Consider the following 72,089-nt stretch of genomic DNA (forward strand, 5'->3'; position numbering starts at 1 on the left):
CCCAGCTAAGAACCAAGAGGTCTCGGACGGCCTATCCAGCAACAATTCTGCCCATAGCGTCTCGCGCTCTTGTATGATGCACTTGGCATGGACAAAGGAGAAACAAACGGTAGATGGGAACATAGGGCATTGGACCTGAAGCGAAACATGCCGACACGATTCTCCAACAACAGAACAAGAAAGAACCGATTTGGAAAAGACCCAAATGGTACCCCAGTGGTTCGAGACACTCCGATCCATTCCCAACTTTAGCCGCACAATATCAATATTATCTAAAGCCACTTTCAGCTCACAAATCGCCACCAATTGTAATTTAACCTTCGTAGGTTAGGGACGCGAGTAACACCCCTTATATTCCAAAACAACATTTTAATCATTGGAGAGCATGGCAAAGGAATTAGATGAAGAGGATTTACTTGAGCGTAAAGTACGGTCGGATGGGAAGCAAACGCGAACGCCTCGTTGTTTCGACTGAGCCACGCCCAGATGTCCTTCTCCCTTGGATGAGTGAAGTAGTGCAACTGTCGTATCGGCAACCGAGTCAAGGTGAAGTGTGTTGGATAGCGACGCACTACCCCTCAGGGGTTTAAATTCTGATGTACCATGAGGAGATATACTTCCAAACCTCTCCTGAATATCACGAAGGTCCACAATGAGGTCCATGCCAACCCCAATACCAGGCTGTTGCTGCTCGTGTAAGTCCCTCACGGTCACCCTAGCGGCGTCACCATTGTCTTCCACTGCCGGAGCAGCTATGGGCAGAGAGTGCATCTGCTGTCCTCCTGTTCCATCGTCCGCCACCAACCCTTCGCTGCACCCCTGCGCCTTCGTGCTGCTCGCTGCAGGCAACACCACTCTCCCACTCCGCATGCCCCCATGCACCAGTCTGGTCTCCCCCTCTAACCCACATCAGGTTGGTCCCCACCAGGATTATCCCCCTCTGTTGGCGCCCTTAGCTCAGTAGCTACTGAAGGCTGGCCCAAAACAGCCCCAATCAGCAACTGTTGACCTTCAGCCAATGTTTTGAAAACCGGACTGGACCGGCCGGTTCGACCGGTTGAACCGCGAACCGGCCATGGCACCGGTCCGGTTCAATGACATTGTTGACTTTGCTAGAAAACCGGTCAAAGACCGGTTGAACCGTGAAAACCGCCGAATCGGATTGAACCGGCGGTTTTCCGGTTTTCAACTATTCCCTTTTTTTTTTTTTTTTTTTTTTTTTTGCAAAATGCAGCTATCAAGATTCGAACCCAAGACCTTTGTAATAAAAGACCAATGTATTAACCGTTGCACCATCACATCTTATTAGTTTTTTTTGATAACTTATTTATATAAAGCAAACACTCATATTTCTTTTTTCCATTTTTCTTACAAAATCTCATGCTCTCATAGCTCTTTCTTTTTAATTTTAACTCTCTCTCTCTCTCTCTCTCTATTCTCTTTTCTTTTGTCACTCCCTTTTTAATCAAACCTCTTTATTTTTAATTTATTGATGTTTTCTTTCATCTTTTAATTTTGTTTTTGTCCATTAAATTGAAAAAAGTTAAAAAAGAATTTTTTTTAACCCAAATTATTTAATGCCACAACCACTCACTTTTATCTTATTTTTTGTTTCTTATCAAGTTTACATTTCTATTTTCAATTTTCTTGACTTCTTTCGAATTCCAAATTTTCTTTTTTAAATTGCAATCTCTAAATTCCAAAACGTAAATTAAAATTTAAGTTCATAATATCTAAATTCTCAGAGACATGAATTTTGTATAATTTCAAAATATTGTGATATTTTGGGATTGGATTTAGATATAATTGAAATTGAGATGAAATTTATTTGTTTTAACTTATAATTTAAAAAATTTATTTTTAAAAATCCAAGTTATTAAAAATATAGTAAACTTTTCATCATATAAAATATTAAATTAGTCCATTACATGTCTTATTTTGTACATATATATATTTATATAAATTATTTTTAAAAAAATTCATTGAACCGAGGTTGACCGGTCCGACCGGTTGAACCTCGACCCTTTCACTTCACCGGTTCAATTAACGGTCCGGTTTTTAAAACATTGCCTTCAGCACGCTGCTTCCCCTCTGGTTCGGCCGCATGATGCTGCCCTTCTTCTCGCTGTTGGGACTTCTCCACCCTAGATGGACAGAGCTTTGGCTTCAAGACATGACAATCCCCAATATCAAGTCCTTGCCGATAGCAGTGAGAACAGTACTTGGGGATATTTTCAGGAATAAAATTCTGCCAGAAGCCCTCATATTTGCCATTGCCAATCCAGACCCTTGATGGCCTGGGCTAGAGCAAATCTATTTCAACGCAAACCCGCGCAAGACTTGACCTAGAGGTAGCCAACGTTGCGGCATCAACGAATAAAGGAACACCAAGTACTGAAACAATCTGGAAGATTGCTTCTTTGTGGAAATAGTGCAGAGGCAACTTAGGTAATTGGAACCAAACCGAGACTACGGAGGGTTCTTTGTCCACATGAATGGCTGGAGACCATTTGAATATTCTCATTGGAAAGCCCAACACATACTAGATCCCACATAACCAGATGCGATAGTAATCTGCTTCATTACCCAAGCGAATGAACACATGTCTAGCATCAAGGAGACCAACCGAAGCAGGCTCTCGCAAATCCAGCGACTAGAAGAATTTCTTGACTTCCTCCAGTTTCGGTGCGACCCCTAGAGAATTTTCCCACAAGAGCAAATTTGTAGGGGGTCGCTAAGGCATCTAGATCTTCTTGCGAAAAAATAACAGCAGGTTCCCCCTTGTGGGTAGTAGACGCAGCGCGTATCTTCAATGCCGGCTACAAAGGGTTCGCTGCGAAGAGGTCAGAGAAGGATTTTCGTTGGAAATCCACAGAGGGGGAGTGCCCCCCCAGCAACCGGCTGGAGGGTAGCCATGACCGTGGAGAGGCCCTAGCCCGCAAGAGAGGCCCTGGAGCACGTTCTAGATTGTTGAACTTTTAGACAAGTTAATTCTATTAAAAAAATAGATTTCCAAATAGATTAGGTTTCCATCTTCTAACACCTCTTGTTATAGAAGATTCAATCATATTTCCACTATAAGTCCCTCAAGTTTAATTTATCTCACAAATTAAAGTATAAGTTATTAAAATTTTTCTTTCAAATCCATACTTGAATTTCTTTTAATCTAGTTAAAAAAATTCTTAGTATGTGTGAGCCATTAGGTTCTCATGTACACTAGCAATAAGTATAAGTTATAAATCTTAATAAATAACAACTAAATAAGTTAAAACACCTTTTAACTTATCATTGATTTTACTAATGATCAATTAACTTAATTTTTATAGATCAAAATTGGCATCTAACAATATATAATGACCACTCAAGTAATGAGAAAAGAATTAATATTCTTTATTGGATTTATCTCACATTAGTGTTGGAATATGTGCCTAGTCCAATTAAGATTTTTTTTTGATAAAAAGAACACTTAATGCTTTTGGATGCAGAAAGAGTCAATTTAAATTATTATCCTAAATATCCCCAACCTTTTTTTTTTTGACGAATGATAATTTTATTAATAGCCAAGCATGTGTACACTAGGTTCACAGTCACACATATCCCACCACCTTTCTACGCAAAGATAGAAAACCCGACTTTTCCATCTAAATATCCCCTCGGACCAGTTGAGGTAGGTCTAACATTATATGGAATAGTTGTCTCCCATTCAAGTCAGCACCAAAATTTGCCAGATGATCTGCCAGAGCGTTCGCTTCTCTGTAACAATGAGATATCATCCGGAAGAACTGCTTAAACTGAAATAGATCATCCAGCTCCCTCTGCAGGTCCCATGGGCAATCACTCACCCCTTGGACGATCCGAATGAGAGTAAGCGAATCGGCCTCTAGATGTAGCTCCAGGTACCCCCGGGCAATACAATGTTGAACTCCCACCCGGAGCGCTCGCAACTCCGCCTACAGACTGGTCAGTGTACCAAAGCACTCTGAGTAACCGAACGCAAAGTCCCCATGGCAATCCCCGCCCCTTCCACTCACACCCGGGTTTCCTCGAGAGCACCCATCTGAGTTCAACTTCCATCCACCTTGCGGCGGCACCCAACTCACAGGCCGGGCGAGCCATCTCTCCCATCAGCTTGCCACCTCACGTAGCAAACCATCCCACAAAGCATCCGACCACTGCCATCTCGGGAATCAAGCCTGAAAGAGATCACCCAGCAACTAGACGATCCGGTTCACCACTCCCCTGCTCCATATCCATCGGCCTTCAAACACCCCCTATTCCTCGCCTTTCATAATTCCCAGCAAATCACCGACGGTAGTATCCAAAACAAGTACTTGAAAAACACATTGGCCCCTCTCCTCAACCACCAAAACCAAACCATATGGCGTACCGTGTGCATCCCCTCCATTTTCCCAGGAAGAATCTCAAAATGGCGCCAAACTAGCCTCGCCCCCTCCCCTGAGCAAAACATATGTTCCAGCCTCTCCTCCTGAGGGTCCAACAACACCAATATCGAGACGGGCCACATAGTCCAAACCTCACCAGGTTGTCAATGGTCGCTAACCTGCCAGGCAATAGCCTCAACATAAAGAAAGACATCTTAACGGAGAGTCCCGGCTGCCATACAGAGGCAGAAAACCACGAACGATTATCCACCCGACGGACGAGGGAATAGACCGAGGACGTGGAAAAGGTGCCAGATGACATAGGAGCCCAAACCATTCGATCTGACCCCCGAAAAGAAGGGGGAGCAGCCTAGAGAACCCTCCCAACCAACCCAGTATCCAAGTACTGATGCAGCATAGCACTATTCCAAGCCCCCCGTCAACAAAATCCGCTACCGAATGATTATAGAAGACCTCCACCTTGCCACATAGCGCCCCAGATCCCAATCAGTTGTCATGCCAAAAATCCATCAATCCCTGATGTACGATCCAACTGATGTTGTCCTCCGCTACTTGCTGCACTGCTACCATCCTCTTCCAGGTAGGAGAGCACCACTGACTGTCCTCCGCCAAGCACGAGTGCAGACCCGCACAATATTTCCTGGATATGAAATCTCCCCATAGCGACTGCTGCTGTCAGAACTTCTACCAGAGCTTAACCGAGAACGCATCATGAACTCCCTTCAAGCTCCGCAAACCAACCCCTCCGTCCTCCCGCGGCCTACACAAATCCTTCCACCAAAACCAGTGGTACTTGGAGCCAAAGTCTGATGACACCCATAAGAATTCTGCAAACAGTCTCTCCAAGGCTACCAGCACCTCCTGTGGAGGGGACGAAGCCGCTAACAAGTGTATCGGCATTGAGGTTAATACGCTTTGAATCAACACCACTCTGCCTCCACTGGATAAAAGCTTATTCCTCCAAGATAGAATACGAGTTGCCACGACATTGTATATATCTGCAAAGTAGACCTTCTTTCTCCTGCCAACGTATAGCGGGCATCCAAGATAACATACCGGGAAAGCCCGCTTTTGGAAGCCAAGGATCTGACCAATCGCTACCGCTCGCTGTGACGGAAACTCCGGGTGAGTCAAGAAACAACTTTTCTGGGAATTAATACGCTGCCTTGAAGCCAGACTATACTCATCCAGCACCCACTTGAGCCGGACAAGCAAGGATCTCCCTCCACTGGAGAAGATGATAACGTCATCAGCGTACGCCAAGTGTGTGATAACCGGGCACTGAAGTCCAATTAAGATTAATATTACTTCTTTGTACCAAAATATAACTCTAATGAAGAACTGCTTAGAAACACCTTTTTAAAAATTTTCCAACTTAACGTTAAGAATTTTGAGTTATACTTCTACAAGTTGCGAATAATGGGATAATTCCTCTATTAAAAGGAGATATATTATTCACTATCAAACCACACTTCACATTATACCCAATTACTAACTATTTGAACCACTCAATCATGAGAAGCAATCAAATAGAGTCAAAGTATATTAATTCAACTCAAGATACTATGATAATTTTAAACCTAAGGATCACTTACACAAATATCACTTAGAGAATAATCCTTTGTGTACTTAAGAAATTCTCTATGCAGATCAATCTAGTGAATTTGATCATTCTATCAAGTACCTATTTACTAGTTTAAATGTCTCACATAATAGTAGATGAAGTCTACTACTTCTCATATAGAATAGGCATAATATAAGCTAGTCTCTCTATATTAACAATATCTTTTCTTGTTATTACTATCACTAGAGGCATTTAAGATTAAACATTAGTAATAATAGATTAAACCTCATTATCATGAACTTTATGATTTAATCAATTAGATTTATTACAATAACTATATAATTCAAATGTGAAACACACATAATCAAAATGATAAACTTGTCGTTCATTAATTACATAAATAGAAAAGTATATAAGAAATTCCTAAAAGTTGATTGGTTTTAAGGCATACATATTTTCAAAATCACCTCAATTCAATTTGTGTAACTCAAAGTATGGTTAAAATACAAAAACATGTCAAAACTAAACCCGAACTCTTTTGGAAACTAACTTCCTTAGCTTTTTTGAAGGATGGGCTGCAGCTATCTGCTAGTTTGGTTGTTCTCAGGATGCCCTTGTGAATGTAGAAGACTATTGAGCCAAGATATATCAGGGTCTCATACCTCTCGACTAGTTGCGGAGTAATAGGTCTTTAAACCCTCCAATGTACTTTAAAAAAAAAGAAATATTTGAAACTATAGATGTATTACAACTCAACTTCGTATTATTAACCCAATACTTGGTCCTTAAAACTCAATTCAATTAATATGGACATTAGTATTGTAATAGCAAGTTTTTATATACAGCTCAGAAGCCCCCTTTTTACCTTTTCCTATTATAATGGTTAAAATCTCAAAGAAATTGAAAAACACAAAAAAAAAAAAGAAACTCCAATGCTTACTTAATAAAGCATGATTGATTATGTGCATACAAAGTTGATGTTATTCTTTTAGATAGTCAAATAATATTTTGAGGGATGGATGGGTTGGGTGGTTAGTGGAGAGGGAGTGTAAATGAGAGATCCCAAGTTTGAGTCCTCCCACTTACACTATAAAATAAATAAATAATAGTTTAAGTGTTTACAAACTAAATATATAAATTAAAAAGTAATTAATACTTGGTTTAAAATTAAATATGACATTTTTCTAACATTTCACATGCTAAACACTTCCAACTTTTAGTGTAAAAAAGCGAAATAATAGCCTAAATTAATGTGCTTTATGCTTGTAAAAAAAAAAAGTTGTCCTCATTTACTAATCTAACAATTTTATTGAATTAAATTTTTATACATAGGAATTTAATATAATACGACTTATACTTTCATCTTGCGATGCCTCACATATTTGAGTCCCTATTTTAGGTTTTTATTTATTTTTTGATGCATTTTAAATTAGAAGAAAAATAGAAACATACACTTTTGAGAATTCAATTACAACTAAGAGGATTAATAAAATTGAATATTAGTTGTTTCAGAAAAAAGATTTTAGATGTATTTTGTAATTTTCATTCATTTTGTGAAGCGACAAATAAAGATTACAACCAAATTTTAAAACATTCATTGAAAGAAAGACGTATTATTGAATATAAAAAATCATAATTAGTTTATTATAGTTAGGAAATTAATGAGAGATCAGAGTATCATTTGAATCTTTAAGATGAAAATATTTTTTCTTATATGTAAAGAATAGATATTAATATGTCAAAACTTGGGAATCAAGAAATGTCATAAAAAAATAAAGAGCAAAATTATAAATTGATTAAGTGCACTATTGGAGGTGCACTTTGTAAAGAATAGTGCACTTTGTTTCCTAAAAAAATTGTAAATAGCAACTACTAAATTGGAAGCATTTGAGATGTATTTTCTATTTTTCATAATATTTTCATATTGAAGTTAGCTTACTGTAAAATAGGAATATCCATATTGTCCTTGTTAGACTTGTATCTTGCCAAGGAAGTATGAGAGTAGTATACTAATTACATTGGGTAAGATTAGCATTACCATATGATAGGTAGAAACTTTCCAAAATTAAGTGATACGTTTGCATATTTAAGTTGAAATTAAAATATTATAATGTAAAAATTTTGATGTTTCCTTTTAAAATTTGTATCTATTTCTAATTTTAAGTAGTATATTATAGTTCTTTTACATTTATATTAGGTAGATTAGTACATTTAAGTAGGATTGCTATATGATAAGGAAGAACTTTCCAAGTCTAAGTGATACAATTATGATAGTATCTATTCAAATGTTGAAAAAAATTTATTAGGAATAAAATAAATAGGAATATTCATATTGTCCTTGTTAGACTTGTATCTTACCAAGGAAGTATGAGAGAAGAATATTAATTATATCGAGTAAGATACCATATGATAGGTAGAAACTTTTCAAATTTAATTGATACATTTGCATATTTAAGTTGAAATTAAAATGTTATAATGTAAAATTTTTTATGTTTCCTTTTAAGATTTGTATGTATTTCTAATTTTAAGTAGTGTATTATTTTCCCTTATAGTTTTCTAAAGTAGATTAGTACATTTAAGTAGGATTGCTACATGATAAGCAAGAATTTTCCAAGTGTAAGTGATACAATTATGGTAGTATCTATTCAAATGTCGAAAAGAATTTATTATAAATAATATAATTTAAAACTCTAAAGAAATAGAGTAAGGAGTTGGAGGTTCAATGGAAGGCTCAAGTTGAAATGTTGTCATATATATATATGTTGTCCTATATATATATATATGTTGTCCTATATATATATATATATATATATATATATAGATTATTGCAAGTAGATGCCATATATAGACAACAATGTAAACAGTGTAAATGTGTGTGTATCTACTTGTGATAATGTATAATGTATAATGCATATTTACATTTGGGATAATGCAGATATACATTATACATTATCACAAGTGGATACTTATGCATACATACATACATATATGTGTGTGTATTTACATTATTGTCTTGTTTAGCCTAGGTCCTATATGTCTCACTACTACAAGACTACCTCAATTTTTTTGGGACAATAAATAGTCACCAAAAACCAAATTTAGGTGTCTAAGACATTGTATAGATTAAGTTTTTAGTTTCATAATATTTGATAACTAGATATATGGTGTTTAAAATGATGTGGATGGCAAAACATGAGAAAGTTTTGAAACATATTTCTTACATTAACAATGAAATCTAGGTACACGAACCATATTTGAATTTTCACAAGAAACTAGAAAAATGTTATAACTTTATCGATATAAAATATGAGTAGTGTATTTCAACAATACAATATGAGTTTTGCTTTTATTCAATATGTTCAATATTGGTAGAAAACTTATAGTAGGTCAGTAATTATTCTTTCTAAATTAGAGCTATCTTCATGAGGCTTCAAGATGCATGTGAATTGTCTTTTGATTCATTCATATATTTGGTAATTTGTGAATTGTGAGAGAATAGGATTAAGATGATCTTAATTCAAAACAAGAACAAATACATATTCATACTAAATTCTGTGAAAGTCTTGAATCTTCTTAATGTCAATATATTGATCGTTGTAATTAATGATGCTTAGTACAAAAAGTTTTGTTCACTGGTGAAGAAAAATGTGAAATTTAGCTATACACAACATTGAGATCATATTTTTTAAATGAAGAAGGCACAATACAATAGACAATGTTGGCAATGTGCAAGTAACATTAACAAGTGTGCAAGAGGTCTCAGGTTTGAATTCTCCTACTTACACTAAAAAAAATTAATGAAAATAAGTTGTATAATGGAATTGCATTTGATGAAAAAAAAAAATTTGTTTCACAACGTTTACATTTCGATGTTATGACTTTAATTTTTCTTAAATGGATGCCACCCTTGACTAGCTGATACTTGAAATTTGGAATGGTGAGATACAACTTAAAACATTATATCCTGAAAATCTTTAGATTGTATATCATGGTCAATTTTTTTTTTTTAACTTACCAAATGCCTATCATTTGAAGGATGTTAAGTTTTCAACTTAACTTAATTCATGGCGGCCCCTGCACAAAGTCTAAGACTTTTTAACTAGCAAAATATCTCAATACCATGGTAGCATCTACTATAGATAGACTTGATTGGTTAATTTAATGAAACTTTGTGTAAAAAGTTATGCTCACTAGTGAAGGATGGTACTTTATATACTGGTTCTCCACCCATAGCTAGTTTGTTGATATACCATGTTCGATTATTTACATCAGATGAATTCAAATTTTGAGACTCGACTACAAAACAACCAAATTATACCTTGATGTTAGATTTCACATCAGCAATAATCCCATTATCTATATACACATCAACAACCTCTTGATGGTGATCATTTACAACCTCTTGTTAGGATCCTCCACATCCCACAACACTATAACCCATCCTATCATCACAAAACTGCAAGAAGGGATAAAATAATATAGATAGTTCGTTGATGTAGGGTTCATAGATACTGTTTAGTCAACTAAAATACCTACCACCTTTTTAATCCAATTCAGGAAGAAGCACAAAAAAATGATCACAGAAAATGCTTTCTACCATATTTTCATGTTTTCTCCTGGAATAATACCGAAAAGAGATCCCAATATTGAAAGTAAGACTAATAGGACTGAGCCTGCTGGATTATCCCTTGCAGTGAAACTTATATATTGATTTAATATTTTATATCTGAAACTGAATCTCCATATGACTGTCTATTAATGCTAAAACCATAAATTTCAGTAATAGACATCGGATATCTCTTTTTTGATGGGGACCTTCTATCTTTAGTGTAGAAGAAACCAGCTAAAAAATGTTTGATGGAGAATGATGTGTCAAGTTTCCTTCATTCTAAAACACAAATTTATACCAATGGGTGACCACACTTTAGTAAATAACCGAAAATTCACATAGAAATGAGTAAAACAAAACTCAATAATAAGTAACTTTTAGTTGTGTCCTCCTTACTAATAAGGTAACAAAGCCCTCCCTTTTCACTAATTTTCCCAAGACAAAAAGCTCCCCTGGTCCATTAAAGTAGTAGAATTAGCTTTAGGAATTAAAGAAGCTAATTCAATATCATGGTCGATAAGAAACTCTTTTAATATCAAGTATGAATGAAAATGCAAATTAAACTAATAAAATTAGCATCACTAACAATCTGAAATTGAATTTGTTTAAGAATATAGACATCAGTATCTTGATTCATCAATCGTATCTCATTTCATATCATCCTCTATATTAGACTACTGTATCATACTGAGAAAGAAGTAAATTATTCTATAAAGAAAAAAAAGAAAGTCATGAATCACAATCAATAATGCAGATATAGTGACCGCTCTGGAAACTCTCAAGGCAAGAAAGCAAACTTCTACAATATCTCCAACCAACCCATTACAGGGAACTTGATGAAAAATCTAGATAAAGAGTCATTGGATTCAGAAAGAGGAGTATATGTAGTACCCCCATCAAAAGCATAAGTTGTTGTAAACAGCAGCAACAAGAGATTAGCCATGAAAGCTGTGAATTTCTTCATTATGTTGAAGGTAACAAGAGATTAGCTATGATAGCTGTGAAGTTCTTCATCATGTTGAAGGTTTACAATTAGTGGAGATTGATGACTGATGAGAATTTAGTTTTAAATTTGGTCCTAGTCCAAACAAAAACTCGATTGTGAAAGATTTCCTTCTTAAAATCGGCTCAAAAACCCGATTGGGACTGTGAAACTGGCTTTTTTTTTTTCTTTCTTTTATTCTTTCCTAAATCACTAAAAGATCAATCCATCATAATACTCAAGATTTATGATAAATCTTCAAAAAATATATAGAAAAATAGGCAGAAATGACGAGAAGATAAGAGAGAGATGAAAAAATCTATGATCAAAGGGGAAAAGACAAAGGGTGCAAAGTACATAAATAAGAAAAGGGGAAAAATGGAAAAAAAAAATATTTTCTTTAAATGGGCTCACGGATGCTACCACTGCCTTAAAACACCATTTGGTGTAGAAAAAATGGGAAGTGTTAGGAATGAAAAGAAGATAAACAGAGGAAGAAAAGAGAGAATAATGTATTGTTACAAAAAAGAAAGCAAAAAATTTTTTTAAAAAAAAACGAAGACGGAATAGTCTATTGTGACACCTTACGTTTTGAAAAATTTTAGATGCACCCATATATTTCTTTCATATCTTCATTTGCAGTTAATTATTTTGACTGACTATTGTTACAAAAATTATAAATAGAAAGATTGTAGGAATTAGAATGAGTAGTGCAGTAGCAATAAATGCAAGAATGTTTACTTCCATAGTCTAACCTTTTATTTTTTGCATTTTTACAAATGAGTTTTAATTTTGATCTGAGTTCATCTATTAAACTTTACAAATATTAAGCTTAATTGATATAACACTGTATGATTATAGCAATTGAAGATTCTTATTAAAAACTTCGTATTGCTTACTACTTTTCGAGTTTGTAGTGAAATTGATTTTGGGAAAACAAAAACAATCATTATAAGTATTTTCTATGATATTTTCATTATTTGAAATAATTATATAATGTGACATCATTAATGACGTCCAAAAGATTTCTGATTTTTTTTTTTGGTTGCCGGCCTAATCAATGAAAATCCTTGACTCCTAACGATGCTTTAAGACGAGTTGCTATCTAACATCAATGACAGATCAAATTGTTTCTATGGGAACCATCAGTCGAATATTGGGCATTGGGTGCTAATTATGCCTAGTTACTAGTCGTATCTGCAACATAATTTTGATCAGAGTAGATAACATAAAAAAAAAAGTACCAACAAAATATTTCCAAACCAACAGAAGTAATGCTAAGCAAGCTAAACTTTGAAAATCTATAGCAACATTAATACACGGTAAATAACCAAGTTCTCAAAATAGCTACTTATTTAAATCCAATATATAATTCCTCAAACTTCAAAATACTTAAAATATTACAGAATTAAAATATTCCACAGCAATGCTTCATTCTTTCGGAAAGTCTCCACTCCCTGAAGCCTTTGTTCCAGTATCAGCCTTTGATCCACTACCACCCTTTTGAGCAATATCGAGAAAGTTCTTTATAACAGAAGCACTAAAGTTAAGATCAGCTTTATATTTTGCACAGTGCGCTCCAACCCACTTTGTTCCTACGCTAGGAGGAACATCGTCCTGGCTGTCCCTCTCATGCTTTTCGATGGTAGGACGTATTTCATCATATACGGATTTGAGATTGGCTGCAGCTTGGTTCTTAATTTCCTGAAAATCATAAACGTACGATAACTATGACCAGGATTATTTGAGAATCGGGATAATGCATTAAAAAAGAAACCAAGAGAAAAATATCGACGCAAATGATTCTACTACATACACAAGCATATAGAAAGGATCATTGGTGAAAGATTAAGAACACACTAAAGGTTTAATCAGTTTCTGTGATGGTAAAGACAAATTGCTTATATGTCTGACAATGGAGACAGATTTCAAGGAAGCATCAACCAAACAAACTGAGAAAAGAAAGATGGCAAAAGGGGGAAAAAAAAAAAAGAGATTGCAGCTGCTTCAAGGATTCACACAAATATATGCACTAGAGAATCCTTAATGAGCAATACCAGAATTAAGCATAAACACATAAAACTACAAATATTTCCCCTTCTTTGGTGATAGTAAAAGATCAACTCATATGCTTGACAGTACCTTCAAAACTCAGCAAAGAATCAATCAGATGGAATAGCCCAAAATATTCTAAATAAGCATTATTTTCATTCCTTGTTATAGTAATAAGCTTCCACACCCCTTACAAAAACTTACACTCAACAGAAAAGCATATTTACTGTAGCAAAAAGATACAATAACATTAAACAGCATTAGCTATAAGACAAAATAACAGAATACCACCACGTGCATACAGTTTAAATGATTGTCTAGTAGGCAAATAAGACAAGCTTACAAACTGATGGGATGGCCAAGTGCCTGTCATTTAGAGAGAGAGAGAACAAAATACTAGAACATCCCCCATATTACTCACACGATTATCTTGGACTAAATCAAGACAAGGTTCAAATATATGACACTCAAATAGGACGGCAAAGTGTACCGAGAGAGAGAGAGAGCTAAGCTTGTAACAGATATAGATATGGGTAATATTGTAAGGCTCACTGAAACTCTTGTGAAAGATTATTTGTACCTCGTATTTGCGCACTTCTTCCTGTGCTTCCTTTGATGGAAACAGATCAGCAATATTTTTTGTATTGGATTGCTTCCCCCCAGAAGATCTTTTCTTTTGCTTGGGTAAACGCTGTGATTTCTTCTTTGAAGACGAACTGGATCCAACATTGAAATTCTGAGACGCACTATTACTTTGAAGTCCAGACAGGACTGCACTAGTCTGATAGAAGGCCTGTTGCATGTCTTGTTCCTTCGATTTTTCGCTCCCCAAGACTTCCACTTTCTCGGTATTCATTGTCATGGCGTCCACTTGAACTGAATGGTGTGGCTTGACAGTATTAGAGGAATCCAAGTCCTGTCCAAACACATCACCAACTTCCATTTTCTGAGAGTAATCAGTTTCCAGACCATCGAAAGAATCAAATTTGAAAGGGCTAATGGTATCAGGGATGTGCGACATGGGCTCATCTTCAGCAGAGTCATAAAGAGGAACCTCCTCAACTCTGTACCTGCATAAAAACAGCAACATTCGATATCATATACAAAAACCAATACGACTACTACAAAGGAAAAATTCCTGACTGCAGCTGTCACAGAAAGGGAATTGTGACAGATAAAAGGGAAGCATAAAGTACATTGTATACTGCCAGAGGAATTTTTAAAACCAGAGCAAATTATCCAATTATGAAACTTGTACAGGTACACACAATTGAGAAAAACAAGCACTTCAGTTGTGAAATAAGGAACCTTAAATGGCTCTATCTAACCTACTAATTTTAGAACCTTTTAAAACTACTTAACAAGATACAAAAACATACAACAATCAGAGATGATCACCGTGGATAAGACAATTTCAATTAGCTGGCATTTTCGTTTGCAGATTAACTCTCTGCAAACATTTCAGCACCAAGTGTACTGATAGATTGACAAAAGAAAAGAGGGATCATGGGGCATCCACAGTAAACAGTATAATCATGCTGTTTATAAGACTCCGTTGGTAAATGACAAAATTATATAGTGAATGTGAACAAGAAAGAAAAAGCAATTGGCAAACAATGGCAATCATACTTGACCTCCAAACAATCACTCATTCTGGGCCTTGGCAAAATATAAGCTCTTCAGAGAGGCAAGTTGGAATTCCTTTTTTTTTTTTACTACTAAAGTGAAATTTCATTGACTAAATCAGCCAAAATCAAAAGCTGTACATCAGCCAGCCAAAACTGTTTTGTCAACTAAACTTCTACACAACTGAGTGAACATACAGATGTGACTTGGAAGTATTTGATTAGAAGGATTTGGTTCATTTTGTTTGAAGTTCATCTGCATGATAAGGACTCTGTAAACTGGTATTTTGGGAGGAAAACATCTAGTCACCGTATTATGAGTGACCAACTAGTATTTATAGGAGTACAAACCTAACAAACTATTTACAAGAATACCCTTACTAATTTATTATCTACAAGAATACTTATATTCTCTTGACACTCCCCCTCAAGTTGGAGCATATATATCATAAGCACCCAACTTGTTACAAATGTATTTCACCCTAGAACCCCCTAAACTCTTGGTAAACACATCAGCCAATTGATCTACAGACGGTACATGAGATGTCTTGATGACCCCGTCAAGCAATTTCTCTCGAATGAAATGACAATCAACTTCAATATGTTTTGTCCTTTCATGAAACACTGGATTAGACGCAATATGAACAGCCGCCTGATTATCACACACTAAATTCATAGGCTGTTTATGCTCAAACCCAAGTTCCAGTAATATGCTCTTCAACCAAACCAACTCACACACAGTGTGAGCCATAGCGCGGTATTCAGATTCTGCACTTGATCTGGATACAACTGTTTGCTTCTTACTCTTCCACGACACTAAATTACCACCAACAAACACACAATATCCTGTAGTCGATCTTCGATCTGAGGCAGAACCAGCCCAATCTGCATCACTATATCCTTCAATATCAGTGTGTCCATGATTTTGATACAGCAACCCTTTTCCAGGAGCACTCTTAAGATATCTGAGAATCCGTATAACAGCATCCCAATGACTAGTACGAGGGGTATCAAGAAATTGACTCACAACACTCACTGCAAACGAAATGTCAGGTCTCGTTACAGTGAGATAATTTAATTTACCCACAAGTCTTCGATATTGCTTAGGATCATCAAGTAATGCACCTTGATCTCCTGCTAATTTCACATTGGGATCCATAGGAGTATCCACAGGTCGGCAACCTAACATCCCAACTTCACTCAACATATCGAGTACATATTTTCTTTGACATAAATAAATCCCATATTTAGACCGAGCTACCTCAATACCCAGAAAATACTGTAGATGACCTAAATCCTTTGTCTGAAAGTTTGCCTGCAGATTGGATTTAAGTTTCTGAATCCCCACAACATCATCACCTGTAATCACAATGTCATCCACATAAACAACTAATAAAATTTTACCAGCATTAGAATGCCGATAAAATACAGAGTGATCTACTCCACATCTTGTCAGACCGAACTCCATGACAACACTACTAAACCGGCCAAACCAAGCCCTCGGAGACTGTTTCAATCCATATAAGGATTTTTTCAAACGACAAACCAACCGCGGATTCTCCCCCTGAACAACAAATCCAGGAGGTTGTTCCATATATACCTCTTCTTTCAAATCTCCATGCAGAAATGCATTTTTCACATCCAACTGATGCAATGGCCAATTATAAGTGGCTGCCAAAGAGATAAGAAGACGAACAGAGGTAATCTTTGCAACAGGAGAAAAAGTTTCTAAGTAATCTACTCCATACACCTGAGTAAATCCTCTAGCTACCAGCCGAGCCTTCAATCTATCAATAGAACCATTAGGCTGCACTTTTATAGTGTACACCCATTTACAACCAACAACAGGCTTACCTGAAGGACGAGGGACAAGATCCCAAGTACCATTTTGTTCCAAAGCAGACATCTCTTCTTGCATAGCTAATCTCCAACCAGGATGATTAAGAGCATAGGTAATAGACTTAGGAATGGAGATAGAATCAAGGGAAGCAACAAAAGAAGAATATGACATAGAGAGACGAGAATAAGAAACAAAATTAGAAATAGGATGGGAAGTACAATGTCTCTTACCTTTGCGTAAAGCAATGGGAAGATCTAACTCAGAGGAGGGCGTCATACCTGGATTGGAAGATTGAGAATTAATTGGTGAAGTGCGTGGCATATCAGGAACTTTTTCAACCATGGAACGACGAGAGTAAACTTGAAGATGAGGACGAGATAATCGAGCTATGGAATCTGGTGGACTAGATAACTCAGGTAATAAAGGGGAAGGGACTGGTAAAACAGGAGAGGAAAAAGAGGGACACTGGTCTAACTCACAAGACATACTTTGTTTGATAAAATACGGAGTGGATTCAAAGAAAGTAACATCAGCACAAGTAAAAAATCGATTTAAAACTGGACTGTAACATCTATACCCTTTTTGCGCTCGTGCATATCCTAAGAAAATACACTTAATAGCACGAGAATCTAATTTATCCACCCCGGGAGCAAGCTGATGAACAAAGCAGACACATCCAAAAATACGAGGAGGCAATTTAAACACAGGTTCATGAGGAAAAAGAATGGAGTGAGGTAATTGACCTTCAAGAATATTAGATGGCATGCGATTAATTAAATAACATGCAGTTAGAACTGCATCACTCCAAAATTGTTTGGGCACATTCATGTGCAACAACAGTGTTCGAGCAATTTCGATTAAATGTCCAATTTTCCTTTCAGCAACTCCATTCTGTTGTGGAGTGTGAGGACAAGAGGACTGATGAATAATACCAGACTTAGTCATAAAGGTATTAAAAGGAGTGAAAAAATATTCTTTCGCATTATCACTGCGAAGTATACGCACAGGCACACCAAATTGATTCTTTATTTCTGTAACAAATGCACAAAAAATGGAATATAATTCTGAACGATCTTTCATTAAATAAAGCCATGTAACTCTGGAAAAATCATCAACAAAGACTACAAAATATTTAAAACCTAACTTTGAAGTGACTCGACTAGGACCCCAAACATCAGAATGAACTAACAAAAAGGGTTCAGAAACCCGTTTATTGACTTTAGGAGCAAAAGAAACACGATGATGCTTTCCTAACTGACAAGACTCACATTCTAACGAAGATAATTGATTCAAAGTAGGAACCAACTTTTTCAAATTTTGTAAAGACGGATGACCTAAACGACAGTGAATTTCAAGAGGAGAAACAGTAGCAGGACATGCTATCGGACCATTAAAGTTGAGAAAGTAAAGACCATTATGCTCATGCCCTCCACCAATCGTCCTCTTTGTCTTCAAATCCTGAATGACAACGGAATCAGGAGAAAAAGTAACTGTACACTGTAGAAATTTAGTGAGCTTACTAACAGACATTAGATTAAATGGTAAATTGGGTACGTAAAGAACAGAAGACAGCGGAAGTGATGGATTAATTTCTACAGTGCCTAGTCCTTTAACTTTAGTGGTAGATCCATCAGCTAAAGTAACATGAGGAAAGGGAGTAGACTCTTGAAAATTAGAAAAAATTTTAGAGGTACCTGACATATGATCAGTAGCCCCGGAGTCAATAATCCATGAGTCATTACCTTTTTGTGCTAAAGAAGCAGAGGGAAGAGATGCGTGACTTGTAGCTTGGTACTGTAAGAATTTAACATAATCTTCCTCGGATATAGTAACAGTTTTCTGGGACCTATGTGCTGAAGAACTTGATTTAACTTGATCAGTGGTAACCCCATTAGCAAAACTTTCAACCATAGCGAATAGCACTTCAAACAAAACAGCAATCAAAATTCGCTATAAACAGTGCGCCGTGAACAGTGCGCCGTGAATAGTATCGGGTGAACAGTATCGCGATGAACAGTATCGCGATGAACAGTATCGCGATGAACAGTATCGCGTCAAGACTTTTGCTAGATGTTTAACCCTAACCCTAGGACTTTTGCTCTGATACCATGTAAACTGGTATTTTGGGAGGAAAACATCTAGTCACCGTATTATGAGTGACCAACTAGTATTTATAGGAGTACAAACCTAACAAACTATTTACAAGAATACCCTTACTAATTTATTATCTACAAGAATACTTATATTCTCTTGACAGACTCTTCTAGTCAAATACTCAGTTGGAAAGCTCTTTGAATTGAGTGGCCAAGCTGATATTACTTTAGGAATAACTAGTGGTGAAACACAATTTAATCTTCTAGACAAGGAGATGCAACTCATTTTAGGAATTTTGGCAGAAATAGATTCAATTCCAGACTCCATGTGACACCTGTAGAAGAAGTGATTCTTTACTTTAGTAGGTCACATTCCCAGTAAACCCTAGGAATGATTTCTAGGTTTCCCTTCACCCAATTTTCTGAATATAACTTCATTTATCCTTCAAAATCAATCTCTGCTCCCGAAATTTTTCAATCAGTTTTGTTCTTTACAATAAAGAAGCATCACATGAAAATGTTTCATGGTCTTTGACAGATTGCAGAAAAAAGATAAAATATGTTACAGTCCAAGTATATCCCTCCATCATGCTAATTGACTTCAAAAAGTGGTTGCAATCCATGCAAAGCACAAAGAAGCTTTTCTCAGAAAAGTGAGGGGCTAGAAAAACTAATAAAATCTGCAGTTTGGAAAAGGAACTACTCCCCTTAACTAAACCCAAGTTCTAATGACACACAAAAAATAACAGGTGTCAAGATTTATATTCACATATCTTTCAGATGATTCGGATTTTACACTTAAAAATTCTAGCTAAAAAGCCAAAATCAATTCATCAATTACTGCCACAGATCCATCTTTCTTAAAGAGCAATAATAAATATTCCAAGTGTCAACTATTCATTCATCCAAACTAGAGCACCTAATGACGGTCAACTGTTAATAACAATTTTTTATCAAGATTGTCACGACTAATAAGTGAATTGAGAAACACTAGAGACCATAATCAGAATAAGCTTTTCTGCTCTATGGCTCTCTTTAAGATTACCAGAATAACTCCACTAGAAGAGTGGTGATTGATCTCAATATCAAGTTTTGTGAAAGAATTTAAACAGATATCAATGCACTAAATTAAATTCCTGAAATATGGTAACTTGGTGTTAGTAATCTCAACTTCAAAGTTGACATTAACGTCCACCGGTTGTGTCTGTGATTCATGTGGCAGGAAAACATAATTGAAAGTGAAGGTTAGTGCTCTCAATTTTAAAGGTGGGATCAGAGATTGGGGCATCATGGTCAAGGTCAATGACCTCAAGTGTAAGACCATAACAGACACCACCCCACAGCTTATTCTTTTTTCCTCCACTAGACGGTTGCGTCTACATCTTCCTTCTTCCTCTTTCCATCACCTTCACTCCACCTTTTCTTCTTCTTCTTTTGCCATCACTTGTCACTCCTCTTCTTGACATCCCTCAAATAATTCTCCCTCCTATCCAGCCCGACTTCAGTTGGCCAGCACATGGAGGATTAGATTGCAACGTTGGTAGTGTTGGCATCAACTTTGATATCGAAATATAGACCTCCCTTTTTCACCAGTCAAACTAAAACATCCCATAAAACCCTTATTGTTTAAAAAATAGCACTTTGATGGAGGGAAAAGACAAGCCTAATAAATGCTAAAATAACCAAATGATAAAGGCATTTCACTGCTGCCAAACACATAAAAAGAATTTCAAGAGTTTTGAACTATATTAAACCTAAGCATTCAATAATACAAGGCTGCAAACAAGTGGATACAAATCAGATAGAGAGGCAGATCCAGGTCCATATTCAATGACAGTCAAACAGACACATTATATTCTGACAAATCTGAAATAAGAAGACCCATCTCCATATCAAAACGACCTGGATTTGGATTGTTGTATCTGAACAAATATATGTAGCTTTTATCCAAGCAAGCATTTATGCATTTCAACCCTTTTCTTAAGAATTAATTGAAGAAACAATATTGAAGACAAGACCAGTTGCAATGATCATAATCACCATCCTATTCCTGAGAAAAGAAGACAGGCAAATGCAAAAGCATTGAATTGAAGAATAAAAACTTGCAACTTCATAAGATATATATATATATATATATATACACACATATATGTATATATACATGAGAGAGCAAATTTGCATAGCAGCAACTTGTTGAAACATTTGACTGCCAAATTTTGGGGTGTCCATCTGGAAGACAAGGAAGGCCAGGCAGCAGTAAGGTTCTATGTAATTAGAATCTGTTGGGAGGATTTCTTATTTTTAGTCCCTTAAACACTTTGATGTGAGATCTGATGGCTGAAGTACTTCGTCCTTAAGCTATATATAAAAATTCAATTTGTCTGGGAACTAATTCCCAAATATCAGACAGTAGAATTTCTAAAGGGCACAGACACTTTGTAGTTGCTCTGAGGTACAAAAGTTCTGTTATCAAATCTCCCTCAGTAAATGTACATCAGTTAATTAAGAATCACCAAATGTTCTCATCACACAATCAAATCCAATGACTATGAGAAGGCAAATGTAATTTCCCAAGTTGAAAGTTCTACAGTATGCAGAGAAAACAATTACCTGTCATCTCCCCCTTCCCACACATGGTTAAATTCCTGTGACATGATGAGACAACAGAAAATGACCAAAAACACAAAAGGCTTGATATAACTAAAACTTTAGTCTGACAAGGAGATAAGACATCAAAAGAAAATAGAGGATGACACTAATGAATATCAGAAAGCAACCAGGTTTCAGATAAAAACAACCAATCCAATTAATACTGAATCAATTCAATCTAGAATTTGAAGCATCTCGAGATTGACTTACCTCAAAAGGAAGGCATGCAGAGACAAAGAACTTTGTAAGCATTTTTCAGAAGGAAATAGACAAGGATGGGAATATGGTCTTCAAATAAAAAACAGAAGTGCAACTGAGTTAGGATCTTTTTCTTTTTCAATACATGTAATGTTAATACTTCATAAAAGCTGAAGCAGTCACAATGTTAGTAACATGTTTACAGTTTCATTTAGATTTTATTTAGATGGTTTCAACTACTCCAATCTCCACATGTTTGCTTCCTCAATCATCTTGAATAGATTCCTTCAATTTAAGCACAGCAATCCTTATCAGGAAATCAGTGGAATGTTTTACTATTTAACAATTAATAACTTCCCCTCCATGTTTTCATTTCAAGGAGTAAAATTTGTTTCTCAAAGAACATAAAGTCATACACTAATAAGCCAGGCATGGTTAATAGATGATCAATATGAAATACTCACGAGGGGATAACAATGATATGTAAATAAACCTGAAGTGCCAGAAATTTCAAGAATCTAGTGCAACAAGAAATTTGCTGCACAGGTAACCATGTAAGGTCTCCAATACTGATAACAACGATGACTTATGGCAGTACTGCAATACCATTATATCTTCAATGAACTAGATTATATACATCAGCCTGTACTTCATTCAGGAAAAACCCCACAAGAAAAGCTGATTTGATTAAATTCAGCATCACCCTTTACAGAGTTAACATTAACTTATACCCAAACACAAAACCATCTTTTCTCCCTCGAAAAAAGAGTGTTTTCATGAATATTTTTATTTTTATTTTTCATTTTTATTTCTATTTTTTAATTTTAATTTTTTTTGCCTTCCCACTCCTTCCCTGTCCTTCCCTATTCCCCATCTGCTAAGGACCCCAAGTGATTTGTAAAACCATTTAAGTGTTTAGCAAATCAGCATGTGCAACTCTGTGCAACAAAGTGCAAATAACACTTTAATAAACTAAAACAACACTAACCAAAATCAAAACCGTAAATTTTTCAAACATATAATGCAATTGCCTAAAAAGTATCACCTGGAAACCCTGAGATTTTGCACCCAGAAATAGACAACAGTTAGGAGCCCCACACAGACAGCGAACAGTGGCACCACCATACCACTCAAAGTTGTAATTGTATGATAGCTCTGTTCCAGATGATATATCTACCTTCGCAAATATGCCCATCCGTGTTTCCCCCAATACTGTCCATTTCCTTGTCTCACAATTCGGTTGGCTGCAAATTCCAGCATAAAATGTATAAACTGCATTCTAGATGCCCAGATAACTTGAGACACAATATCTCAAACCACATTGTTACTTGAAACTCAAAGCATTTATCATTGACAGTTTATAACCATAAATGCATCTAAAAGACTCACCATGAATGATTTATAAACCTGGCAAGGCTCCCCTTCTTTGTAGCATCAATGAAATCATTAGAATTCAGAGAAATTATATATGCATCCTTAAGACCTACATGAAGTCATTAAAAATGTACAGTTAGTCAGAGCAGTTGGGTAACAGCATGCATGCAGAAAGTTTTAATTCACCTTGTGCTTCATGACTTTGTGACCTACGCTTGGCTTCTTCCAATGAAATAACCTCTCCGCAATATTCAATAATTAATTGTCCAGCCTAAATATACAATTTCACCGAAAAATGGTCAATAAAAGCATGTCATGAGTGTAAGTGGTAACAAGTAACAACAGAGTAGCATGCTTGAATGTGAGCTCAAAAGGTTAACAAAAACAGCAATCAATCTCCATTAAAATAGACCATCATTAAAATTGTAAAATTATTGATAGAGTTCTACCAGAAATACTGATTCCAGCAATATCAATCTTGGTCTCTTACTGATGTGATTATTTTTAAACAAGAATATTTGAACAATTGAACTAGGCAAAAAGGCATACTTGCTGCAGATTACCTTAATATCTTCATCAGCTAAAAGACCCCATCCACGCCCTTCAGTTTGGAACAACTTGGTTTTGGCATATTCACAATTTTGAAATCTCTGGCAAAAGTTGAAACAACAAATCTTAAAATATCCTCCACAAAATATACAGGCAAGAAATCTAAATCAGGTGACATTCTAGAAGTTTTTGATACATCACAAACTTCTGATTAGGATCCCATGTCTCTATGTTCTATACATGCATTGTGTATTCTAAGAGTTACAACTCGTATCAGCAGTTATTTTCTTCTCCTTTGCACAAGTAGTCAAGAACTTCATTGACCAAACAAAGGTGAGCAAGTTAAACTGACCTAACCCATTGGAACTCAAAAGCACAGTAGATTATCTGTGGTGGCGGCTGCCTTTTCCTACCTCCTTAATGAATCCAAAAGATACCTTGTGTATGAGTGGACGTGTACACTGAAGCACATAACGCTCCATTTATAACAAGTAAAGAATAATGATTGTATCGTCAAGCATCTCTAAAAAGGCCAAATGAGCATATCAAACTGTGTGAAAAATCATTTGGTATTTCATCAGATCTATGCTCTCTTAAGTAGGAATCAAGAAAATTGGATGCATTTATCTATTTATTTATTTATTTTGCACACGCTTAAGGTACAACGCATAGCAGAAACTCTCTCTTTGTCATTCACTCCAACCTCAAAATGTGATGAACCCAATAGCTTACAAAATTTTGGCCTTAACTCAGGTAATTAGAAAGTCAATGCATTTGGATGTCATTTTCTCAAGTCATCAGCAATGGAATCTGAACTGGCAATCTAAACCACAAAACAACAATCTCACTAGTCCAATGCACCTAACAGACTACCAACTGAGATCTCTTCCTCTCTCCCTCACACAATTAACAAAATACTATAGTGAAATAATGTAACACCAGTGTAACAACTTTATCCTCAATCCCCAAGTTTCAGACCCCTACTCTTCAGCAACCATTATCCTTGATACCACACTCCGCATGTTAAACCTCATTTGCAAAGTTTACAAATCAGGTAAACTGTAAAAGTTCCACAACTAATGCGTCAGTCATTTCCATAGTACAAAAATAACTTTTTTGCCACACTGTAAGTGCTAAATCCTTTCTCCACAGATGCTGAAACAAATGACCCAAAACAAATGGAGGACTGAATTGTGGTAAAATTAAAACACGTCAGGACTGACTTCATTTTGCATACATGGGAGTCAATTTGAGATCTTTCGAAATGGTAAGGGCTATTCAGAAATTTACCATGTAAAGAAAATGGCTTCCAACCTAGTACAAGAAGCAAGTATACTAATGCTATTTCTAATATGGTTGCTTGAGGGCAAGGGTTCAACACTAACCAAAATACAGGTCCACCTCATATCAGAGTTCAGACTCAAAGATCAACAGATCCAAAGTCCTCGCACGTCATCATGGGATCTATGCCCATCAAAGGATATGTCAACTGGGAAGACTAAAATGTAATCAGAGTCAGCAACAACATGATTGTTTGGACCACATAAGCCATATCAGCAGTCATGTAGCACATCTATAGCAGCTTAGTCATCATTTTTGGGGCTAAAAAATTATTTATAGTATCAGTCCTGTTTCCCTTTCTTGCCAAATCTCTCTTGGGACTAAAACTAAGACAAAGGTAATGGTCCCCTTGTAGAAATTTTTGCAATAGATAACTAAAATAGTAAAACTCACCTGATTCTTGCAATAGTCCTGACATGGGCAGTGCCCACGTGTGCATTCTGTGTTGGTCATGACATTCAAGCACCCCTCTCCACAGGCACTTTCAGGGTTATTAGGATCATATTTACAGAAACAAATGGCCACATCATCATCCTTCAGCTTCTTTGGTCTGAAAACAGAAGGCAGTACTTTAATATGAGATTTCCAAGGCAACTAATTACAAGCAGTAATAAACGTTCAGCTAAAATCCAAAAGCTACTTCATTACATTTATCCATCCTTAAGACAAGTGGTGCACGCTTGCAAAGTTACATTAATTTGAAAATTAAAATTGGTAAAATGAAATTTTGATGAGTTTTCTTTGCATCCCTAATTTTGCCCATTGAAGAAGTCCAGAAGTAAAACTAATTCCAGAAGCAAAGTGTCAGTAATCTAAGTAAAAACCATACAAGCAATCACATACCATATGAAGGAGAAGAGTAGACAAGCACGAAATTTACCACTCAGTTGAACAGAGTAAAAATCACTCAGCAAGGAGCACAGGCAATGTGAAATCTTACTTTCGGCAAACAAAATCATTATGGTAAATATGGGTGAATGATGGTAGTCCCTCTGGAAGTTCAACCTACAAAATAACATTCAATTATTAAACATTTAAATATGACAAGTTATAAACCATAAACAATCACCAGAAAGTTTGAGGACATTAATCACTAGCTTACTGATGACATAACATTTTCTTCAAGGCATGAGCTATACAACAAAAAGACTTTAAATGCAATTGAAAATAATTTAGGTCTAAAAAGACTTAGACAAAAGTAATAGATGTTTCGAGTAATTTGCTTAAAAGGTGTTAGATTAGGTTCCCAAAAGACAGGGCAGCAGCAAAGCAAGAGTTAAAGCATGGCTTCCACCAACCAATCTGGGTCTGACAAAACTTTCACACAACAGCAGAATTTTAGAAATTAAATAAAAAAAAGAGCTGAATTTTGTGTTGACCTTCTGTGCAGTAACTTCAACTGCCACACATGCTGCAAATCTACATCATCTTTAACATAAGCAATAAAGGCTCAAAACCTAATTTAGAAACAATTTTAAACTCTGATAAATCTTTAATGACCTTATGTTGTTCTCTATCAGTAACCTTCGCCCCTCATAGTAGTTGAACTGGGAATTACGTAACACCACAACAAGATGTGAAGCAAATAGTCTAACAGCACTGTGGAATTTAAGAGCAAAATTCAAACTCAATTTCACATATAAAATGTCCACCGAAGAAGAACCAGTATATAAATGAAAAGGTAGTATTTCTTACATTCCACACAAATTAAGAGAATTTCTTAATTTGTTAAAAAGGAAAACCTTATATACCCAGCAGAACTATGACACAAATATTTAAAAAACTGTATTATTACATTGGAAGAAAAGTCAAGACAAAACAAATTTATTAGATCTACCTTTTCCAAGAAAGAAATATTTTTATTCTAGATGGTCCATACATTCACTAAATATTCTTTATAAGCCAAAACTAAAAGGCTATCAGGCAATTAGTAAGCAAAATTTCAGAATCATGATTATCTTTGACAAGTTCAATTAATATCCCAAAATTTGAACGAATCCCAACTCCTAATTCCAAGATTAACTTTATCTAAGAATTCAATTATTGTAACCATTAAAATTAGGAGTCCTAAGAGTTGTACAAAGAAGAGCACATACAAAAATTAAAGCATTTCCTTCTGCATCACATAGACAGACACCAGTTAAGGGTCAGAGGAGGCATGCTTAATTCAGAAAAATTGTTTCAATTCCTAATGTATCTAATATACAATAAGCAAACTAAAGTATATCACACGCCATATCCTCAAAAATCAGAAAAAAAAATTATTCTAAAATGAAATGCAGACAGACAGATGCAAGAAATAAGAATAGGCGGGACCTTCTTACGACGCCTCCTAGATCGATTTGAAATGTTGGAAGGAGGAGATCTGTAAATTTCCCTAAAAAGTTCCTTCAGATTTTGTTTCTCCATTAAGCAAGCTAAAAGTACACTAATCTCTCATAAATTAAGAAGCATTACTTAGGAAAGGAAGGAAAAATATGAAGTTTACGGGTCAAGCAGAGAAAAAGTAGCAAAAATTTCCCTTGGCACTGTGAAATAGAAAATATTTTGACTGAATCATTTTCACAAATTCCCAAGAAAAAGACAGGGCAGGTGGCAGAATCGCATTATCAGGAATAAGAGGTAAACATATCATGCATTAGTGTGAGTGGAGCCTGTATGGCAAAAAGTTTGTCCAGGCTAAGGAGAATAAATGCATTTTTGCCAAAGATTCTATTGAAACATTTCAATTACATAACTGGAAAAAGAAATACATTTGAAGTATTGCTGTCTAACCCCACTTGGTTTTGCATTTACTACCTACCATTTAAATACAAATCTAATCCCAAGTATTAATATACATACAAAACATACATAGACATTTATACACATTTATATATCACATACATACATACATACCTACATACACATGTGTGTATGTGTGTGTACATACATACATACATACATACATACACACACACACTGCGCGAATACTTGCATTGATACAAGTGTTTCCTCACATATTGAATTAACATATGGAATGAAATGTAAATGGACCACATGGACACTATCAAATCAAAGACACTGGCACCCCCCGGCCTCTTTGATGTAATTCTCGAGATATTAATTATTTGATCCACAAGGTATCTCGAGATATTAATTATTTGATCCACAAGGCGCGTTTAAGGACCAAGGTCCCTGAACCTTAGGCTTCAGGCACGGCACTTGCTTTTTCACATTAGATGTGCATAACTAATAAATGAACCAGAAAAAACAACACAACAGCATATGCAATATTCAATCATTCACAATAAGAACATAGAAAATAAAGCATCAATAACCAACCCCAAAAAACTAAGCACGTTTATATAAGAGTCATAACATATTAAACACACAATCATAGTCACAATAAAGAATGTACCATCAACCCAAAACAATATGATGAAAAGCAGATAATATTAAGAAACTTCTAAAGATTTTGAATAATCATCTCAATGAGTCAACTCTAAAATTAAAGACTCAACAAAAAAGGAGAAAAATGAAAAACTGCACGGCTAAGAGCCTTGTTCTTCTCCCAAGCCCAAAAGATCTGAGCTTTCTTACAATTTCCTACATCAGAAGCAAGTACGTGCAAAAATTGCCCCTTACTGTGCCTATGCGACACACCTTTAATAACCATGATATATAACTCAAGGTTAAGTTCAGAAACCACTTCAAAGACTTAAGACAGCACAACTAGTGTGTACTCAGATGGAAGTGCTAACCTTGAGACCAAACAGTTAGTAAATAAAACAGAAAAAATACCACTTTAGCTAAGAGAATATACACAAACCTAACTGTAATGACATGCAGAATTACTCCTATAGTAGTTTGAAGAAACATAAAGTGAATGACATGCAAAAAAATGTCACTGTTTAAAGGCTTATAGAAAGGAAGTGGTCTAATTTTTTTCAAAAGCAACAGGTGTTAAAATCAGGACCAGCCAGGGCCAAGACATGGTCCATAGAAGTGTCTAGGTTCTTTTTAAAAAAAAAAAAGAAAAAAGTTCTGATGAAGTTCAGTTATTTTGCTGCATGTGGAAAAGGAGGAAAACACAACATCCAAATTCAGTCGACATTAGCACCAGTGAGTGAAAAAATAACTGGTGATAAAAAAAAAGTTTAAAAGCTCTTGATGATTGTGCTTTCTAAAAGGCCCTAAAGAAAAATTGACAAAGTTGCATAGACTATTAACTTTCTATGGTCAACATCATCTCATGAAGAAATAAAAGATTGATGATATTCAGCAACCGCATTGCTTTTTTCCTTATTGCCATGCAGATACCTCACTAATCAATATCTTAGTAATTAATTTAAGGAGAGGAAATTAATCTAAAACGGTTTAAAATCTGTTAATGTTAATAAATATCAAATTTCACAAAATTTGACAACTAAATCACATTTCAAGAATCTTATCCCAGATTTTCATCTTAAAAAAAAAAAAAAGAAAAAAGAAAAAGAAATCATGAAATTCAACCTCAAACCGGCCATCTACCAGATGGCAGTTCATTATTCATATTAGATCATCTACTTCTTATTTGAAATACCCCACGTGGCATTTGATTCACTACATCTTGGTCATACCTACTTTTCAACTGAGAAACAATTCTTAAGAACACAATTAATTCACTAACTTCTTTTCCAGCAGGCATTGTTTAAACTTGAATAAAATTTTTCTCTGAGAAGGGAAATCAAAAGAAACACATGGAGGCATGTGGAAGAACATTTTCTTCTCTAGGAGGAAAAAAGTTTACTTTTCAATTCCACTAATTAATAGCCGCAGTAAGCAGAAGAAATGTCCAACTGGGATGGCATGATTGATAAGGTAAATCACCATGTATCAGGAAACCCAAAGCAAATATCATATTAGGATTCACATTTAGATATTCTATTACAGAATATCCAAAACAACTGAATTCCATGCTTGCTATTTGCAACTTACTAAAGAATAGAAGTGTCAACAAAGTTAAAAGAAAGTTTAGGGACAACAGGAATCTCCGAAGATGAATATTCTCCTTCATCTTCACCATAGTTGTGGAAGTGGCCAGCTCATCTTCTAAAACTTTCATGCTGAACAGTTAGTCAGTTTCCCCAAACTACAACCCCAAATTAAATTCCATTCCTTTTATGAGATGATTTTTGATTCACAAGAAAATGTTATCAACCATCTAAAACTGGAATAGCTTAAAATGATTAGCATGGAAGCAAGGCTCCAAAAGCATGGCATAGACTAACTGCGTTTACCTTCATTTAAACATGAAATTGAACAAGTTGTCCACTAGAAAATGCAAAACTTTATTTAATTTGGTATGGACATGTACAAGGGCGACAAACTCAAGTTGTAAAAGCAGCCATGATACCCAAAATTTCAAAACCAAAACTAACTAGCCTAAGATTTGCAATCTGATTACCGATCACAATTTGTCATGCTCCCAAACTGTTAGACTTCGTGCCAACTATTCATCTTGCCTCATCCAAGTTTCTACTCACTTTCTTTGTTAAACTGATATAAATGTTACAGTTGACATTACACAGCCAAAAAAGACGTTACAATTAGCAGATTAATTTGATTGCTAACATGAAAGTCAGCGAACTTGTCAGGATCTGAAGATGTCAATATACATAAGAAAAATTTCAATTAACTCATAACAAGTGGCCACTTAACTAAAACATCCATCCATTCCATATTACAGCTAATTGAGAGATTAATGGACAAGAAGCTTTAATTTAGTTATAGAATTTGCATTCCTCTTTCTGCCGACAGTTATGGAAACTCTTTTATAGTTAACCAAATAAAACTTTAAACAAATAAATGGATTACTAATCCAATTTTGAAGCAGTAGATTGGATAACTCAAAGACACAACCAGCCATTTTGAGGGAAATGAAACTTTGTCAAGGAGATAGATATCGTAAATATGTATCGTCTTTAGCAGACAGAAATCTTGCTATTCAGAAAAAGTATTGTACAATTGACATGGCATAAACTTTTTTGGTTCTAAGTTTGCATAGAATCAAATTTTTTCTTCATGTTTGGACCAAGAAGATAAAATCATGGTTAACGTGACACCACATCGAGATCCTTTCCACAAAATCAATAAAAATACTGAATTAAGCCCATGATATTCAACAGCAGCAAAGGCAAAGTGCACCATAAATTCTGATACATATAGTGCCAATGGATGTGCGGAACGATCTAGACCAGATACTGAAGTTGGTCCCACGCTAGGTTTCCAAGTCAAGGATATTCTAACCATTGGATTAACGAAATTCTACTTCACCTAACCACATTTGACCAACAAGTGAATGCCAACGGAACTAATAAAAGAACAACTTAAGGTACGTACTTCACATCTACACAAACCATGAACCCAATCACCCATTCCTTATCATGCATGTATTTGTCCCAACGAGAAGGGCAATAATTGAGTTCAACAACCTGTTCTATCTAGTCAATTGTATAAATAGAAGCTATATCTCCATCGAAACTACCCAATGTCTAAAATTCCATCAAAATTTAATTTAAACAAACAAATAAAGAGGAAGCCAATGCCTTGAACACCTAAAGAAACAAACAATAATTTCTGAAAATTTCACATGAATTGATACATCGATAAACTACACAGAACCCAACTAACTCCACTATTGGATTACAAAACTTCATACCCAACATACCGAATTCTCCATAACAATCTGCAGCTTGCTAACCTGCTAAATCAAACATCTAAACAATGTCAGTACCCCAAAAAAAAAAGGACTAACAATAAAACAAAAAAAAACACACACACACACATACACAAAACAACACGATAAACACACATGCCCTCGGGCTCAATAAGTTTACCGCTATTTAAATACGATGAACCAAAATTACATAAGCATTATGAATCAAAATACAGAAAAGTACAACGAACCATTATCAAATGAAAAAAATTATATGCACATATGTGTGAAAGCGGTACCTTTGAAGTCAGTGAGAGGAGAGACTAGGGTTTATGGCTGCTGAAGTAAAGGCTCAACCGGTTGTTTTTGCAATTTTTTTCTTTTTTTTTTTTTTGCCTTTTTTTTATGGGTTGGGGTTTTCCGCGAACGGTTGCCATTTGTAAGGAAGGTGGCAAGGTAGCTGACGACGGACAACACATGAAGGATGGAACGAAAGAGAAAGAGGATGAAATTCTCAGTTAAGTTGGTGCTTGTTTGGACTGTTGGGCCCTGTTTGGTGATCGGTAGAAGGAAAGGGATAATTTCATGCAGCTCACCGAAGGGAAGGTGGGTAATTCAAGTGAAAATTAATTTTTCAGCAGAGCGGATATTTTACGAGTATTGGAAATTGTTTAGTTTAATTTTTTTTTAATCTAAAAGGTTGTTATAAAAAACAAGCGGTCCGTTTGGATTCCTTGTTTTTGCTTCTGTTTTTGAAAAACTATTTTTCACATTTCAAGTGTTACAGTAAATGTGTATTTCAAAAACAATTCCAAAAACACACAATATCCAAACATTATATCAAAAACAACTCCAAATATACATATTTAATACGTATATTTCAATTATGTATATTATATGTATATATATATATTATATTAAAATAAATTGAAATATACAAATTAAAAATTTATAGATTTATATATTATATAAATATTATATACATTAATATTATACATAATATTGTATATTATACATAATATAAGATAATATACATAATATAATATACATAATATGTAATATTGTATACATAAATGTATAAATATTTATACATAATATATTATGTACATTATATTATAATATATACATTATTAATGTACTTTCATTATTATGTACATGATTGTGTATAATAATGTATAATAATGTTATGTATAATATATAATATACATAATATTAATTTTGTATAAATGTATATTATGTATAATATATTATATTATGTATATTATACTATATATATACAATATTATGTATATTATACAAATTGAAAATTTTATATTTTATATTATATATTATATATTATATAAATATTTATATAATGAAATATACAATAAATATTACAAATTGAAATATTATATAAACACCATATTTATAATATTATAATATTTATAATTAATATTAATGTATATTATTTATATTAAATATTTCTATATTAAATATTTATTTATTTATTTATTCATATTATAAATATTTTATTTTATTTAAAATAAATTATAATATATTTTTATATATTTATATAAATATTATATATTATATAAATTATATATAATATAATATATACTATATATATTATACATTTATATAAATGTACATTTATACATAATATATATATATTTATGTATGTTTATAATATACATTTATAGTATGTATTATATATAATATAATATATTTATAATACATTTATACATTTATATTAATATACATAATATTAATTTTACATTTATACATAATTTTAATTCATTTATATATTTATATTAATTATATTAATACATTTATACATAATATTAATATATATTTATAATATATAAATTTATACATTTATATAATATTCATTTATAATTTATACATTTATAATAATATACACTTATACATTTATAAATATATTTATATATTATATATTGTACATTTATACATAATATATATATTTATTTATGTATGTTTATAATATACATTTATATAATTTATTATATATAATATAATACATTTATAATACATTTATACACTTATATTAATATACATAATTTTAATTTTATATTTATACATAATTTTAATACATTTATACATTTGTATTAATTATATTAATACATTTATACATAATATTAATATATATTTATAATATATTAATTTATACATTTATATAATATTCATTTATAATTTATACATTTATAAAAATATACACTTATACATTTATAAATATATTTATATTATTTATTATATATAATATAATACTTTTATATACTTTTATATAAATATATTTATTTATAAATATTGATAAATGTATTATAAATGCATAAATGAATATTTATATAAAAATATAGAATTTATAATTTATAATTTATACATTTATATAATATTCATTTTGTAATTTATACATTTATAATAATATACATTTATAAATATATTTATATTATGTATTATATATAGTATAATACATTTATATATTTTTATATAAATATATAAATATATTTATTTATAAATGCATAAATGTATATAAATATAAAAATATAAAAATTATAAATTATATTAAGTGCTACAGTAAATGTGTATTTCAAAAACAATTCCAAAAACACATTATATCAAAAACAACTCCAAATATACATATTTAATATGTATATTTCAATTTGTATATTTCAATTATGTATATTATATGTATATATATTATATTAATATAAATTGAAATATACAAATTAAAAATTTATATATTTATATATTTATATATTTATATGTTATATATTATATAAATATTATATACATTAATATTATACATAATATTGTATATTATACATAATATAAGATAATATACATAATATAATTCCTGTTATGTTTAAGTTAGTGAGGGAAGCGGTATCTAATTCTCTCAATCTTGCCTAGTCCGATATACCACAGATCTTGTTACAGGAGATCTTTTTACTATTGTATTTTTCTCGTTCTTCTAATTTTTGTCTTTCTATTGATTTTAATTCAGAGTATTTATGCCAAAGTAAATCTACTTTTGCTTGTCTTAAATTTTTAAGAAATGACGCGGGATGGTGGTGTGCTACTTTAGATAACCTGAAAGCTTCTATTTGTATATGTGCTAAACACTGGTCTATTGTTTCTAATTCCTCCAAAAAATTTTCAAAATAATAATATGTACCTGGTTGTCTGAGGGTTTCTAATGCTAGTCTGTATGCGTTTTCTGGAGTGTATGTAAATTGAAAAGGCGGTTCAAAATTCATATAGGAATTAAAATATCAAAATAACTGAATTTTGGAAATGATGACTACTAGATACTTTAAGAAAGATAACTGAGATTTTACCTTCCTTGCTTTAAATCCAAATTTCCCTTCCGATGCTATGAAAATGGGAATCTTGGGATTAGAAGTTTTGCCTCACCGGATCTTCCCCTGACGCCTGCTTTTCAACTGAAAGGCTTTAATGGGTACTACACCGTCTTTTGGTCTTTTAAGAATCTAAAACCAAGGTATCTTTTTCAGAGTTTCCGGCAATTTGGATTTAATCTAGGGTTGGTTGCTCAAATCTCTACTTTCCTATTTCTCTTTCGTCTTATGCTAGCAATATGAGAGAGCTAAAGACTGTAAAAGCTGCTAAAGATCGTATGAAGAAGTTTGGAATTTTATTTTGGATGCTTTAATTTACAAGATTGGTTAAGGTATAGATCTTTATATCCATTACAAAAATACTTTTACAAACAGAGGATTATTAGCAGTATAATACAAAGATAATTATACGTTATAGCGTATATCTATTATTTCTCCATTTTGATTCATATCTACTTCTATACCGGCTATCAATGCATCTTCTGCTTTTTTATGTCTCTTGTCTAATACTACTAATAATACTTTTTTCCCCAATCCTTTTCTTGTTAGTCCTTTTATTCCTATAACAATTAATCCTATATGCATATATGTATACTGTCTTCTGATTTGGTTTATGCTTTGTTGTGTTATCATTCTAAGATTTACGGGGTTACTTAATGCGCTCACTGGTTCTTCTCTTCTTTGTCTAAATAATCCTGTATTACTTCTGAGAAATCCTACTGAGTATAAGGTCCTTGGGTTTAATAAACTTATTTCATTATTTCTATATATTTCTAGGTCTCTGTCTACGTCTATTGCTTCTTCTAAATGCATGCTTCTATTCCTTCTTAATTGTCTTCCTATATTTAATACACTAGTTCCTACTTGTGTATTTTCATTTACTGTCCTACTAGGTCCTGAAAATGATCTTCTACTAGTCATCTTAAAATTTTTGTGGTTTAGGATTTATTGAAAATATATTACTAAGATGTGGTTTACTTTCTTTCTTCGTTACAGGTAATCTTTTAAATTGGTCTGTTATTTCTTCTAAATCTTTTTCAAACTTATCTATTTGTAGTATTCTGACCTTTTCTGTTATCGTATCTACTTTTTTATGTAAGGATATTAATAATGCTATTATAGCGTTATTTTGTTTAGGATATATTTTATCTGATGCACTTGCTCCTGAATAATCTGTTAATCCTAACGAGTCTGGATGATAATATTTTAATTCTTCTAGTGTTTTTAGATAATCTGGATAAAAGACATAGTGTGAGGGAAGTGGCTTATTACTTTAATTTATAATTTATAATTTTTATATAATTTATAATTTATACATTTATAATAATATATATTTATAAATATATTTATATTATGTATTATATATAATATAATACATTTATATATTTTTATATAAATATATACATATATTTATTTATAAATGCATAAATGTATATAAATATAAAAATTATAAATTATATTAAGTGCTACAGTAAATGTGTATTTCAAAAACAATTCCAAAAACACACCATATCCAAACATTATATCAAAAACAACTCCAAATATACATATTTAATATGTATATTTCAATTTGTATATTTCAATTATGTATATTATATGTATATATATATATTATATTAATATAAATTGAAATATAAAAATTGAAAATTTATAAATTTATTTATTATATATTATATAAATATTATATACATTAATATTATACATAATATTGTATATTATACATAATATAAGATAATATACATAATATAATATACATAATATGTAATATTGTATACATAAATGTATAAATATTTATACATTATATATTATGTACATTACATTATAATATATACATTATTAATGTACTTTCATTATTATGTACATGATTGTATATAATAATGTATAATATATAATATACATAATATGAATTTTGTATAAATGTATATTATGTATAATATATTATATTATGTATATTATACTATATATATACAATATTATGTATATTATACAAATTGTAAATTTTATATTTTATATTATATATTATATATTATATAAATATTTATATAATGAAATATACAATAAATATTACAAATTGAAATATTATATAAACACCATATTTATAATATTATAATTAATATTAATGTATATTATTTATATTAAATATTTCGATATTAAATATTTATTTATTTATTTATTCATATTATAAATATTTTATTTTATTTAAAATATATTTTTATATATTTAAAATATATTTATATAAATATTATATATTATATAAATTATATATAATATAATATATACTATATATATTATACATTATATAAATGTACATTTATACATAATATATATTATATTATGTATGTTTATAATATACATTTATATTATGTATTATAATATAATATAATATATTTATAATACATTTATACATTTATATTAATATACATAATATTAATTCATTTATACATTTATATTAATTATATTAATACATTTATACGTAATATTAATATATATTTATAATATATTAATTTATACATTTATATAATATTCATTTATACATTTATACATTTATAATAATATACACTTATACATTTATAAATATATTTATATTATGTATTATATATTGTACATTTATACATAATATATATATATATATTTATGTATGTTTATAATATACATTTATATAATGTATTATATATAATATAATATATTTATAATACATTTATACACTTATATTAATATACATAATATTAATTTTACATTTATACATAATTTTAATACATTTATACATTTGTATTAATTATATTAATACATTTATACATAATATTAATATATATTTATAATATATTAATTTTATACATTTATATAATATCATTTTATAATAATATACACTTATACATTTATAAATAGTTATTTATATTATGTATTATATATAATATAATACTTTTATATTACTTTATACTAAAATATATTTATTTATAAATATGATAAATGTATTATAAACTGCATAAATGTTATTATATAAAAATATAAAATTTATACCATTTATAATTTATACATTTATTTACATTTATACTTTATACATTTATATAATATTCATTTATAATTTATTCATTTATAATATATAACATTGATAAATATATATTAATTAATGTCATTATATATAATATAATACATTTTAATAATACAGTTTATATATTTTTATATTAAATATATTTATTTATAAATGCATAAATGTATATAAATATAAAAATTATAAATTATAAATTATATTAATACTCAAAAATATGTTTTAAAAATACCTCTAAAAATAATCCAAAAAATATCTACAGTAAAAATTTTTCATATAGTTTTTGAAAAACAACTAATCCATACGGACTTGTATTTCAAAAACGAAATGCTACAGTGTTGTTTTTGAAAAACAACCCCAAAAACAGCTAATCCAATATATGGGGTTTAAAAAGGGGAGAGGAGGTGTAGTTCAAGAAAAAAAGAACTTGTTAGAACAATAATTTTGTATGAATTTTAGTATTTTTATTCTAAAAATTTTTTGCCGAATTAATTGTTATAATTGTGAGGATATCTAATATAATGTTGGCATAGGAGAACTATATATGGTGTTTAAATGCACGTCAAATATGTAAGAATTGAAATTCAAATTCAAATTGAAATAAGGTGATATGCATCCATACCCGACTAATTTCTTTGATATGTTTTCTTTAAAAACTCATACTTTTAGTGCTAGTCTACTTAAGCTTTCTACATTTGGGGTTGTATGAAATTTTACATTTGTACCTTTGTCCTTGTGTTATTGTTTGAATTATATATATATATATATATATATAAAATGTTGGGTGAGGTCCTATGCGGATAGAACAATTAAAAATGTCATAGGGAAGGAAAATTAATTTACCGAAGAAGAAGAAAGAGAATACTGTTGCATAAAACATGTCTATGAAGTTAATGAAAAAAATCTAGCTGAAATAATTAATTTCATGGTAGATAGTATATCAGATATAATATTTCTCTGTGTGCTACGAACGTGAAACAAGCAAAATTAGTTGAAATGTTTGATCAGGAAGGAGGCAGAAGAATTGTGTCAGATAAGACGCGAGTATGTCAGAATAACTATTTGCTAGTCCACTGATTTTTAGGGTTTTTCCTATTTTATCCATTTTAATTAAATTATTATTCGTCTTTAAATTAAGTTGTTTATTTAGTTTTTTTTAGTCAATAAAAAAGCCAATGTGTGTTAAGTCTTTGAACTTAATGGGCCAATTGTTGAGTCAAGTTTGTTTGGTTATTAGGCTTCGTTCAATAGGGTTTAGTTTCGAAAGTTTTCTCTTTTAAATAACGTTGTTTGAAACATCATTATTCAGTTGAGAGTTTATGATATTGAGCTTTTGAGGTTTTTCTAAGCTTGAGTGGATTCTCTTGCTTAACTCCAAATCTTGATTCACTTTGAGCGTGTTCTTAAGTGAATTGAGTGTCGTATCAATTTGGTATTTACCCAAATTATAGCTAACCTACCTAAATTCCATCCAAACCTGTCTCCTTAGGAACTAGGTTTTTCTGTGGGATTGTAGATTTCTCTCATTCTAGGGGAATTTGTATCTGTTGACCTTGGTCCCTAGTTTTTTATGTTTACAAAACAATGGATAATACTAATATCTCTTCAAGAAATATTTTTAGTTATAAAGCAAATCAGATTCAAAATTCAAGTGCAATTGAAAGGGACAAAGGCTGCTGAAAGCTGTCGGACGCTTGGATCGGACGTCCGATAATTATTGCGCAACTTCGGACGCATGAAGAACTCCACCACCGGATGTCCGAAGGAAATAAGACATTTCCCTTGGCTCACTGACCTCGATCGGACGCAAGTATCGGACGTCCGATAGGATCGTTTAAACTCGACGAAACCTGTCGGACGCTCACAAAGACAATACCGGACGTCCGATACTCCAACGGCTAGTTGATTGTTCAGTTACTTTCTATCGTTTGAAAGCATTAATGAAGCACTTTTTTGGTCTCCTATAAATAGAGCATGGTCAGAATCTTCAAACAACTTTTGCACACTGAAAATACAAAAGATCTAGAGTAGTTTTAGTGAGAAAACACTCTCCAAGGAAGATTTGTAGTCTTAGTGGTGTGATGTTCATTGTAAACTTTTCATTTGTGAGTGAATACTTCATAAGTGTAACTCTGTGAGGGTTGTCCTGAGGGATAGTAAAACTTCCTACCTTGACCGAGTGGAGTTCAAGGCAAGGAGGAGGTGAACCTTCCTTTGTACACAAGAGTGATTGTAATTCATCAACTTGAAGAATCTTGTTTGAATTAATCTACAAGGTCAAGAGAAGCTGGGTAGTTAATTGGTTTGCAATTCTTTCCTTTTTTTATTTACTTATTGTTACGTTTGTGATCTTTACATTGCTTATCTCTTTTACTTCTCTCAAGTGATTTTGTTCATTCATTAATTGATTCATTGTGTGATCACTTAGAAAAGATGGTTAATTTCATATTGAGCAAAAAGTGCCCATAACTTAATTAGGTTTTTAATCAACCTAATTCACCCCCTCTTAGGTTGTCTTCCGGCCTTACAGTATCAGTTTGCATCAGAGTTTCAGCTTAAAGTGATAGATTATATCTTTTTTAATTTTTTGTTTTTCCTTTTAGTCATTTTTTAAAAAAATCGTGAATTAAGGTTTTTCTGCTTTTAGGGTTTCAAATCTTCCATTTGTATTGTTCTTATCGGTTTCCTCATTATTTCTTGACCTTTTCATTGTTGTGATTGTGTTAATTTCGTGGCTACCTTTTTTTGTTGATTTAAAAAATAAAGTACTATATTACTATAGTGACTACTATAGCGATTACTTAGGTTTTCCTATGGGATTGCAGATTTCTCTCATTTTAGGAGAATTTGTATCAGTCGGTTTCAAAATTTCGGCTTAAGGTAATAGCTTATATCTCTTTTTAATTTCTTGTTTTTTCTTTTAGTCATTTTTAAAAAAAAATCGTGAATTAGGGTTTCAAATCTTCCATTCGTATTGTTCTTGTCTATTTCCTCATTTTTTCTTGTGTACTTCATTGTTGTGATTGCGATAATTTCATGGCTATCTTTTTTTGTTCATTTAGAAAAAAAATACTATAGCGATATTGCAGCGATTGCTATAGCATTACTGTTCTTGCGTATTGTTCATAGCATTGTTCATCAAGAGTTACTGTTCATCGTAAAAAAATTTTTCTGTTTGATGCTTTGTTCATGTGAATCCCAATCCTAATCAAATCTTACAAACTTTGTGACTGTTTTTGTTTCTTCTCTAATCCTAATCATATTGATATTTCTTGTATTGGATTGTTTCCAAATCTAATTAGGAAAACATGACCTTATTTTTCCAACAATCTTTTGACGTTTAACTCCTAATCTAATTAGAAAATTGAAATCTAAAATTTTCAGCATTAAATCACTTTCTTCTTTAGAAAATTTTCATCATTAGTTCTTGAAATTTTCGTGTTGATTTGCTATCCAAATTTTCAATTTTATTCTTTCACTTTCTAGGGCATAACTGAGGTGTTTATTAGTTGGTATATTCACTAAATTCTTGGAGAACCAAATCTTGACTGAATTCAAGACACCAAGGCATTGAATGAATGTGAGACCATAAAAAATGAGTGTAAACACGAGTGTTTGAGGGTATCCACATGAGGTTGAGCGTGTGAGGTATTATTTCTAAGGGTTAAAAACAAAAAAGCCCCCTGTGATAAGTCTAATACACAGAAAAGCCCCCCATGGTTTCAAAATATACAACACGACCCCTCATGCTTTGAACTAAATTGTAAAGGTGACGGAATCCGTTAAACTTAACGGAAATGACTTATTGGAACCTAAAAAAAATTTTTTATACCTAATTTTTATCAAATATACCTATTCTACCCCTTAACTCTCAATTCTCTCTACTTAAAAAATAAAACAAATGATTTTTTTGAGCTGTCTTTTGTTTAATTATATAAGGGTATTTTGGTCATTTTGACCATTTCCGTTAAGTTTAACGGATTCCGTCACCTTTACAATTTAGTTCAAAGCATGAGGGGTCGTGTTGTATATTTTGAAACCATGGGGGGCTTTTCTGTGTATTAGGCTTATCACAGGGGGCTTTTTTGTTTTTAACCCTATTTCTAACATATCTTACAAGAAGTCACGTCTAGCAAGGAAGATTCAGATTCCTATCTAGTTGACTCAAAGTTGATCATGGAGGTTGTGAAAAGGAGAGATGAGGCGATTGATGCAAACCAAAATGCAATCCATCCATGAACGTCTAGATCGGATTGAGATTTCACAAGAGCAACAGTTCAAACGTAAGAGTCACACTCCCAATCGTGGAAAAACAAGATGTCGGAATTTAGAGGAAGAATACCCCATGACTGAAGAAGAAGGATCTGAAGTTGAGCTTAGGAGACCGCCTAGGAGGAACCATCGAGATAATGATGCTCGATGAAGGGAGTGAAGCTTAAGATCCCTTCTTTTCAAGGAAAATCTAACCCCGAAACTTACCTAGAATGGGAGCATAGGATGGAACTTGTTTTCAACTGCCATAACTACACTGAGGTACAAAAAGTTAAGTTGGATGTGGTGGAGTTTTCAGACTATGCAATCACTTGGTGGGACTAACTAACTATCAGTAGAAGAAGATGGGTGAGCGATCTATTAGTACTTGGTAGGAGCTCAAAGCCTTGATGAGAAAATGATTCGTTCTTGCATATTACCACAAAGACCTCCATCAAAAGCTACAAAATTTGGTGCAGGGTGATCTAACTGTCGAAGATTACCATAAAGAAATGGAGAAGGCAATGATGAGGGCATACATGATAAAGGATTCGAAGGCTACAATGGCTAGATTCTTGAAGGGGTTGAATCCAAATATCGTAAACGTAGTTGAATTGTAGCACTACATGGAGTTGGAGGAGATGATACAAAAGATTATCAAAATTGAGAGACAGTTGAAGAGAAGGGGTGGCTACAAATCCAACTCATTTTCTACACCTATCACTGTAAGGGATGAGCCAAGGGATGATAGAGTACCTTCAAAACCTATGGTGGAAATGCCTAAGGTCTCAAGCAACACTCCCATTTCTACTATTCAAAGTTGAGATATCCAATGTTATAAATGCCAAGGACGGGGACACAAAGCTCTCAAGTGCCTAAACAAACTAGTTATGATGATTAATGCAAATGGACAAATTGAGTCTGCAAATGAGAAGGAGTTTGAAGGGATGCCTCTTTTGATTGAGAATCAATCCGACGAGGAAGAACATGCACCTAGAGAACTTATCTTGTTAACTACTAGAGCCTTAAATGCGCAAGTCAATGTAAAGGTAGACCAAAGACAATGCACCAATATCTTTTACACTAAGTGTCGTGTTAGGGATAAGGTGTGTAGTTTAATTGTTGATGGTAGGAGTTGTCTGAATTTTGCAAGTACAATCTTGGCAGACAAGTTTGCACTACCAACAATTGATCATCCAAACCTATATACCATACACTAGTTTACCAACGATATGGGTATACAAGTTACAAAACAAGTTCTAGTGGCTTCAGCATTAAAAAGTATGAGAATGAGTTATTGTGTGGCGTAGTTGCTATACAGACAAACTATATTCTACTTGGAAGACCTTGACAGTTTGACAAGAGAATTGGTTATAACAGATTTTCTAATAACTAATCTTTCAAACACAAGAATAGGAAGATTACACTTACCCCACTTACCCTGTAACAAGTGCATGAGAACCAGTTGTATCTGAAGCGGCAATATGAAGAGGAGTTGGTGAGGAGAAAAGGGGAAGAGTGAAGACAAGTTAAGGGAGACAGAAAGTAGTGGAAAAAAATCTAACTGTTTGTTGATTGGGCTGTCATTGGAGAACTCAATAATTGTCACTAACACATCAACTTATTCTCTATTTTATTCTTTTATGGCTACGTTGCAAGGATTTAAGTAAGGTGATCACAACTATTTTGAACGAGAAAATGCCAAAGATTTGAGGACAAATCTTCTTGAAGAGAAGGGGAATGAGACAGATGAGGAGCGAGCAAAATTAGTTGAAATGTCTTTTTAGGGAGGAGGCAAAAGACTTGTGTCAAATAAGAGGCGAGCACTTCAAAGTAGTTGTTTGTTAGTCCACAAATTTCGCAGATCATATTGTGATTTTTAAGATTTTTTCTATTTTATCCATTTTAATTAAATTATTGTTTGGCTTTAAATTAAGTTTTTTATTTATTATTTTAGTCAATAAAAGGGCCAATGTGTGTTAAACCTTTGAGCTTAATAGGCCAATTGTTGAGTCAAGTTTGTTTGGTTATTAGAGTCCAGTTTAATCTAGAAAGTTATCTCTTTTAAATAACATTGTATGGAACATCATTATTCAGTTGAGAGTCTATAACATTGAGTTTTTGAGGTTTCCCCTAAGTTTGAGTGGATTCTCTTGCTTAACTCCAAATCTTGATTCCCTTTGAGCGTGTTCTTGAGTGGATTGAGTGTCATATCAATTTGGTATTCACCCAAATTGTGGCTGGCCTATCCAAATTCCATCCAAATTTCATCTAAACTTGTCTCCTTACGAACAGGGGTTTTCCTGTGGGATTGCAAGTTTCTCTTGTTTTGGGGAATTCGTATCACTGTGTTAATATGAAACTAATGTTAAAAAACAATACTTTCAAAAACTGTAGCTAACAAAGACTATAGTGAATCATTTAAGGCCATAATTGAAGGGAATAACAAAATGAATAAATTCCAAAATTATTCAAATGAGCCAGGAGATGTTATGATGAAGCGTTTACCATAAACTTGGAGAAGAAAAAATTTTAAAGGATTTCCAAGCATATAAAGAAATAATCAAACACTAAAAATATAGATACAAGAAAATAACATAAATGAACACAATAAGTATTAAATCAAATACAAATATTTTATGAACAACATGAAACATATTTCAAACATAAAATTAAGTTGTAAACACTGAAGACTTTGATGGTGAAAACACTAATTCAAATATAGAATTTTGTACAACAAGTATGGTGAAATCAGATTCAAATGCTCTGAAAATAAAAATAGCTTTGTTTTAGATGAAATTAATGTAAAAGAAGAGGATACCTCCACCTCTACATCTAACCCAAGACCCTAAGATAGAGATCAGTTAATTAAATGTAACGTCTAGATTAATGAAGTTTATATGGATTGGAAACAGGTTCACCCTATAGAATATAATAGGGTAAGTTGATGATTGGACACAATCTCTATCCATAGTCATTATTAACTATAATAATGATTGGTCTAGAGAAAAATTATGAGCTATATGGTTGGAATATGACAAGGAGCTGTTTTAAACTAGTTAAGAACTTACAAAGAAAGCGCAGAAGGTAGGTCAAAAAGGCTAAAACTCTTAATAAAATTAATACTTTAAAACTATCTTAATAGAAGGTTTTGCTCAAATAAGAGAGGCATGCATTTAGAGGTGCAATTTCAATTGAAAAACATTATAAACAAATAAAATTGGCTCTAACTAAATGTAAACTATGTGGCATCAGTAAATACACTGATTTTGATAAAAGTCAATCAAAAATATTATTTCTAGCAAGGATTTAAAAGCCAATATGTTCATTGAATTAGAAATGCTAGTGGGTCAAGGATCACTGATTCAACTATTAGGCTAATTGTTATCAAGTCATCATTGACTTGTGCTGGTATAAGTATATCATAAATAATTATGTGGCTTCTTTTTATCATATAGATTATCAGGATTTAACTTGCAAATCTTTAGGACTAGATGCATGTGCAAAATAATCATAAAGTATTCGCATTCCTTAACCAAACATGTCAAATCTCTCAATTATAGAAGTCATTTTTAAAAATGATACTTTCCTCTTTGAATCTCCCTGTTAAAAGAACAAAATCTCATTTGCATGCAATAGAAAGCAAACAATGCCAATCAAAATGAAACAAATTAGGATAGATTAAGCATAAAGAAGTTGATTTTTAATCAACAAGTCAAATTATGTCTACGCCTATTTGTCTTTTTCAGAATATCTTTCTCTCCGGGAGAAAGATCACCATGGTCTTCCTCTCATAGATTTCATTTTATTTTGTTTGTAATAAAGTCTCTACTAAATTTTCTTAGTGGAAGTCCTCTGTTTCTCCTAGGAATTCTTGATGAGAATTTTCTGATTCTCCTAGGAGTTCCTAGTGAGAATTTTCAATTTTTTTTCCTTCTTTTATTGTTAGATCTAAATTTATTTAAGATCTGGTAATCAAATCTAGAATTTTTTTGGATCTTAAGTCTCTCTCGATAGATCTCATTATCATTATTAAAGTTTAAAGTTATCGATTAGTAGATCTGGTGTTTGCGACATGTATAGAAGATAGCTTGAAAATTTTTTGTATATTTCAGATCTATTCAAAAAATTTTCAAATCTATTGTATTGGCTAAATTGTAGATCTGATCTGTTATTTTTAGTGCATGTTTAATCTGCTATTAAAATAGTAATATAAATCAAATCGTGTTGGACGATTTCTAGTAATTGGTTAATGAAATTTGCTTTTTATAAAAAAAAAAACCATAAAGGAGTTTGAGCTTATACATGATTAGTTTCTGTGACTAAACTATTCTTTCCAAAAAGCAAGTTAGTTGATGAAGAGGTATACTCTACTTACTTCCAAGCAGGTTCTGAAGCAGGCTTAATTGAGCAATTCCAGACCTCAGGAAGGATACTAACTAGACTAGCAGTGCTCGTATCAGTACTCTCTTGCTCCAAATCAGGGAAAGCATCACCACCTAAAATATCAAATATCCTTAATATATGGATTATAGCGATCAACCATGATAGCTATTATGAAACGAGAAAAAAAAGTAAATCAAACACATGAAACCAAGTCATTTTTGTAAATCATGATTCCAACATCAAACTATTAGAATTTATCGCTTCCTATATATCACTGACTTCAATTAAAACTTCAATTACAACCGCGATAAGGAGTGGTAAATTCATATTTCCTGAAGTAACACTGGCTTGACTGCATGTGGCTAGTGAAGGTGCAGAGGCTGTTCTTAGCATTTCCTTTTTCACCCGGATTTTTGCTGTATCATTAAATGTATCCCTAGGCTCTTCCTTCTGCATGTGTCCCTTCAAAGGAGACTGAATTGCGTCTTTTTCTGTTACAACAATTGAATTTCAACTAATTGCATCTATGGATCACTGCAAATTGGGAAACAATAAAGCATAGTTTTTTTTTGTGGTCTCGAATCCGATACCTTTCACTTACACTCCCTCCTTCCATACCATTCAAACCATCCCTTCCCCCAATGAAGCACGATTGAGATCGTCTAAGCACAATGCTAGATTAGACTATTATAAGTTGTTTGAAAAATAGGTTTACAAATGGCACCACCAATTTACACAATATGTTTACATTAATCAGTGCTGAAAATTATGTAAAAGATAGTATAGACTATAAACCCATTCAAATAAAGAGGTGAGAATAGAGGAATGATACATACCATATTTTTTTAACCACACAATCACCTTGTTCTTGTTTGCTTTAGATTTTGCAAAATCTAATTATGGAAAGTGATCATAGAGAAGAATCAAAATCAATAAAAGCTACTCTTCTGATGATTATGGATTTTAACTTTTTTGGTTATTAAAAAAATTAAATCTGAATTTATAATTAGTTAAAATAATCAAAATTTATGAATAATTGGCTTTTATATTCATATTAGAAATTTTTCTAAAAAGTCAAAATCCCAAATATTCGTAATCAAAATTTATAATCAATTAAAATAATCAATAAAAAACAAACCCAATGTCCTTTACAAAAAGATAAGTATTAGAATATTACAAAAAAATAAAATTATGTGAGTTAACATTTAATCTGTCTTAGTTCTGCCAAGACTAGAATTTGTGCATAGGTGATGCATTTTTCTTCAGCATATTAGGAGTCCAACTCTTAAAATAAGAATTTTCAAGGCTATTATAGGGAATCACAAATCTAAATTGGCTTTGTCATTTCACAGGAATCCCGAATCTAACTTGGTTTTGTAATTTCACAACTCCAAGCAAACACTCAAAAAGTGACTGATTTTTCGAAAAGGTTGACTGAATTACTGATGGTGTATTGGCACTCATTTTAGATTCAAAATCACTATCTTAATGAACTCTGCTCACATTAGATAAATATCACATATATGGAATACAAATAATACCTTGGTTGTCAAACATTAGATGTGTGAAACTAAGAATCTCATGCCATAGAGGGCTTCAAGTACTTTCTTACACATTTCTATATTATAATATGTTACACACAATTTCTCAAAGTGATAAGTATTCCCAAAGAGATTTTTTTTTTCTAGCAAAACCCTTTAACAGGGGTGGGATGCTAGCCCTAATTTATTAATAAGGTAAAAAGCATAGAGGATAAGGAGAATGTGGAGAAAGGGCTACTACTCCTGTACAAGATAGTCCTAGACAATTCTTATATAAGGCATACTAAAACAGTCAAGCCTAGCTAGCCCGCGTATGCAATGCTGGAAGTGAGGAGCACAGAAACGCAGGTTGTGTGTCGAAGAGCTGGCCATGCTAGCAAGCGTATTTGCTACTGCATTGGCTTCCCGGAAGACGTGAGTGAGAATAAATTGCTTGCCCGCAAAAATATTTTGAATGCGTGCTACAATTTACCATAACTTCCACGGTATTTGACAGGTGCCTACCATCATAAGCTGCAAGGCTTTGGAGTCTATTTCAACTTGCACGTGACGCAAATCATGGTCCAAACAAAGTTTCACACCCTCAAGCGGAGCACGAACTTCCACCTCCATGTTAGTAGCTTGCCCAAAGGATATTGAAAAACCGAAAATGATGCTTCCATCCGTATCCCGGATCACACCACCACCCCTAGCAGGCCCTGAATTCCCCAAGGACGAGCCGTCTACATTCAACTTTACATAGCCATACGTTGGTTTGTTCCATGATATGACGTGGTGTGAAGTAGGCTTTCCACGATGCAAGTGTCGCACCAAACCCAAGTTGACTAGATGCTTATCCTCCCTGGATTTGTGCACAAACGGGAATGCTTGGGATATGCTGAGGATTGTTATTTGGATGTTCTGACAAATCAGGCGAGGAACAGCGTGCTGCCTGATAAGTGCATATTTTACGTATTTTTAGTGTGTTTTATTAGTTAGTTTTGGTGTATTTTATTTATTTTTATAGCTAAGTTTCTAGTGAAAAAATGCATTTTGTGGTTTAAGTGTAAAAATTGCAATTCTATGGATTTTAATGGTGAAAATTTCATGTTTTTATAGGTTTAATGATTCAATCATCAAAGGGAGTGAATTGAGAACATATTTGGATGAATATTGAGGATTTCAAATAGTTTAAAGAAGACATGAAGTGCAAGAGAGGAAATGCAATCAAGAACAAAAGAAGAAAAGTTTTGCAACTTTGACACATTGTGGTATTTCGACAATAGTTTGAGCTATAATGATCGGATTGAGATGATCCTTGAACTATTTTGAAACTAAGAGATAGATCTACATTTTTTTATGAAGGCATCTAAATCCAGTTCAGCGGTTTTCATTGTCAAAAAGTCAAAATACAGAAGTGCAATTCTATTGTCGAAAGCTAAAACAAAGCTCTGACCAGTCGAGGGTATTTTGGTCATTTTTTTATTCAGAAAGCTCCAAATGGGATGATTTTTGAGGCATTGGAAAGCTAAATCAAAAGGCTACAACTTTCATGTTTTGCACAAGAGTTAGTTCAGCCTGCATCATGGAGAAAATAATAGTCGAAATGGTGCCAAATTCACAGAAGTGAAAACGCGACTCTTGAATACATGGCTTGAAGTCGAGTATTCCTCAATTTCGGCTGCAACTTGTGTTTTGTTCACACAAGTTTTTTGACCCATTTTTTTACAAGAATATCGGTGGAAATAGCCCAAGACAGTTGCAAAAGAAGCTTTACAACTCAAATCTAGCTTGTTTGTGGGCTCAAGAGGAATCTTAACATGATTTAACACTTTGTCTTTTGCATGAAATTCCTCTATAAATAGCAGCCTTTGGAGGACATTTTCACAACTTTGGAAGGCTAGAGAAACTCACCAAAAATGTAGTTTTCACTAGAATTTTCTTAGTTTATTAGCTAGACTAGTATAGTATAGGTAGTGTAGTTTATCCATCTTGTATTTGTAGTTAGATTTGGATGAACATTGAGGATCAAAGATGAAGAGTTTGAAACTCATGTGACAAGGGTGACTTCTCTCCTATCACTTTCTCTTTTGTATTTGATTTCATGTTTAACCATAATACAAGTTTGGTGTTTGCTTTCATGTTTAGTTAAAAGTTTATGGCTAGAGTTATGGATGAACTTTCAATATCTTGTTAGTGATAATTATTTTGTTATTTGATGATATTATTTTGAACAAGTTATATAACACTTTTGCTTTTCTAATCATGATTAACTGGCAATTAGTTGTGATTATCTAAAGGTTTTAAGTTTGCAATGAGAATTGAAATTTAACACTAGTTCAAGGAAATGATAAATATAGGGAGTACACTCACGAGAGTAGAGGTGCACCTTTGTGGTTTTAGTGATTGTTTCATGTAATTTATAGAAAAAATGAACTTGTAATTAATTTCATAACTACGAGAGTAGGTATGGTTTAATTACAAGTATAGTTGATTCACTATGAGAGTAGGTTTTACATAAATTAGGAAATTACGCCATAAATAACCAAGATAATAGCATTTACTTAACCGGTAATTTCATTTGCAAGAGTAGTAAGGAATTCCATATATCTACAAGCTTTTCTAGTGTTATTTTCATTATTTTTATGTTAATAGTAGTTTAGATAATAAAGGAGTTTGAAAACCACCAGTAATCGAAAATCTGCCCTGTGGGAGCGACCCTTAATACCCTATACTCGCTCACGACCTGTATACTTGCAGAAAAATTGCATGTGGGGTATTTCGAAATTTATAAATGTAAAACTTGACTGTGGATGAACTAATTGTTATATGTATACCTCGCGCTCGTCAAGTTTTTGGCGCCGTTGTCGAGGAGCGACAATATTAGGACCTAACAAACTTTATTAATTTAGACATTCGTTATGTTAGTTAGTTAAACTTTGTTTCTAGTTAAGTTAGAATTTCTAGTAATTTTGTGAAATCATTCTATATAATCTCTTTATTTTTTATTGTAGTGTATGCACGGGGCTTTTACGAATATTAGTACCTTTTGATCCGAAAATTGAAAGAACACTTCGTAGACAACGAAGGCATACACTGCAACAAGAAGGAGAAGATGTTCGACAACAAATTGAGAAAATTGCAATAGAGCTACCTTTTAAAAAAAAATGACGGAAAACGAAGCAAATAGGCGAGCTCGTAAGGATTTTGATCTATCGGGAACCCAAGAATCTCAACCAAGTATAGCACAACCACAGTAAATGCTAATAATTTTGAAATTAAACCATCATTAATCTAAATGATGCAACAATTTCAATTTGGAGGTAATGCCGTAGAGGATCCAAATACATACTTAGCCACATTTTTGGAGATATGTGATACAATAAAAATGAATGGAGTTAGTGAGGATGCTATAAGGCTAAGGTTGTTCCCATTTTCATTGAGAGATAACGTTAAAATTTGACTACATTCTTGTCGCGCCCATTTTTCGCGATGAAAATAATTATTTACAAAAGATGTGATTTTATTTAAAATAAGTGAAAAAGGACCTAGAATGAGACTTTAAAGACTGCGACAATTTAGGTCCAAAATTTAGTCTAAAAGGATTTTTAAGAAAAAAAAAGAGTCGCCACTTGGTATTAAGTTTGGGTGTACCAAGCACCAAAAATATATTTTTGATAAAAATGAAATAAAATAAAACCCTTTTCAACAACTCCAAGTCTTGAAAAAAACAAGAGAAAATAAGTTCGGTAGTCACGATTGAAGAAGCGTGAAGGCAAAGGTCGATTAACTCAAAACCTAAAGCACTCTTTCCAACCTAATGCTAAACTAGGTAGTCACGGTTGAAGAAAGTGAAGGCAAAGGTTCGATTAACTCAAACCTAAAGCACTCTTTCAATCCAGTCTAAACTAGTTGTGATATTTAGTTAAAAATTTTCCTAATCTAACCCTTAAATTTATCACGTTTGAATGTTTCCTATATGGATGCAAATCTAAATTTCTAAAAACGTCGAGAGGGACAAAATGTCCATTCAAGGGTTTAATCGATACCAGTCGCATTAATTGCGAAGGCCAAAATAATTCCTTGAAAGGGTCACGAGTATGCGAATGATGAAATTAAAAGTAAAGAAAATTAAATTAAATTATATACATGGGTATAAGTGATCAAAGAAAAATAAATGTAACATAATGGGTACGGGAGGCAAAAATTCATGATATAATTTTCTTGTATAGGAATCAATGAGGTATTTAAACTAAAGACTTATAATCACCCATATCCATGTTCAAAGAATAATTTTCTTAATATGAACAAGCAAATGAACTAACTTATTTTACAATTTTAAATGAGATGTAATTCTAAATGATATGATTAACACATATAGAGGGTAGGGGATAGAGGATAATATAATAGAAAATATCATGCAAATGAGAAAAAATCCTAAAAATATGCATGAAAATGCAATGAATGTCACGCAAGAGATGAATCTAACGCATGAACGATCTAAGAGTCTAGCGTTGGACTAGCTCATTTCTAAAGAATCTTACTAGTGTTGGACTAGCAAACATACGGAGAGAGAAGTCACAACTAGCATTGGACTAGTGTGGTGACGCCATGCATTATAATACATAGTAAAACAAATAAGGCATAAATTAAAACAAATAAACACATAAGAGCACGTAGCACGTAACACATAAGCATAATATCTAGTGCAAAAATTCTAAGGAAAGCGGGTAAAGCATATAACACATAAACCACATAAACACACAAACCTACCTATTACAACGGGGAATCTAACTACAATCTAAAATGGAAAAATATAAAAAATAAAACCTATCTATTCTATCTATTACAATAGGAAATCTAATTACAATCTAAGATGGAAAAGATATGATAAAATAAACCTAGTTATCCTATCTATTACATTAGGCTATCTAATTACAATTTTTGTAAAAAAAAAAATATTACTTATCTATTATATCTTGAGGTATTTAAACACCTCTCAAATAATTATAAAATTAACTAAACAAACATAAGAAAATTGGAATAAACATTTGAATTGAAAAAAATAACAAAACATATAAAAATATATATACACATAAGAGTACGTAGGAGCACATAAGAATACGTAATTGACATTTAAATAATAATAGGGGTACCTCCCTTTTAAAGTGGTGACTAAATAGAGTCAAATTACCCTATTTATACTCAAAATGAACAAAAGAATCATGGCACCAATTTAATTGAAAATAATAATAATGATAAAAATATTAAATTCACCTTAACATGTCAAACGTAAAGAAATTTAAGAACATCTAAAAATTACGAGTTAAATATACTCAAAAGTAACATAATTAGCTATTAAAGAAAAGAAACAATTATAATAAAGAGAGTCAAAATTCACTAGGGATTAAATTACAAAAATTGAAAAACTTTTAGGGTCAAAAATATAATTTTTTCAAAGTTTAGGGGTCAAAATTAAATAAATGATAAAGTTCAGAGACCAAAGTGTAATTATTTTAAGGGCCTAAGTGAAAAAAATTTAAAATCTTCTGGGCCATAGTGAAATTACTCAAAAGATGAGAGGTTAAAGTGCAAATTGTGGTTTCTGATTTGGGCAAGTAAAGGTCATCGGGCCGTCATTTTATTTCTTTGGGCCGAACACTACCTAAACCCAGCCGAAAGTCCAAGAGAAGCGAGTAGTTCAACCCGTTTTTTTATCACTCAAGTCCAACTAAAAGATGCATGGGCTTTGGTCTCCTAATCCAAGCCGAAACCCAAAAAAAACAAACCAAAACCCATTCCTAAAATCCAACCAAAATAACCATAAGCCCACCACAAAAAAAAAACATTAGCCCAACACTTTTTTTTTTCATCTTTTTCCTTCTTTTTTTCTTCTTCTTCTTCTTCAGTTTTCTTCTTCTTCCACCCGAGAAGTTGAAACTTCTCCCTGCTGGCGGCTATGGCCGCCTCCCGTGGCACCACCGCCGGACCACCACCGGCCGCCGGCAACCCCTCCGGTTGTGAAAAATTGCCAAAATACACCTCCACTCAACTTTGCGCATAGAATTCGATTTTGAAGTTAGTTTTTACAAAAAACGACTCGAAAGTGGCCAAAATGACAAAAGACAGCCCAGTTTTTATTTTTTCAAAACACCATATCTTTCACAAAAAATCATAAAAATTATACTATAACACTCCTTGCAACTTCTACAATATAACTATGATTTTAATTTGACAAGAAAACAACATAAAATGGCTAAAATAAAGCAAAACAACCCCTAAAATTCATTTTTTCTATTTTGGCATTTTCCCAAACAGTTAACATGCATATACAAAAAACATTCTTCTTTTCCTAATCTAGTTTATGACATTCCCAAATTTTCACCAATACAACACCAACAAAACCAGTAAAATAAAGCAACAAAAAAATAACCACACATACATTCAATCTAGTTAATTAAAAAAAAAAGCTGGAAAAAAGGAAGAGAAATAGCTCAATGAAGAATTTGGTCCCTTGGCCAAAGTTTTTGATGAAATTGTCAAGCTCCAATAGCCTAACCGATCGCTGCCTCCCTTTTGTTGTGTGCAAGTGTGTTGGAAAAATATTGGGAGAGAGGAGAGCCGAGGGTGAGAGTGAGGGTGCTTCTTGTTGTCTTTTTTTTTTCTCTTATGTCTGATGATGTCTTGTCTATTGGGAGCAAAAGAAAAGACCGAGAGTCAAAGTTTTTGGGAGTGGAGAGTGCTTTTTGTCCAAAGCCAAGAGAGAGCCGAGAGGGATGTCAAAAAGTCCATGGAATTTGGTTGCCAAAAAATGATTATCTTCACCAAATGACAAGAAGGATCCATGAGATAACATGATGGATTTTTTACCAAAATGAGAAGAAAGGTCAATGAGGATGGAGTGTAAAAATGGGTCAATAGTAGTTTTGATGAAACAAAAATGATTAGGATGATTTTTGATTTCTTGATTTTCTTCTTTCTTTTGTTTGTTTTTCTTTTTCCTAAAATAAACCTGGAAAAATGAGAAAAATACACATTAAAATGTAAAAAAATAAATAACTCATTAAATAGAAAAATTCAAGAAAATATTAAAAATTGATAAAAATTTGGTGTCTACAATTCTCATGCCCCTAACACTTTCACTACTTGGAATGATTTGTCTATGGTGTTTTTGAATAAATCTTCCCATCGGATAAAATGGCTAAACTTAGAATGAATATCACTAGTTTTAGTCAATTGGATGGAGAGTTATTATATGAAGCATGAGAAAGGTTTATAGATTTGTTTCGGAAATGTCCACAACATGGACTTTCTGATTGGCTAATTGTACAAATCTTCTATAATTGTTTATCCTTTTTTATTAAAACTACTATCGATGCAGCCGCAGGAGAAGTATTGATAGCAAAATCACCTTAAGAAACTCAAAATTTGATAGAGAAAATGGCGGCAAACAATTATCAATAGACTAATGAAAGAGATAATCCAAGGCGACAAGCAGGTATGATTGAAATTGATACCATCAATATGCTTAGTGCTCAAATGAGTAATATGATGAAGGTACTGAATAGACAAGCCGGATGTAGTCCAAGTTCTTCTTCCAATGTGCATGTTGGTTGTTGTTACATATGTGGAGGAGAACATGATACTAACGAATATGTTGATCTTGAGCCGGCTCAATTTGTCAATAATTACAATAGGAATATTCAAAACAACTCATACTAGAATACATACAATCCGGAGTGGAGTAATCATCCAAAATTTGGATAGAAAGAACAAGGCAATCCACAAAGACCAACCAATCTACCGAGATTCCAACCAAAACAACAACAAACGAATACTAAACTAAATTGGGAGATTGCGGTGGAAAAATTGGCAAAGGGTACTTCGGAGAGATTCAAGCTGTTAGAGGGGGGGTTGGATCAATTGATCAGAATGTATAGAAATGTGGAGGTCCAGATTGGTCAAATCGCCAATTCTATTAATAATTGAAATCAAGGGGAATTGCCAACTAAAACGGAGGTAAATTAGAGAGAACATGTAAAGACCATTACCCTGCATAATGGTAAATGATTACAGGAGCCTCCAGTGATAGAAAATGGAGGGGACAATGAGAGTGAGAGACAAGGAGATGAGCGAATGGAGCAAGAGGTAAGTGTGGGGGATGGTAGTAAAGGAAAATTGAAAGAAGAACAACCTACAACCTCCACTACTGTTTCGATACCTCTGGCAGTTCTATGTTCTCAATGACTCAAGCCAAATAAACTTGACAAAAACTTTGAAAATTTGTCAAAATTTTCAAACAATTGCATATTAATATTTCTTTCGTTGACGCTATCTTACAGATTCCTTCATATGTCAAGTTCCTCAAGGAGATCATGACATGAAAGAGAAAATTGGAGGATCGCAAAATGATAGCATTAATGGAGGAATATAGCACTATTATACAAAACAAGCTGCCACCAAAATTGAAGGATCATGGGAGCTTTTCTATACCCTGCACCATCGGTAACATTGAATTTTCTAAGGCATTATGTGACCTTGGTGCAAATGTATCATTAATTCCTTTAACGGTGGTTAGACAATTAGAGTTGCATGAGCTAAAACGCAATAATATCACTTTGCATTTAGCCGATCGGTCTATTAGATATCCATTAGGAATCTTGAAAAATGTGTTGATTAAGTTCAAAAATTCATCATTCCTGTGAATTTTGTGGTATTAGATATGGAGAAAGATATGTGTATGTCAATTATTTTAGGTAGACCATTTTTAGCAACTGCGGGTACTATTATTGATGTCAAAAATGACAAATTAAAGTTTCAAATTGGTGAAGAACATATAGTATTTAAATTGAATGAAATGGAAAAGTACCCTTCTTTTACTGATCATATTTGTTTAATTGGCACTATTGAAATGCTAACCCAAGAGTTGAATCTAGTCAATTTTGATTTCGATTCTCTAGAATTTTGTTTAATAAGTACAGGGAAACAGGAGAAAAATGATGAAAAAATTGAAGTATTGGCCCAATATTTAGATGCACAACCTCCTTATAGGAAAGGGCATATGTACAAGAATCTTGGACAAGGAAAGCGACTTCTACTACCTTCGGAGATAGAAGTTCCAAGGTTTGAATTCAAACCACTTCCTAGCCATTTGAAGTATGAGTTTCTTGGTTAAAATGAAACTCTACCAGTGATTGTCAGTACTTACTTGGAAGAAGAACAATTTAATAAGTTGCTAAGAGTTTTAAAGAAGCACAAGAAGGCTATCGGATGGACCATCTCCGACATTCAAGAAATTAATCCTTCTATATGCATGTATCGATTCTTTTGGAGGATAATTGCAAACTGGTGGTCGAATTGCAAAGAAGGCTTAACCCGAACATGAAAGAGGTAATAAGATTAGAATTTATCAAATAGTTGGATGTAGGTATAATCTTCCCTATATCGGATAGTGTATGGATTAGTCCAATTCATATTGTCCCAAAGAAAAGTGGAACTACCATAGTTAAGGGAAAAATGATGAACCTATTCTCTCTAGACTTATGGTAGGGTGGAGAGTGTGTATAGACTATAGAAAACTAAATGCAGTCACAAAAAAAGATCACTTTCCACTACCCTTTCTTGATCAATTATTGAAACGTATTGTTGGTTATGAATTTTATTGTTTTTTTGATGGATTTTCAGATTATAACCAAATAGCAATAGCTCTCGAAGGTCAAGAAAATACCACATTTACTTGCTTGTATGACACATTTGCTTTTAGAAGGATGTCATTTGGCCTTTGCAACGCCCCTGCCACATTCCAACGCTATATGATGGCAATTTTTTTCTGATTATATTAAGAAAATTATAAAGAATTTTATGGATGATTTTTCTGTATACGGTTCATCGTTTGATCATTGTCTTCATAATTTGGACTTGATTTTGCAGAGATGTGAAGAGACGAACCTTATGTTGAATTGGAAGAAGTGCCATTTTATGGTCCAAGAAGGAACTGTCTTAGGGCACAAGATTTTCACAAGAGAAATTGATATAGACAAAGCCAAAATAGAAGTGATTGAGCGAGTGCTACCTCTAAACAATATTAAGGGGATTAGAAGTTTTCTAGGACATACGAGCTTTTATAGACGATTCATTAAAGATTTTTCCAAAATAACTAAACCATTATGTGATTTATTGTGCAAAGATACCCCATTTTATTTTGATGATAAATGTTTAATGGCTTTTGATAGGTTGGAAAAAGAGTTGACCTCAACGCCGATTATAACTTCACCGGGTTGGTCTCTACAAAATGATCGGATCCTACCTTAACTTGTGCACTACCCCTTTAGATGGTATAAGAAACATAAACATGCAAGTCTCATTGGATTAAGTATCCGAGACACAGGGTGGTTTATTCCTATAACGGGATTCCCTAAATGGCATTCCCTTCTAGGGTTTATGCTTGATGCCATTCATTAAAGCGATAAAATATGCAGTACACAAATGAAACGTGACCTAAAGGAACCCCTTTTTGTATGCCGGGTTGGGCCTAAAATGAAATGTATTCATGCTGCAAATACGAAGCATTGAATTTAAACGTGTCACGTCGAATAGGGTAGGCTCCTACAGAGTACCATGCCAGGACTCTTATTTCCTAGGGCTCATGAATGTAATGGAAACAAGAACCAAGAAAAGTTAGTTCAATCAGATAAATACACATAACACATTGTAGCAAAGAGATAAAGCAATAAAAAAGGAATAGAGGGGTTGGATCCCTCCCCTCGTGAATGGTGTCTCTAATAGGGTAAGGCAGGCTCTACCCTAGGCAAACTACCATGGATGCATGAGGTGTTGGCTCACTAATGCATCTAGACTTGATAGGTTTGAGGTCCCCGAGCCTTCAGACTTAGAAACCAAAGGTCATCAATCCCAAAGTTCTTTGTCGGTGGCTCGAGCGATTCCCCAGACACTGCTACGCACACGTCGTGTCACGGCTACATGTCTGAGTGAATCTATCAAAAAATCCTCAACCTTCGACTAAAAGCTAAAGGCTATTAACTGAAAGCTTAAAGTGGAAGATTGAGTGACCCCTTGGATCATGCTACGCACACGTCGTGTCGCGATCACACGTCCAAGTGGGTCGCCTAATCCTAATAGGGTGGAGTGGCGTGACAAGCCACTAAAAGAAAAATAAAGGAGGGATAAATAATAAAACGTATGCATGTATGCTAGTGCTCCTTTTTGGAGGGGAGAGATCGAGAACCAACGCGAGACTCTAGGGTAATGTCCCCCACCCAAATGCAATGCAAATCGCGGGATCACATAGATAAATCATTCATCCATCAAATCAATCGTACGCAAATGTGTGAGGGAGTGAGTTGATACGCACGAAATGCAAAACACTAAAAAAGGAAAAATGCAACCCTAAACATCCAAATGCGATATATGGAAAGGTTAAAAGAAGAAAAAGATTGACTAAATCAAATTTGTTCGAACTCTCTAAGTCCCCAGTGGAGTCGTCAACTGTCGCGCCCCATTTTTTAAAGATAAAGAAAAATGAATTTGTTTTAGGAAAAATGGAATTTTTGGATTATTTTTGAATAAAAAATGTATTTTTGATTTTAAAAAAGAAAATAAAGAAAATGTGGGTCTAAATGGGACTTGAAAATGCGACGATTTGACCCAAAATAATAGTTTAAAAGGGTTTTGAATGAAAATTGGAGTCGCCATTTGGTATTGAGTTAAGGTGTACCAAGTCACCTAAAAAATAAATTTTGAGTAAAATTATAGAAAACCCTTTTAAACGACTCCTAAGTCTACAAAAATCGGAGAAAGTGTTCGGGAGTCACATTTGATGAGAGGGAAGGCAAGGACGAGGTCCAAGGCACCCTCTCAACCTAGCCAAGGCTAGTTGCGCGATTTAGTCAAAGATTTTCTTATTTTAACCTAAAGATTTATCACATTTGAATGTACTATATGAATGCAAACCCTAGATTTAGGGGGGCATCGGTGGGCAAAAATTCTCTTCAAAGCTCGAATGGTGCCAATCACATTAATTGTGACGCTCAATAATGACTCTTTGGAGAGGTCACGAATAATGCAAAAATATGAGACTCCAAGAAAAGAAAAGGGATAAAATAATTATAGAAATATACATGTCTTAAAGGAGTGCATCATATCGGGCACGGGGGACTAATGTTCATGACTCAATTTTCCCTTTAATAGAGGGAATACGAGCGTGCTAAGGCTAGAAAGCCAAACTCGTCCATATCCCATATCCAAGGGGGTATTCCCTAATCTAATCAAGCAAATGCACTACCCTAATCCTATTTCTAAAAATGAAATGCAATTCTAATGTCATGTATCATATATAGGGGTATATATATAGGGAAATTAGGGATAAGGGCTATACGTATAAGGGGAATATCATAGAAAATGATAAAAGACCCTAGAAAGTGAAAAATATGCATGAGGTGAAGTGATTTTATCATACAATCATGATCTAACGCGCGAAAGGGCTCCTAAGGGTCTAGCGTTGGACTAGCCCATATTTCTACTTTCTCACTAGCGTTGGACTAGTGAGAAATCGAACAAAGAAACCACAACTAGCGTTGGACTAGTGTGGTGTCGAGAAATGGATCACAACTAACGTTGGACTAGCGTGATAACGTCACACATTAATTATAATCTCATAAAAACATAATAAAGCGAGTAAACACATAATATCACATAAACACATAACACATAGTCATGATATCTAGATGCAAGGCCCTAAGAAAGCGGTAACACATAGCACGTAGACATGCAAAAACACACATAAGGCAAATAAAGCAAATAAAGCCCTAACTATTACATTCGGGGGAAGCCTATTACAATCTAATGGGGGAAAATAAAAATAAAAATAAATAAAATAAACCTAACTATTACAACTTGGCATTTAAATGCCTTTCAAATAATAAAAAATGAACTAAAATAAATATACGAAATTAAGACGACTAAAGCGAATAAATAAATAAATAAAATGAAAACATTCAAAAGGCATGCAATTAAGCACATAAATCACATAAGTACACATAGGGTCAAATAAAGTAAAAATAAGGGATAGAGTGTACCTCCCTTGAGTGGGTGTCCTAACGAAATGAATTTACTTATTTACCCTCCAAAAACAAAGAAAATGTCGAGGCATCACTTTGATTAACAAAATAATCACACGAAATGGAAATAAACATGAGATTGAATCACTCAAACCGTTCAAATAAACTAGACAACTCATATTCATCAAGTTGAAACCAACAAAGACCCAATTGAAACAATTAAAGAAATTAAAGGGGCCGATTTGATTATTATCCCAAATGTTAAGGGTCCAAAAGGAAATAAATTAAGATTAAGGACTTAAGGTGAAACCTACCAATCAAAATGATAAGGCTCACACAAACAAATGAAAACCAATTTCCTAGGATTAAACAACAAAATTTCAAAATCTCACTAAAAATTCAAATCAAAACTAAAAATTATCAAAAATCATTAAATCATTAAATCCTTAAATTCCTAGACAATCTGTCCAAAAGACACATAAAAATAATAAAAAAAATACCAAAGGAAAATAACATGTTAAAAGGGACAAAATTGATTAATTTTCCAAAGTTTCTAGGCCATAAGGGAACAAAAGGAGACTTGAGGGATTGTTATGCAACTTTTAGAAAGCATTTACCGAAGCCCTAGAAACCAATTGTTTGCAGTCAACAACTTTTCGGCCAACTTTACCGAAGCCTTTTTGCAAAGAAAAATCACCCTTCAAACGCTGCAAACTCACTCATTATCAAACATTGGACCCAAAAGTGAAAAGAAAAGCTGCAGCAACAAAACCGACAACTTCAAGCTTATTGCGGCGAACATTACATACAACACATTCTAATGGCCATCAAACCAGGAGTTCAAGTAAAGAAACAAAAGGACAGACTAAGAGGTCATGCGAAATCTGTAAAATTTTGCAACTCTTCTGCGTTTACTCTACTAGATTCACAGACCGCACAAACCCATCTCTAGTCTAACAAAGTCGCGCACCCATACAACCCAACGCTAAACAAACCCAGTCAACAGCAACAGGAGGCGAAAACTGCGAAGGTTTGCTACGTTTTCAACCTCGGCAAACATCACACAAGTCAAGCAAGCATAACAGTCCCACTGTGAATCTTAAACCCCAAAACCCAAACTCAAACCAACCTACGGAAACGAAATGAAAGGCTACAAAGGACAGCTGAACAGCATATAGCTAAAAGGGTGCCAACCCACGATTGAAGAAAACAGTTTCTAATTCTAAGGGTTAAGGGTATTACCTTAATCACAAGATCAGTCGGGGAATGACCGTGAAAGGATTCAGATGATTCTGCCAGGCCTTCGAAGGATATCAACGGGAGGGCAGTGATGATGACACAGCACCGTCCTTGCAACCCCAAATCTCCTTTCTTCCTCACGCTGCTGCCGCTCTTTTATCAGCCGTCCTCCCCCAGATTCTTACTCCTCTCGGTTCTCCTCAAAGCCGTCCCCTCATTTCCAAGAAAAAAATACCCCGTAGCCTTCTGTTTTTTTTTTCCCTCTACCCACAGCCGCCAACTAGCCTCTCTTTTCATCAGCCGTTCCTCCCTTCGTTTGTTGTCTCCGCCCTCAAGAACTTCTGCTCTCAGCCGTCACGCACTCCTCTATATCCATCCCCCTTGTCTCTCTTTTCCTCTGCAATCACTCGCTCGGCTCTTTTCCTCCTCTTTTGTTTCTTTCTTTCTTGTTTTTCTCCACTCTTCCTTGAAGCTCTCTACTGCCCAGCCGAAAACCCTTTTCAATCAGTCGTTCAGAATCTCAAAACCCTTAGCTCTAAACCCTTTTTTTCGTCCGCCGTCCCCCCTCTTCGAACCCCAGCTTCATGGCTTTATATAAGTATCAGCAATCCCTCAAACCTAGCATCTACGGTGCCTTTTTTCTGTGTTTTTCTGTGATCCTCCGGGAGCCCTTAGATGGCTTTTGTTTCTCAAAACCTTGAGTTGTCGGATGAAGGCCAGATGGCCCTGTACTATGCCAATCTGATGGAGCAAAATAATGGGCAAAAATGACCAGAAAACAAACTGGAAAAATAAAGCTGCATTTTTGTTTTCTGCATTCTGTTAGTACGCTGCTATTAGGGAGTTCAACGTTTTTTTTTTAAATCAATTAAAATAAAATGAGAGACGAAACAAGAACAAAATAAAATAAAAATAAAATAAAATAAAATAAAATAAAAACCTAAAATTGAATCAAATAAGTCTAAAATTAAATTAATTAAATGAATAAAGTTTAAAAATAAAAAATTTGGTGTCTACAGTTTGTCCCTCTTTGTCTGAGTTTCGAAGAATCTCAAGACAAAGACGTAGATACCAAATACTTACCTGTGTCATTCGGTCGCAAACTACTCGAACGACTGCCATTTTTTGAAATGAGGACTGACCCCTTTAACCAAAATTTTAAAACGGGACTGACCCGAATCAGAAATTTAAAATGGGACTGACCCGAACAGAAAATTTAAAACGGGACTGACCCGAACAGAAAATTTAAAACTACCCCGGGACTGAACATGGGACTGACCCGAACAGAATTTAAATCATGGGACTGACCCGAACAAAATTTAAATCATGGGACTGACTCGAACAAAATTTAAAATCATGGGACTGACCCGAAAGAATTTAATCATGGGACTGACCGGAACAAAATTTAAATCACGGGACTGACCCGAACAAACTTTTAAATCACGGGACTGACCCGAACAGAATTTAAATCATGGGACAGACTTGAACGGAATTTAAAATCATGGGACTGATCCGAAAGAGAATTTAATCATGGGACTGATCCGAACAAAATTTAAAATCATGGGACTGACCCGAACAAAATTTAAATAATGGGACTGACCCGAACAAACTTTTAAATCATGGGACTGACCCGAATAGAATTTAAAATCATGGGACTGACCCGAAAGAGAATTTAATCATGGGACGCACACTGGTGGGACTGACCCACGTTTAGTGGCAGTGTAAATGAAATGCTCACTAGTGGACTGACCCAACGGCTAGTGGCGGTGCAAAAGAAATACTCACTAGTGGGACGGACCCAACAGCTAGTGGCGGTGCAAAAGAAATGCTTACTAGTGGGACAGACCCAACGGCTAGTGGCGGTGGAAATGAAACGCTCACTAGTGGGACTGACCCAACGGTTAGTGACGGTGCAAAAGAAATGCTCACTAGTGGGACTGACCCAACGACTAGTGGCGGTGCAAAATAAAATGCTGGTATGTATGAAAAAACTGCATAAGACTTGCTTGAAAAAATTATCCAAATATTTGTCCCAGTGTGATGAATTGGTCAGTGGGATAAAACCCGAGCAGACCTTGAGAATCGGTCAGTGGGATTAAACCCGAGCCTGCCGTAGTTGGTGGTGCAAAATCCAAGCCCAACGTGATGTTTGTGATGTTGGTGGCACGAAATTCAAGCCCAACGTGATCTTTGTGATGTTGGCGGCACAAAATCCAGGCCCAACGTGATGTTGGTGGCACAAAGTTCAGGCCCAACGTGATCTTTGTGATGTTGGGGGCACAAAATCCAGGCCCAACGTGATTTTTGTGATGTTGGCGGCACAAAATTCAGGCCCAACGTGATGTTTCAAAAAATAAGAAATTAAATTTGATTTGTCAAGAAACAAGAAATTAAACTTGATTTTTTTTATTTTTGACTTTTCTGATTTTTTTTTTCGAGAGAATCTTTTCAAAAATAATTTGCCCCAGTGTAGGGCCGTTTTTCCTTCTTCTTTCTTCACTTTTTTCGGTATCGGCCTTCCACATCACTAGCTGCTTTTCGTTGATTTCAGCTATAAATACCTGCACAGGGGGCTTATTAAAGTATAACATGCAGTTAAATTTCATTAAAAGAGCAATGTGATTGATTCGAAAATGTCTTGCTTGACTCTTGGACGAAATCCTCAAACGTGTTATAAAAATTTGCCTCAGTATGGGCCCATTTGATTGCAAAAAATTTTGTTCAGATGTTTCCCCATTTATTTGAACAAAGAGAAACCGCACTTTCTAAAATTTAGAAAATAATCATATATACAGTGTGAAGAAACTTAAACGTCGAGTTTGAAGTCATGCAGAAATTTCATGATGAATCCCTCAAAGTAACACCAAATTCAAGAAGATTTCTTCCTTACTTTTAGCATTGGTGCTTAGGGTAACGGGTCACCACTTCTTGTTAGCTCATCTTTCAGGACCAATCAAGTGGGCGTTATTTCTGATTTGGAAGTGGCTAAAGGAAATGAGAGGTCAAGATTTTGTCCTATTTTTGTGCCCATTCGATATCACATTTTAGTGAAAGCAAATAATTTGTCACTCTCATTTCTTTAGAAAACTTAGTCAACATATAAGCTTTATAAGCTTGTGACGTATGGGTAGAAACGAGAGCTAAACATGTAGAAACAGGTTATAGCCTTATGATCACAAATGATTGATGGATTTCTTATGAGCATAATCCTCACTTTGGGTTGTCATGAAGGATAAGTCAGCGATGGATTTTATGAGCTTGTAATGTGGCTTGAAAACGATAGTTAAAGAATAAGACTTTCAAGGACATTGCACCGAAGATCGCATTTTTCTAAAATTGCCCCTATTTCTACAGAATTTTGGGATTTAATGGCTGGTATATGATGTTCATATGTTGTATAGATGGTGTCTAAAATTTCATTGAAAAACATTGAGGTTTGGTTGGTCAAATGGATTAATTTCGTGAAGTTAGTAAACCTGGAATTCTTCCCGAAAAGCTCAGACCAGCTTTCTTGTTTCGTCTATAACTCTGTGCTCCGACGTAAAAATCGAGTGACGTCAGCGGCATTCGAAACTAGACATTCCCACCGTTCCAACGGTATAAAATACACATTCTGGTTCCATGTATGTGAGCCGAACCAACCTTTTAAAGTCGGCTGTTCTGTTTCTCTGTTTTCCTGGAACGAAATGCTTAGGCTGCAACTTGAGGCTCGAATTCGAGCTAGTTGTGTGCTGAATTTCAAAATGATTTCTCTGTGAAATTATAGCTCTATGAATGTATTTTCCAACGCCATAAACCATGCTTAATTCCGAGTTAAGTTGAGTGATTTGTGATCAAAATACGGAACCTGCCCTACTCTTGAAAACCCTAACTTTTGGACAGATTTGATGCAAGGCTTGGTGTAGACTTGCTAATTGAATTTTTTTGGTGTTAAACACCTACCAAATGTACCATGAATGTTCCTTAGGCTTTACCTACACTAATGAACCATGTTTGAAGGTTTTTCCTTGGCCAAATGTTTGGAAATGAAAAACAAAGGGCTCAAGGCAGTTTTGCCTTAGGATTTCTGAAACTTTGGTTGTTCGGTTGAATACTCTCCCGAAGGTATTTTTCCATAGAATTTGACATGGGAATGGCCCTTATATGGTAGTATTTTCATACCAAACTTGGTTCCGTTCCGAGTCCATTCCGTTACTAAACTAAAGTCCCAAATTGTGGAACTCAAATCTGGAAAAATAGCATAACAGTTTCGTTTTTTTTCTCCAAATTTGAGGCCGTATTCTGGGTGCTCAAAACTCCGATTCTCGATCCGCTTGTTCTGTGCTAAACCTTACTTACAACTTTAAATGAGTTATAAATTTCACGGGATGGTTTACAACGTATGAATTTTGCCAAATTTCCAAAGTTAGCGAAAAATCAACCCCGTCTCAATTCTGAGTGTTCTAGAACAGTAACTTTAAACTCATTTTTGAATACTTTCCACTTAGATTCACGGAAAAGTGTCTTCTAAGAGCTTTTAGTACTTTCCAAGAGGTTTCCAACGGTATCAAGTTTTCCAATTTTGGACTTATGTAGAGTGAGATACGATTTTTCAAAAACTCGTATCAAAATAGAAATTTTCCGAATTTTAAGAAAATGGAGTTTTTCAAGTATTCCTTATTCCTTCGATATTATTCAAACGTTTTACCCTTGATTTCCAAGATACAAACTCGATTGCTCTTATACTTTATGAAACTCCACTTGAATCTCGATTTACAAGCAATTGAGGTTCATTTTCATGAAATTTCCCTGGATTGTACTAGTGCGCAATCTTCCTCGATAATTGGGATATATGAGTGATACTTCACTATTATTTGCTCAGGCGCACATGAGAACCCTCAAGAGGATCCCACGGTGAACGCTTAAATCTCGGTTGAGACTACTTGCTACTTGGTGAGTGTCAAGTGCATGTTTACTTGAACTCCTGTGAACTTGATACATGTTTGTCTTGCTTAATCTATCTGATTTTGATAAAATGGAGTCGAGTGTGTACTTTATCGCACTCGTACTCATTTGAAATAATTGATTCATGCTTGACCTGACTTGCTAGACTTACATATCCTGAATTACATGTTTGGACCTGTCAAATACTTGTATACATGACTTGGTATGCTATGAGTGCATACGTCGTTAGAGTGAATCTCCTCGCCATTTACATGTACATGGGGGACGCCCAAACTCATAGGCCGACCTTGGAACTCGAGCCGGCATGAGTTTGGTCGGAAATCTCGGTGACCCATGAGATTCACATGATAAGCTTGATCTATTGAGAGATCTTGCTTGGCATACTCGTGGAGTATCGCCTTATAAATGTCGTGCGGGCCCGGAGCGGTGTACGGTGGACGGATGGGAAGTTAGTGGAGTTCTACGGATTGAAAATACCGACCCGGTTGACGGAGTGTCATCGCGGGGAGGTATACGAATGTCATCGACACAGCAAGTGGAACTTAGCTCCTGAGAGCTACTATATCTTTGAATTGTTTCTGTTTACTTTCACTGGCTTTATTAATTACTTATAATTATCTCTTGAACTGTTATTTGGGACTGTTATCTGGACTACATGCTTGCATGTGTGTTATTGGCCTCACGAGCGTTTTGCTCACCCTGTAGATTTGTTTTCCTTAACAGGATTGAACTCGGAGATGTATTGGAGAAACCCTCCTGATGTACTTTTGTTTAGGGTTTCTATTATATTTTGTCTATACTCTTAGTTTTGGGTTGTACTTTTGGAATTGAAATGTAACATTTGGGGCGTGATGTATATTTGGGATTTAAGATGTATTTTGAACACCCGACGTGCGGGTTGGATAATGGATGACTATTGTTAAGTTTGAACGCTTCCGCATTTACTGTATTTAAGTTATTTACTTGTGTTGTGTAGACTGGTAATAAGCTTGAATGGAATTGCTTGAGTCCTGACGAGAGTTGGGTAAGCGTCCCGCGGATACCCTTTGGTTCGCCTTAGGGAGAAGTGGGGGCGTCACAGTTGGTATCAGAGCGCTAGGTTAGAGATCTATATGGGAGACATATTAGATACTCTACTCTTAAGACCCGAGACCGGATAGTTAAGTTATACCTTAGGGGGTATTTGGGGCATACTAGTGAATGGGTTAGGCATGCATAAACGACATCCGAACTAAGTAGTGATTAAATTTCTAACTCGAAAAGTGTTATTATTTTGTAGGGATGGAAAATGGAAATGGAGTTCCAGCAGCTGACGGGAATGGCCATGCGAATGGTCATATAGTGCCTCCTAGGCCTATCTTCTACCGAGCTCTACCTGGAGGAGATCGAGTACGCTATTCCCCATCTGACAGATATCTCCGATGTTCGTGTAGGGTGACCTTTGCCTACCCGAACCACCTCGTGCTTGCTTTGGACGACGAGCGTCGTCAGTTAGTGGATCTTAATCGGGATTTACAGGCTGAGGTGGACGAGTTTAGACAGATGGTTAGCGCTCAGGGCGAGAGGATCGCCGAGCTCGAGGAGGTGATAGAGGGCGAGGTACCTACATCTGCTGTTGTTAATGGGGAGCTCTAGAATACTAGGACTCAGCTTACTAGGTTGAGGGATGAGATTCGTGATAGGGCTTCCGGGATCCTAGCTGATGCCACTAGGCTAGTGGATGAGGCAATGGGTGTAGCTCAGAGCTCTGAGGAGGAGGAGGATCCTGAGGAGGAGGTTCCTCCTGATAGTCCTACTGCGGACTAGGTCTAGATTGATTGACCTTTCTTTTGACTCTTTTGACTAGTACAGCTAGAATTAGCAAGGGTGATGCTAAGTGCTGAGGTCATTGTATTTTGCGTGACTGTGTGGCTTACTTTTGAAGCACTTGCTTTTACTTTAGTCTTCTGTGACTAAAAGTACTCTTGTGGCACCTGTGTGCTATATTTTTTGTGACTACCCCATGACTTGCTAATTGTATGAACTTGATATGCTAATGAATGTAAATTATTGTTATGAACTTGATATGCTAATGAATGTAAATTATTGTTATTTTCAATGTTTCCTTGATTGGTTCTTGCTTTCTACTTTATATCACATAATTTATTTATTTCTTGCACTAGGCACGCCTAGGTTATGGAAGGACTAAGAGGTGGTCGAGGCCGTGGTCAAGGTCGTGGGCGAGGGACTAGATAGGCCCAACCTCAAAGGGATGACCAGGGATCGGCAACTAGACCGACCCAAGGTCAGAAAAATATTGAGGGTAATCAAGTGGCTACTGCCATTAATAGGATGACTGATATCCTAGAGCGCTTAGCTGATAGACAAGGCCCTGGACCGTCCAACCAACCTGGGGGTCAGGAAAGAGGAGAGGATAGATCCTTGGAAAGGTTCCTAAAGTTCAACCCGCCTAAGTTTATTGGTGAACCCGACCCTGAAGTAGCGGAGAATTGGTTAGAGAGGATGACCAACATATTCGCCGCTCTGGATTACACTGAGGATAGGCAAGTGAACTTCGCTGCTTTCCAATTTGAGGGAGTAGCCCGTGCTTGGTGGGATCTGATAAAAGAAAAATGGGAGAGAACTCAAACCCCTTGGACTTGGGAGAATTTCACAAGGGAATTTAATGAAAAGTTTCTTCCGCCCTTAATCCAAGAGAAGAGGGAGGATGAATTTATCAAGCTGAAACAGGGAACTCCTAGTGTAGCTGAGTATGAAGGAAAATTTACTAAGCTTTCAAAGTACGCTCCCGAATTGGTGACCAATGAGCGAAAAAGGATTAGACGGTTTGTTCAGGGACTTAATGTGGAGATACAAGAGGGCTTGGCTGCAGCCTAAATCTTTACGTTCACTGAGGCATTAGAGAAAGCTCAAAGGGTAGAAAATGCAAGGATGCAAGTGAGGGACTTCCACAATAGAAAAAGAAACTTTTCTAGCCATACCTCCGGACAAGCTAGTAAAAGTGCACAGCCTTTCAAAATGGGAAGAGGAGCGGGAGGACCGAGGACTGTCGGAGCTTCAAGAGGAGCTTTATCTAGAGGAGGTCGTAGTGGACTGACACAGGCAAGGAGAGCGCCTTCTAGTGGTTCAACGGTGACCCCTCAAGTTACGTGTGGGTACTACGGAAAACCCAATCATTTTGAAAATGACTGTTGGAGGAAGTCTGGGAAGTGCTTGGCCTGCGGTAGTACCGAGCACCAGCTCGCGAACTGTCCAAACAAAATGAAGACGGGAGATGATACCCAGAGACCGGAAAAGTCAGCCTCTAAGCAAACCAGTGCCGGAGGAATCCGACCGAAAGTACCGGCTAGGGTTTATGCACTGGATTATCAACAAGTTCCTGAGGCGACTGAGGTGGTAGAAGGTACAATCCCAATCTTTCACCGTTTAGCTAGGGTTTTAATTGATCCAGGTGCTACACATTCTTTTGTAAACCCTAATTTCATGAGTGGGATAGACTTGAAGCCATTTAAGTTACCATATGATCTAGAGGTTAAAACGCCTATTGGGGATCAAAGTCTAATTGCTAATTTGGTGTATAGAGATTGTGAAGTCTGGATTGGGGAACGAAAATTATTGGCTAATTTGATTGTTTTGACGATTAAGGGATATGATGTAATCTTGGGGATGGATTGGTTAGCCCGTTATAATGTTCAGTTAAACTGTAGGACGAACATTGTAGAGTTGCGTATTCCAGGAGAAGCAACCCTGAAACTGGATGTAAGGGGTAAATTAGCTTCGTCTGCACTTATCTCAGGGATCCGGGCTAGAAAGTTGTTAAGTAAAGGAGCTCAAGGATATGTGGCTTTCCTTATCAACACCCCTAGTGATAAGGTGAATTTGGAAGACATGCCTGTAGTGAAAGAATTTCGATGTTTTTCCTGAAGAATTGGAGTCCCTACCCCGGAACGGGAAATAGCCTTTAAGATCGATGTAACTCCGGGAGTAGCCCCTATTTCTAAGACGCCATATCGAATGGCCCCAACCGAATTGAAGGAGTTGAAATTGCAACTACAAGACTTGTTAGAACGGGATTTTATACGGAAAGTGATTCGCCGTGGGGAGCCCCAGTTTTGTTTGTTAAGAAGAAGGACGGGAGTCTGAGACTGTGTATAGACTACCGAGGCTTGAATGATGTTACAATTAAGAATAAATACCCGTTGCCCCATATTGATGAGTTATTTGACCAATTGCAAGGGGCGGTAGTATTCTCGAAGTTGGATTTGAGACAGGGCTACTATCAATTGAGGATTTTGGAGAAGGATATACCCAAG

The 72,089-nt window shown here is 34.2% G+C and overlaps 3 protein-coding genes and 1 non-coding gene across 6 annotated transcripts; 1 reads left to right on the top strand and 3 right to left on the bottom strand.

Annotated features, from left to right (window-relative positions):
* Positions 1-5,087: 5,087 nt before the first annotated feature.
* On the bottom strand, positions 5,088-11,540 carry LOC113766339. The gene is made up of 2 exons (XM_027310543.1): positions 11,403-11,540; positions 5,088-5,684 (listed from the first exon to the last, which is right to left on the bottom strand). The coding sequence occupies exons 1-2, from the start codon at positions 11,538-11,540 to the stop codon at positions 5,088-5,090; spliced, it is 735 nt and encodes a 244-aa protein (XP_027166344.1).
* Positions 11,541-12,845: 1,305 nt separating this feature from the next.
* LOC113764553 (histone-lysine N-methyltransferase ASHH1-like) lies at positions 12,846-32,489 on the bottom strand. 3 transcript variants are annotated; one of them, XM_027308479.1, is made up of 11 exons: positions 32,258-32,489; positions 31,971-32,003; positions 26,220-26,284; positions 25,673-25,829; positions 23,953-24,039; positions 23,576-23,660; positions 23,405-23,498; positions 23,061-23,259; positions 21,779-21,813; positions 14,191-14,680; positions 12,846-13,262 (listed from the first exon to the last, which is right to left on the bottom strand). In XM_027308479.1, the coding sequence occupies exons 2-11, from the start codon at positions 31,980-31,982 to the stop codon at positions 12,990-12,992; spliced, it is 1,497 nt and encodes a 498-aa protein (XP_027164280.1). In that variant the 5' UTR covers positions 31,983-32,003; positions 32,258-32,489; the 3' UTR covers positions 12,846-12,989. The 3 variants fall into 3 exon arrangements, with proteins under 3 accessions (XP_027164280.1, XP_027164281.1, XP_027164282.1); XM_027308480.1 differs by having other exon boundaries at positions 31,971-32,006; XM_027308481.1 differs by lacking the exon at positions 32,258-32,489 and having other exon boundaries at positions 26,160-26,284; positions 31,971-31,993.
* A 23,231-nt stretch (positions 32,490-55,720) lies between these two features.
* LOC113767265 lies at positions 55,721-55,827 on the bottom strand. The gene has a single exon (XR_003467980.1). It is a non-coding gene; the product is annotated as a small nucleolar RNA R71 (small nucleolar RNA).
* Positions 55,828-70,794: 14,967 nt separating this feature from the next.
* On the top strand, positions 70,795-71,404 carry LOC113766340. Its single transcript, XM_027310544.1, has 2 exons — positions 70,795-71,179; positions 71,358-71,404. Exons 1-2 carry the CDS (start codon positions 70,795-70,797, stop codon positions 71,402-71,404), a joined length of 432 nt encoding a protein of 143 aa, XP_027166345.1.
* The last annotated feature ends 685 nt before the right edge of the window (positions 71,405-72,089 follow it).

This window comes from Coffea eugenioides, chromosome 3, assembly GCF_003713205.1.
Source record: "Coffea eugenioides isolate CCC68of chromosome 3, Ceug_1.0, whole genome shotgun sequence".
NCBI lineage: Eukaryota > Viridiplantae > Streptophyta > Magnoliopsida > Gentianales > Rubiaceae > Coffea > Coffea eugenioides.

Excerpts from the sequence above, each read along its gene's own strand:
- LOC113764553 (XM_027308479.1), bottom strand. Across the intron at positions 23,499-23,575 it reads ACAAAGTCATGAAGCACAAG|GTCTTAAGGATGCATATATA; the intron begins GTGAATTAAAAC and ends GACTTCATGTAG. Across the intron at positions 14,681-21,778 it reads TGGGAAGGGGGAGATGACAG|GTACAGAGTTGAGGAGGTTC; the intron begins GTAATTGTTTTC and ends GTTTTTATGCAG.
- LOC113766339 (XM_027310543.1), bottom strand. The coding sequence starts at position 11,540 with ATGAAGAAATTCACAGCTTTCATGGCTAATCTCTTGTTGCTGCTGTTT. Across the intron at positions 5,685-11,402 it reads GATTTTTCATCAAGTTCCCT|TGCCCGGTTATCACACACTT; the intron begins GTAATGGGTTGG and ends ATTGGACTTCAG.
- LOC113766340 (XM_027310544.1), top strand. The coding sequence starts at position 70,795 with ATGGGAAGAGGAGCGGGAGGACCGAGGACTGTCGGAGCTTCAAGAGGA. Across the intron at positions 71,180-71,357 it reads GGCGACTGAGGTGGTAGAAG|AGATTGTGAAGTCTGGATTG; the intron begins GTACAATCCCAA and ends TTTGGTGTATAG.